Genomic DNA, 72,089 nt, shown 5'->3' on the forward strand with positions numbered 1-72,089 from the left:
ATGAGGTATTAGTTTATATTTTGATCACAATATTTAAGTCTGAGGTGCAGTGTTAAATATAAGTGGTGACAACAACTGTCTTTTCCGCTTTGTATACATGTATGGGTATTTATATTGCCATGCAGCTCGTGTCATATATAATATGGGTTATACCGAGCGCAGGCTTATTAATAAATAAAAGAACAACTCTTAACGGTATAGTGATTAATAGAAATAGGCAGCCATAAGGGTAATTTCCGTTCAGACATGAATTGCATGCGTAATGTCTGTTTCTGAGCATATGCAGAGATATTTCTCGCATGATATGCTATGCAAATGGACATACATTTGCACATGAATCAGGTCCAGTGTGCACATGACAGGAGAAAATTCTGGCTTACTTAAGTCCTGCACTTGCAGGAATTCTGAGTAAGTGGAACCATAGTATATACTTCCGAAAGCGGCTAGCAGTCTATATGGCTGCAGCCATACCAGGGAAACCATTTTATTCTCATATGTTGATTTGCTTCTTCATTCAGCCTTGTATAGAAACATGAGACAGGTTCATTTAACCCATTAATTTTCTTATAAAGTAAGATCCTTGTATGTATTTAAGTTTATGATTTAAATGTACATTGGACTATTAGGAGAACAGTGGTATCATTATCATCATCATTTATTTATATAGCGCCACTAATTCCGCAGCGCTGTACAGAGAACTCACTCACATCGGTCCCTGCCCCATTGGAGCTTACAGTCTAAATTCCTTAACACACACACACACACACACATACAGACAGACAGAGAGAGAGACTAGGGTCAATTTTTGATAGCAGCCAATAAACCTACCAGTATGTTTTTTTTGGTATGGTCATACTGTTTGTCCTGATGAATGGGGCCTGAAGTAATAAACAAATGGTCATATTCAATTAGCCATGAAGTGTCTCTGGAACGGTCCTGCAGCCACTCTGTGGCGATGAAACATCGCAGATTTCTCTTTGCCCCCCCCATAGGGGTGCAAGGAGAAATCCATAATATTAAGGTACCGTAGTACCAGAAAAGTGTGCAGCACAATGTTCGGAGGAACATTGCAGCTAATTGAATATGCCTCAAATAGTCATTTGTATGTGTAAAATTTGAGTAATATAGCACTGTCTGGATCCAGTGTCTCCAAACATCTTATAAACATTGGTCTGATTGTATGAGCTGTCGTAATTTGTCCCTGAAACTTTTTCTCCTTCCATCACTTTTCTGCAGGCTTGGATCATCTTTTAAGCAAACATCTTATAACTCTACACTGTTAAAAATTGTAGAGGACAAAACTGGTTTGCAACATCTATTATTGTCTATTGGGGTTGATAGTTGTTGAGAGACTACAAGAGGTTAAGAGACCAGATCATAATGTTTTTTAATATGCTGCTGCTCGTGCTTATCTTGCTACTGCTATGACTGCATTTGTATGGTTCTTGTTGGGATGTATCGATCCTAATGATGCTGTGTGTCATAAAGACAAACACACACAATGATCAGCTCCTATTTGCTCAAGAGAAGCAAACCTACAAGAATGAAAACAGTTGTTTAGAACCTTAGAAAACATTAATTAGGACACATACAGTTACATATCATTGTCCATCCATCTGTTATTATGAATATGTCTCTCTTTTCGAAAGGTCACAAGTTCTGAAATACCATACACATTGTGTCTTAGTTAAGTAGATTCCTATGTGTTCATGATCTAAAAATTTTATAGGCATTGGCATAGGCATTCAATTGAAAAATGTATTACTTATACTATAGGAGAAAGTTGGATAGTTGCTACAACAAGTTACAATGGAAAGTACATTTACAGCTTTAAGTATATGACCCTTCCTCTGGAAACGTAATATTTGAATAACTGGCAATAGTTGAAGAACTGTCAAATTAAAGGAAAACCCTACAAAAAACATTTAACTTCTCAATCACAAAAACTATGTCCCCTTCCCCACTTTCCCCATCATTCCACTGCACTGCAGGACTGGTCTGATGGAATCCTGCATAGTTTAATAACACTGTAGTATAGCAGATGCAGTCCACATCTGTCCTTCGACAGGTCTAAGCAAACCTAGTCAACGTAAGTGCACTCACATACGCAGCTGTCCAGCCAAAGATGGGGCACCCATTGCTTCATCTTAAAAACGTTATCCCAGCAGGGCTTTTACTGAAGCTCTGCCATATGTGTGGACAGTGGTTAGTGAATGGCATATTTATTGTGACATGGTGGTTGACATGTTTGTTGTGAAGTTTACTTGTCCTTTGAAAGCAAAAGTTTAAGTTGTTTTATTGCTGTATTTTGTTGGTTGAATCATCATCATCAACATTTATTTATATATCGCCAGCAGATTCCGTAGCACTTTACAATTGGGAACAAACAGTAATTCAACAATACTGGGTATTACATACAGAGAGGTAAGAGGGCCCTGCTCGCAATCTATGGGACAATGGTTTGATACACAAGGTTAAGTGCTACATCTTACTGAATATTTGTGCAGCTAGAATGCAAAGGTTACAAAGTATTTAGTGAGCTGTATGCTCAGTCACACAGCTATGTTGGTCAGAGGGTTGTTGTCTTGTGTTAGCTGTGTAGTGGGTGGTGATAGGGTAACCTAGGGAGATCAAGAGGGTGGTAGAGGAATACTATAAGCTTGTCTGAAGAGGTGGGTTTTCAGAGAACGCTTGAAGGTTTGAAGACTAGATTAAAGTCTTGTTACTAGTATTTTAATTGGTTGCTATCAAATTGGCCCTAGTCTCTCTCTCTGTCTGTCTGTGTGTTAGGGAATGTAGACTGTAAGCTCCAATGGGGCAGGGACTGATGTGAGTGAGTTCTCTGTACAGCACTGCGGAATTAGTGGCACTATATAAATAGATGATGATGATGACAGAGGAAAGTCTTGTGTGAGCTATTTACGTATTCTGGAAATGTTTTTTTAGATGTATGCCACATGATGTAAATATAGAGTTGATGTGGAGAACAAGGGATAGTTGGGAGTAAAGGTTTACACCTAGACAGCGAGCTTGCAGGGTGGAATTTATGGTCATGTTGTCAACAGAAGTAGAGATTATTGTGTGGAAATATTATTAATTCTGTTTTTGAAAGATTGAGTTTGAGTTGGCAAGAAGACACCCAAGATGAAATGGCAGAAAGACAGTCAGTAACGCGAGACAACACAGATGGTGAGAGATCAGGAGAGGATAGATACATTTGTGTATCATCCGCATAGAGATGATACTGAAATCCAAAGGAGCTTATTAGTTTTCTTGTATGAGGAGAGAGTGGTCAACAGTGTCAAATACAGCAGAGAGATCCAAGAGAATTAGAAGAGAGTAATCACCTTAAGTTTTAGCTATGATCAGTTAATTGACAACCTTGGTCAATGCAATTTCTGTGGAGTGTTGAGAGCGAAAGCCTGATTGCAGAGGATCCAATAGGTTGTTTGCAGAAAGGAAACGTGTGAGGCAAGTGTAGGCAATTCACTCGAGAAGTTTGGGTCAGAATTATTTTTTTTTAGAATAGGAGTTATCACTGCGTGCTTGAATAGTGATGAAAAGATACCAGTAGAGAGAGATAGATTACAGATTTTAGTTAGAGGTGGTATGAGCTCATGAGACAGGGACCTACCAACTTGTGAGGTTATGGGATCAAGAGGACAGGAGGTAGAGTAGAAGGATAAGAAGAGAGTTGAAACTTCCTCTTCATTTGTGGGATCAAATGAAGAGAGGGTTTCAGAGGATGCTACAAAGGAATTGAGCTGATTGCTAGTTGAGGGATATGATTCCATTTCAAGTCTGATTTTATCAATCTTGTCCTCGAAATAGGAAGCAAGATCCTAGCCACTTATGGTAGTTGGAGGGTTTGGAGTGGGAGCAGTGAGAAGAGATTTAAATGTGTTAAAAAGGCATTTGGGGTTAGAAGCCTTAACATAGATGAGAGATTGAAAGTATGCTTGTTTAGCAGTGTCCAGAGCACTTCGATAGGAGTGGTAGACAGCAGTATATGAGCTGAAATCATTAGAGGTACAAGATTTACACCAGTGACATTCAGCTTTACGAGAACGTTTTTGTAGATTTTGTGTTACTTAAGTGTGCCACGGTTGACAACGAAGTCTACGTGGAGTCTGAAGAGTCACTGGAGCCGCTTGATCAAGGGCAGTTGCTAGCGTTTGGTGAAAATGAAGAACTGCCATTTCATGGGAGGAGAATGTAGAAATTGGGGAGAGAAGGTGTTGGAGAGAGGTAGAAAACTGTTGAAAATCAATAGAGTTAATTTTCCTCCGGGTATGAGGAGGCTTGGAATAGTTTGACAGCAGGGAGGTTAAAGAACTGGGAGTGAGCGAGTAATTAATAAAGTGATAATCCGAGAGGGGGAAAGGAGTATTAAGGAAATTAGAAACTGAGCATACTCTAGAGAAAACAAGATCAAGACAGTGACATCCTGATGAGTAGCAGATTCAATCCACTGGGAGAGATCAAATGAGGAGGTTAGAGAAAGCAGTTTTGAAGCAGCTTTGGAGTGTCGATTAGCAATTGGGATGTTGAAATCACCCATGATGATGGTGGGGATGTAAGAAGATAAGAAGTAAGGGAGCTATGCAGAGAAGTATAAAAAATCCTAACAGTATGTACTTCAAAAGATGTGAACGTGAGTGATGGGACATTTGGTAGAACTGTGAATGTGCACTTTGGGGAGAGAAGTAGTCCAACCCCACATCCTTGTCTGCCTCCAGTGCCTCTAGGGGTGTGGGTGAAATGGAGACCACCATGTGATAGGGCTGCAGGTGAGGCAGTGTCTGATTGCGTGAGCCACGCTTCTGTTATTGCCATAAGGTTGAGGTTGTTTGAGAGGAAGAGGTCATGTACGGAGGTAATTTTGTTACAAACAGAGCGTGCATTCCAAAGGGCACATTTAAAGGACTTTTGAAGATGGGAGACAGGTGATGTGGTTGAGGTTTGCTGGATTTTGGTAGCGTTCAGATATATGTGTGTGTGGGAGAAGAGAAGGGGACCTGGATTAAGTGATATATCTCCAGCTAATAGAAGCAGGAAGGAAGAAAGATAAGAATAAAGTTTAACATATATTTACAATTTATATTTTATATGTTTATTTTTCTTTATATTTTATAATCGTATGTATCAATATGCTAACTTGAAAACCCATTAGCAACTGATTTGTGCCTGCAAAAAAGAAGTATTATGTGTTTAACGTAAAGCTAGGGTTAACAGGTAATTGGGATGGTTTGACAACCCTAATTTCAGTTTGCTTGGTATATTATAATGTAAATATATTGTATCACAAATATTTGACTATTTTATTCATATATAATTTACATTTTGTATGTCTATTTGTATTTCTTTATTACAAATGCATTTAACATGGTAAACGTAATGAATTAGTGTTAGCGGAACTCGATCAGTTAACACAATGTAAATCTTATTTGCAAACTATTAATAAAGATCCAACGGGAGACCTTCATTCATTTTTTAAACAAATATGAATATTGTTGGAACTGCTTCACCCTGACTAAGGAAACTGCATACAAGCATTCCATGTGGAGACAGCACAATGAGTCTTCCAATTTGGATTCTGTTGTACAAAGCTGTGAAGCTGTGAAGCTGTATATTTCTTACAGCTACACAGGATTAGTGGATCCTTTGGCTGTCACCATATCCTTGAAACAGTGAAAATGTATATGATATACAAGTGGAACTACTTTCTCCAGTCAACTGTTGTTAATTAACATATACTCTCATAGCTGTGTTTTATATGATGTTGCTGTATATTTAGCTTTTGCCTGTGAGAAATAGACATATGTGTTGTGGGGAGAATTATTGTTCATTTAAGGTAATGATTACACAGAACTGTTGATTTAATTAGCTTGTATGAGTAGCTTAAACATATATATATTTAAAATTTTTGTATGGTAGTTGGTGATAGTATTAGAGTGTTATTAACAACATTGCCTATTTAAATACTGTTCCATATACCTTTTGAGGCAAAGCTAGTTTTGTTTTTGTTTGGTGTAAGTGCTTAGAACCCCATATATGGCACATATTCTTTACTGTATATTTTTTTAATGACATTTTTTCTTTGTACTTTCTTTGTATTATATGTATCACTAATTAGATTGATTTTTTTTTAAAAAAAAAAAAAGGTTTAAATTCAATATATTTTTGGCACAGTGGTGATTTTTGTCAATTTAAAAAGAGGGAACATTTCAATTTAATGAATAAATTACACACCACAAAATATTGTTAAAAATATGAAGCATTATCCCACTCTTCTATTTTTGTCTGAGAGATAATTACCCATGAAATTAATGGACAACAATATATATAGCATAATATTAGACCTGTCACAGTGATTAATAACACTTTAAATTCTGAATATAAGAGCACTCACAAGCAAGCAAAAAAAAAGATTATGTTTAACATGTACTTTTATGAATTGCCCTTTTAATGTGTTAAAATTGATATTTAGGCCTTAACACATTGTACATTTGTTTTTAAAAATTCATACATTTCATATGCCAAATCCTTCAGAAATCCCACTACGGAATTTTCTATTTCGCTGAAGCCAGCAGCCAACCCTGGCGCCAATGTGACTTTGACAACAGGCTGTCAACCTATTTCCCCTCAGGCCTAACTACTTTGCAGAATTCCCGTGTGAGACTTATTTGGAAAGAGGTTATTTGGGAAGTGTGTTTCATTTGCTGCCATAATTGAACCTCATGAAAGTTGGATTAGCAACACCCAGCAGAAGCAACTAATTAAAGGCATTCAGCTGTTCTCACATGACAAAAGGGGCATTAACTGTCGAACATTATGCAGTTGCATTCTACATAGGACGCTAGCGTAAAAATAAGTGCCAAGAAGCTTGCAGCTACTGTATCATACATTTGTTAGAACATGACATTCATGCTAGCTTGTTGCACTGAATGAAAAAAAAAAAAGAGATTTGTTATAAAATAAAATCACATGCAATGGGCCTTTGAATCTTTGGTGAATGCAAAATGTTTTCAAAAAGCATATTTCATAAATGTTTCAGAAACAGATATATTTGCCCTTTGGTATATGTAGGATTCATATATTTGATTCCACTAATTGTATATTGCCTTATTTTTTGCTGGACAAATATATTACTTCAAAGAAATAAAAGGAAAGGAAATGACATTTCTACTTTACAGCACTTTTCACTGAAATGGAATTTAAAAGGATGTGCTTTAATTTTGTGTAGGGCATACATTTTTAACTTCAGACTTCAATGGCCATAGCTAGACCATATTGTAATCCCATTTTTTGGATTCACCTAAATGCTTTGCTAGTATGAAAATCGAATGTGTGTTACAAACAAGGTAATCCTACACCTAATTAGACTAGTAAAAAGCATTACTTAGCTGCTTGTTGCTTTGGAGCGATGGTTGGCGTTAGTGTGTGGATTCACATGGTTTTGGATCTCCTTTATTTCCTGGTGGAGAACCAGTGTAGTTGTTAGACCCTGCTCCTGTTCCTCGCAGTCTAGGTGTGGTTAAATGTCCAGAACGGTGCGATAAAAAAGCTAATGGTTGTGGATCAATACAAGATTATATTATTTAATACAAATATTAAAAATATAAATAATTAAATTGCTTAATAATTGACCACAGGTCTAGCCTTTGAAACTGCAGTAGTGATTTGAATGTCTTGTACCACACTGGATTCACAAGTTGGTAGAAGCAATCATCAATGGTAGCATGCACAGGACATCTCAGCTGCCATCTTAACCACTTATATGTCAAAGCAGAGATGTACTTATACAGCATATTTCTACATCTGCATGTTAATTAGTAGCTACAATGGAAACACAATTTCTTATCACAACCCTATGTAGACTTTCTCCCATCACATTGCTCTCTCTACTTTGTTCTTCTTTGACTTTTAACAAATTTTTCTAAAAGCTATTCATGGACTCTGCAGTAATGTATTACAGTAAATCATAAATAACTTTTCACTGAGTCTCATGTCTCTATAGTTTATAGTATACTTGGACAACACTTTATTTCAGAAAATACAGAAATAATTGATTTCATTCATTTATTTATATTGCACCACAGATTCCATAACACCTGACATAGTTGACAGAAAGGAAATCCATGAAACAGTAAGCATAATAACATCTACATGGGAAGAAATGAGCAGAGTAATAAATGCATGGATACAATAAACAGAACAAATAGAGGACATACTGAAATCATTTTCAGGAAGAAATTCCTAAGAATTGAGAAATAGAAAACCATAAAAGCTATAGTATATATAGAAAAGCACGTGTGCACATTAAGTTGGTTTCTTTTTGATGCCATGTGCAGCAAAAGCAATTATTGAAATCTATTAAGACTGTTAACGCAAGCTAATTAGAAGTCTCAACACAATGAACATATGCATACTGAATTATAGATTGCCTGTGGCAATAACTACATGGGTCCTAGGTATCTATGACACATGTCGAGATGTATTAAGACGTCATGAGGCACTCAGCAATATACTGGTTTGGCCCCACACCCACTCATTTGTCACAAGACCTTGCGCTCCCCATTGCCCGCTGCAGTCGTGGGGAAAGTTTAGGTTGCCTAATGAATCATCCACCTATAGGTACTTGAGAGCTTGTTCATATGTGGTCATGCCTTTTACTATGTGGGTGTGGCTTTACACTTTGCCTTCCTGTAGATGTTGGATCACATTCTCTAGCAGGATATAGCTAGATGCTAGCAATAAGGCCTGTACTAAAATGTACTAAAATGTTTTTAAAATGTATTTTCCTTTCTAATACAGAGAACTATAATGATATAAGAGGGGCCATTTAATTCCACCATAGGTTGAGGTTGATGCGTATTGCATTATTGGTTATTAATAGCAAACTTCTCACTGTGAGACTTGCAAAATTATTTAACCTATTCATAGTAAATTTGCTTTTGTGGCCAAATTTGTAGCGTAAACCTAAAGCTTTTTGCAAATTACAAAGACCCCAAAATTGTGAAACACTGGGATTCGAAATACACAGAGCATGTCTAATTCTAATTGCTATTTACATGGAAAGTACTTTGTACATTGCCACCTAATTTCTGATATATAGTTTATAACCATAGTAGGGTAATATCTAGATACAGTGTCATATCTAAAATAAACTTTATCTAATGTAAGTAAATACTCCTTTTTGTACACTACATACTCTTAAAGCATTGCTATTTCTCATATTAAATATTAGTACACAGAGATGCTCAAACCATCTATTTCATTGAATTTATTGAATCTGTTAAAAATTTCAAGCATATAGGACCTCATTTAGAGTCGGACGCAAAGTCTGTTTTAGGCGCAAGTGTCCAAGATGTAGGCGGATTTGGTGCTTTCTGCACATGCATGATATTGTCCTTTTGTTGGATGCGCCTAAAACGGACTTTGCATCCGACTCTAAATGAGGTCCATAATTGTGCTGATGTTCAAGCTTAAATTGATAGATATGAACGGGTTTTAATTTTGAACGACAAACCTTGCATGGCAAATGGCGAAATTCAGACTTTTGAACAGTGTTGGCAGTTCAAATAAAAAAAATTTACATTTTCTTTTTTTATTATGTAAAAACTTAATTTAAATAGCGCTTAAGAATAGAAATATTTAAAACCACTAATCTTAACCGTGAATATGAACCTTGAACACGAATGTGAATTACAAATATGAACTATGAATGAGAAATGTGAGCCACAAATTTAAAACGTAGTAAATTAGTGACTCCACCACAAAAATAGCCATCAAAACTGGTATAATTCAATTGTATTTCAAACAAGTTCCACATTTTTGAGCATCTCTATTGGTACACAATGATAGCAAGGCAGCAGATGACAAGTCCTGGATATCTGGCACAATGGAGAGCCTCCCTTCTAGATTAGTAGACAGGTTGGCTTGTGGCATATTCATTTTTTCGGTCTCTCCTTCTTCTTTTAAGCCTTGTCTCAAAGTCATGTACTTTCACTGCCTATTACAATGAAGACTGACCCATTACAGATCCTTCTTTAAAGACACACTTGCTGAATGTCAGATTAATCATGTGACGATTCTGGTGCGTTCTGAGAACTCTAAGAAACATTTAGTTAGATCAGTGAAATTGGGCTGGGTATTGTAAATAGTTGTGGCAGCTCCTACAGGTATAATGCTACTCAGTAGCCCTTATATTACACCAGTGCTTTTTATCTACGAAAAAGGATAATGGTTCTCAACTAAAGTTGAAACCTGAATTATAGTACCTTCCATAGTCTCTAGACTCTAAAGTCTTAAGATAGCTTCTCGTGATCACTGCTTGCTGTTAGTATCCACTACAGAATGATCTGTTTTGTACATGGAGTATTGGTAGAAGTTTCTACTACTTCAACGTCTTCATGGTATTTTTTTTCCTGATTACAAGCACAAAGTAACTGCTTATTTTATTTATTTATGAAATAATTTCACTGATTTCGCTTAGATTGTTTGCACATCATGCTCAGTCACATGCACTCGTATAACTCAGAACTCCCGGTTATAAGAATGAAAAATTATACAAAGAAGAAAAAAGTGCCAGTACTTCGTACTATTGTGCACCAAACCACATTTACATCCCCGCATGTCCGCTATTTCTTTGTCACATTCCACTGCTGTAGCACTCCATGGTTCCAACCTCCAATGTGTCCTGTCACATAAAATAATAAATAAATAATTTAGCAACAATTGTGCCTTTGTAATAATACGGGCATCATGAATTATTGATATACAAGTATTTCAAATACATTTTCAAAGTAAATATGGAAAGTTACTTTTGAGCCAAACTGTACAGACACAACAGAGAAGAGGACCTTTTTAACTCAAGCATTTTATCTCGTAACATCCTGAGCTCTGTAATGGAGCTAAAATGCCTTTATACAAACGTCATTTACACTTAAAGTTAGTGAATAATTCTTGCATATAATACACATCATTTAATAACCCTCAATTTAGAGTACAACTAGTAACAAGCTGTAAGCAGACTATCAGGGATGCTATCCTGAGAGCAAGTATAAAAATAGCTGACTATAAACATGAAACTGAATTTAATTTCTTGATTTTTAAAACAGCTATATAATCGTTTGCAGCTGAAGTTCACTGCAAATTACACATACACTGCTCTTGTACATATTTCCCCCAAAAATAATTGAACGTGAAGAAGCAGCCAAATTACAGCACTTTCCTCAAAACACTCAATTAAAAAGTGAGTGCTGCTGGATGTCACTATAATTAAGTGAGCAGTCTGTAAATCGGCTATCGGTTTATTGCTACAGAACAGAAACACGTTAGAAGAAAAAAAAATGATATCAAAGCAAATTTCCAAATTGATGTTTAGAAAAACAGTTTTTGGTAATTAAGCGACATTTCACTTTATATTTCCTCAATGATGTCAGGTGCAAAAATATGAAATTCATCTTTTGCAGTGCTTAAATACTTAGAGATAACTAACACAAGCCATTTGTTTCTTAACATATATTTATTACGGCCATTAGATGGTGCTGTCAGCCTTCCTGTAAATGTAATTGCGAATATCTTCACATAACTTTTTGATGATTCCCCAGAACACTGTATATAACAACAGCTGAAACCATAAAAAATAGAAAGTGAACTTTCAGCAAGTAAAAAAATACTATTTATCATCTGTTTGATTGCTTTGCAACAGTCACCAAGGCAGTGCATCTTTGTGATGGTTTAATTGTAAAGTCAGACAGGTATGAGACGTGTTTGCCTTTCAATATCAGACAGGCACTCAGACTATCTCAGTGTTTTTGAAAAGTCTGCAGAATACCAGTAAATGAGTCCTCGGAGAACTATTCTATATGTTTCTTTACATATAGAACAATGTCTTCAATGTGTCATATAAGTGGTGTTAAAGTGCTCCAGGGCTTCATTTAAACAGATGACATGTTTTCAGACAACGATTTGTCTTTGGTAATACATATAAAGGAATGGCAACTAGGGCTGTATGCAGGGCTGCCATCAGAAACTCTGCAACCAAGTACTAATTAATTTGGCAGGGTCCATTCATGCCTCCTCCCTGTTAGCCATACATGCGCCCCCCTTTCCAATCACAGTAAATGTCCCCCCAATCACATTAAATATCCCCCCCTCCCCCCGCAATCATAATAAATGTCCCCCTGTACTATCTCCCTCCTCTAATCACAATAAAAGTCCCCCTCTCCTATCTCCCCCTCCAATCACAGTAAATGCCCCCCTCTCCTATCTCCCCGTTCCATATCAAATTAATGCTCATTTAACTTACCTTCTCTGCGATGCAGCTGCTCCTGGTCACTGATAGGCTGGGAGCGCGTCGCGCAGTGATGACGTCACTGCACAGTGCGCTTCTAGCCTATGAGAGCCTGTGAGCAGCAGCATCACGGAGGAGAAGTGGTCCGGTCGGTCACACAAAGGGACAGTCTAGGGGGCCCGGACAGTCTGTCCAATCTCCTCACAGGTGTACCGGCCGTACCCCTCCTGATGGCGGGCCTGGCTGTATGAAGCCCCAGAAGTTCTACTACTACAAAATGCACAGGATATCATCATCACCCTCATCAAATCAATAAGGACAACAATGGTAGATGTACAACTAACATGAACATTTCTAATAATGGAATTGTCATCTGATTTATCAGTTCTTGTATGTTTCTTGTAAAGGAAACTAATATCTCCTGGTACAAATATGCGGCCAAAAACAATGCCCTGAACTTTGTTTCCTGGTATCCTTGACTGACCATAAGGTGGGGGTTGAAAGGGGAGAGTTGTGCTTCCCACCATCATCTGCAACCGTAGATTGCTTTGCATTGTGCCCAAATGATAAATGTTTGCCACTAGAGATGAGTGAAATTTTCAAAGCTGTTCTGTTTCATATTTACCTCATTCTGCATTTGGCCACAACATGTTTCTCCTGTGAAATTAGCCTTATACGATTCCAGTCTTATTCCAACTGCACCACAGAATGAATTTACTGTTGTCACTCCAGCTGTATTCATAGGCTATACATTTGTGACATGTGAATTTACAAATACATTGCAGAATGGAATTCCACGAAATGGTGAAAAAAAGCAAAGCTTGAGGATTTTATAGCTGTATCCTTGCAACTAGGAAGGATCAAATGCAAACAAGCGGCCTAGGCTCTTCTACCAACACACCTCAATTCAGAAATGGGCATGAGAAAGAATCATGTAGGTGTGATATGTCTGGTGCTTACATAGTTTTATATAGTCAGTGAAATATAAAAATGGTTGTCTGAAAGGACTATAATTAATTGGAAGACAGTCCCACTGAATAAAATGCAATGCAGACTATTCTATTGATCTCTATGTATCAACCCCCTGGACCCTCACTCAGCAGGAAGGGAGTGGTGATAATGTGTGGAACTGTTGGTATGTGTGATCTCACCTTTGACCTTTGTATCTCTGGCGCAGTGCCTCCACCTAAATCTTCGCCGTTGTTTGATGGATGCAAAAGGGATTCTCCTGCCCTGGGTCGACTCGGCAAACTACTTGTACCTTTCACCAAATTTACTTACAGAACCACACATAGAGCCAACACCATGACACATTTATTAAAGGGAGATTGGTGGGTTGGTGGTAAAACGCAATTGGCAATTTTAAATATATTGTAAATAAGGTGTAATTAATGCAGATTGTAAATAATAACATTGGGTCACTATCGCTAACATGATAGCACCTCTCAAATACCCTGTCAATCACACCTGCAGGCAAATCAACAAAATCTAAATGCAGTCTTAACTAAACAATTTTTATACAATTCTGTCAAAGCAATGATAATAGTCGAGTGGAGCACTTATTAATAGGTAACGCAGCTTACATATGCTGGGTTGGTAAAGTATTATTGAGTTCAACATGTCTACTTTGTTACTCTTAACAGGGGTACATAACTTGATTTGAGCTCAGGCTTTGATCAAACAATCTCCAACAAATATTCATATATGATTTTATAGAGGGGCGGATTGGCCATTACCCTTAACGGGAAGCTTCCCGGTAGGCCGGTAGCCTAACGAGGCCGCCCGGAGACCGGCTTCTTTTTTTTGCGTCACCCGTGGTCGGAAGGAGGGTAACAATCAAAAAAATGGTGGTCAGTGGTAAGCACCAGACAGTCTCACACATTGCCAGGCTGCCTGGTGCTACAGCACTGTGGGTCCTGCAGCACTGTGCACCGATCAGAGAGGAAGCAGGAAGCATTCCCTTCCTGTCTGTCTGATCAGGTCTGCGGAGCAGCGCTGCAGAGCACACCGGCCACCGATACTTAAGGTAAATGAGAGAGGGCTACATCTCGGAAAACTATATGTGAGGGAGCTATATGTGGGAAAACTATATGTGAGGGGGCTACATATGGGAAAACTATGTGAGGGGGCTACATCTGGGAAAACTGTATGTGAGGGGGCTATATCTGGGAAAACTATATGTGAGGGAGATACATATGGGAAAACTATGTGAGGGGGCTACATCTGGGAAAACTATGTGAGGGGGCTACATCTGGGAAAACTGTATGTGAGGGGACTACATCTGGGAAAACTATATGTGAAGGGGCTATATCTGGGAAAACTATATGTAAGGGGACTGCATCTGGAAAAACTATGTGAAGGGGCTGCATCTGGAAAAACTGTGAGGGGGGCTGCATTTGGGAAAACTATATGTGAAGGGGCTACATCTGGGAAAACTATGTGAGGGGGCTATATCTGGGAAAACTATGTGAGGGGGCTGCATTGGGAAAAACTGTGAGGGGGCTACATCTGGGAAAACTATATGTAAGGGGGCTGCATCTGGAAAAACTATATGTGAGGGGACTGCAGCTATTTCCCTTCATTGCTTTAGAAATGACCCACTGTGTATTAAGTCATCACATCTAGGTTTTCCTAAATGTTTCCTTAACCAAATTCCGAGTTCTAAATCCCGCCTATTTTTGTGTTGGCTCCACCTACATTTGAGTTGGTCCCGCCCACATGAGGCCACTTCAAGAATTTTTTCCAGTGCCACTTTAAGTTCCCAATCCGCCCCTGATTTTATACATCTGATTTTAACTGCATTTTAATGATGTTTAAAGCATATAGGTCAGTGTAGGACCAGCATATACTGACGCTGGGATGCAATCTTAAATGTTTTGATCAAAATATAAACTAATACCTCATGTTTTTAATTTGCTAGATACACAAAGATATGCAGTGTAAATGATAAGCGCTGACAACTGCCTTTTTGTTTTGTAGACATATATGAGCATTTATATTGCCACGCAGCTAATATCACATACAATATGGGATATACCAAGCGTGGGCTTATTGCTATGCAGCTGGAACCATATATAATATGGGATATAAGGAGTGCAAGCTTGTTTTTTCTTGTTTTTTTTCTCTCGGATATATATAGATATATATATATATACTATATGGACAAAAGTATTTGTCCGCGCCTATTTATTATTGAATTGAGGTGTTTCAATCAGACTCATTGCCAGGGTTCCATAAAATCAAGCACCTAGCCATGCAGTCTCCATTCTCCCTTTGCAAACATTTGTGATACATAAAAGGTCATTCTGAAGTTCTCAGTGACTTCAAGCGTGGTAATGTAACAGATTGCCACTTTTGCAATAAGACGGTTCGTGACGTTTCATCCCTACTGGATATCTCGCGGTCAACTATAAGTGATATTATTATAAAGTGGAAGCATTTAAGAACAACAACATATCAGCCAGGAAGCGGAAGACCACATAAAATCATAGAGCAGGGTCAAAGACCGCTAAGGAGCATGGGGTGTAAAAGTCGCCAACGCTCTGCTGATTCCATAGCTGAAGAGTTCTGAACTTCCACTGGCATTATTGTGAGCACAAAAACTGTGCGGCGTGAGCTTAATGGAATGGCTTTCCATGGTCGAGCAGCTGCATGCATGCCTCACATCACCAAGATCAATGCCAAGTGTCGGATGGAGTGGTGTAAAGCACACCAACACTGGACTGTGGAGCAGTGGAAACATGTTCTGTGGGGTGACAAATCACTCTTCTCTGTTTGGCAGTCGGATGGGCGAGTCTGGGTTTAGCAGATGCCAGGAGAACGTTACCAACCTGCTGCATTATGCCAACTGTGAAGTTTGTTGGAGGAGTAATAAAGGTATGGGGCTGTTTTTCAGGGTTTGGGCCAAGCCCCTTATCTCCAGTGAAGGGCAATCTTAATGTTTCAGCCTACCAAGTCATTTTGGACAATACTATGCTTCCAACTATGTGGCAACAGTTTGGGGAAGGCCCTTTTCTATTCCAACAAGACTGTGCCCCAGTGCACAAAATAAGGACTACAAAGACAAGGTTTGATGAGTGTGGTGTGGAAGAACTTGACTGGCCCACACAGAGCCCTGATCTCAACCCCATTAAACACCTTTGGGATGAACTGGAACAGAGATTGCGAGCAAGGCCTTCTCGTCCAACATCAGTACCTGACCTCATAAATGCTCTACAGAATGAATGGGCACAAATATTATTATTATTAATATTTATTTATAAGGCGCTACAAGGCATCCGCAGCGCCGTACAGAGACAAACAAAATCACAATACAATGGGAGACAGCACAGTACAGTAAACACAGCAACTCAGTATGCTCAATGCACAGCTAGAGAGGGCTGGGAAGGGGGAGGGAGGATCCGAAAACAACGGGGCCCAAGAAGGGGGGCGCGGAAGACAGGGAGACCCCCACGGGGGAGGAGGGAGCGAAAGTGGACGTAGGGTGGAGGACCTTTGAGGAGGAGGGCTAAGTAGCTGGAGAGCAGAGTTAGAAGTGGTGGAAACAGGAGGAGAGATGGCCCTGCTCAGAGGAGCGTACAATCTAAGGGGAGGGGTGGACAGACAGAGAGACGCAGGGGAGAGAGGGAGAGTAGGGGGACAGAGGCAGAAGATAAGGTAGGAAGTTAAGTGGGAGACAGAAAGGCTTTAAGAAAAAGGTGGGTTTTAAGGGCCCGTTTGAAGCTGGACAGATTAGGGGAAGTTCTGATGGAGGGAGGGAGCTTGTTCCAGTGGAGGGGGGCAGCGCGGGCAAAGTCTTGGATACGCGCGTGGGAGGAGGTTATAAGGGGGGAAGAGAGGCGACGGTCAGAGGCAGAACGGAGAGGGCGGGATGGAGCATGAATAGAGAGGAGGGTGGAGATGTAGGGCGCAGTGGAGTTGGCGAGGGCCTTGTAGGTGAGTGTGAGGAGCTTAAAGAGGATTCTGAAGGGGAATGGGAGCCAGTGAAGGGCTAGGTAGAGGGGGGAGACAAAAGAGGAGCGGCGAGAGAGGAAAATAAGCCTAGCTGCAGCGTTAAGGACGGATCGAAGGGGATCGAGATGAGAGTGGGGGAGGCCAGTGAGGAGGAGGTTGCAGTAGTCCAGGCGGGAGATGATCAGAGAGTGGATAAGGCATTTGGTGGCATCTTGGGAGAGGAAGGGCCGGATGCGAGCGATGTTGCGCAGCTGGAAGCGGCAGGATTTAGCAAGAGAGAGGATGTGGGGGTCAAAGGAGAGAGAGGAGATAAATACTAACAGAAATACTATACTATACTATACTATAATACTAATACTATTCTGTAAATACTTACAGAAACACTCCAACATCTTGTGGAAAGCCTTCCAAGAAGAGTGGATGCTGTTATTGCTGCAAAACGGGGACCAACTCCATATTATAGTATATGTATTTGAATACAATGTCATTACACTCCCTGTTGGTGTAATGGTTAAGCATCCGAATACTTTAGTCAATATAGTGTACTGTATATACATCTTGTAATTTGCAGCAACATCTCTGTAAAGTGGTGGGTAAATGTGACTACTCCTGTGAGTAGCCTGCGTGGTGGGCACAGATACAATGAGCAGTGGTGAGCTGGGATATGTATGAGACTACTGTGGATACACTGATCTGAATCCAGAGGGTTCCAAGCTGGGACTCTGAAAGCAGTCCTCCTTGTCACTGTGCTTGAAATCCTTCTCAGATGACTCACAATTTGCAAAGTCTGAGTCTCTCTTACAGGACAAAGGCTAGCTTGACTTGGTATAGTAAGATCTCTGTCCATATTGATCTATCCTCTATGAAGCTGTCAGCACTTTGGGTCTATCTTGTGACACTGGCATCTCAACTCTCTTCAACCCCTGCAATTTGTTTTATCTCATTACTGTGGTCTGTTAGTATTTCTTTCTACTCTGTCAGCAAAGTAATTACCTAACCCTCCCGCAGTTTCACACTGTCTCCTGGCAGTAGACAGGCCCAAGCACACTGGATGGTGGATAACTCTAGCCATTCATAAGTCAGTGTGTGAAGAATGGCCAATTCTATCGGGTTGAGTATGGTATCCCGATGCTTGGGATACCGACACCCAAAACTCCTCCAAAAGAAACCCGGAGCCTTGAATCAACGACCTATTAAAATCTACACTTACCTTGTCACCGACCGAGGAAATGAGCGAAGCAACGGGTATGCGACTGGTGCAAAATGCGAAGATGCTGGAGTGTGGCGCTTCATTGTGATGTCACCAAAGTTTCACGCAGCCGCAACCTAACCCTAACTCCTAACCCCTAACCCTAACCCTTAATATTAACATACCTGTTTAAATGTAGATGTCGTTGCCTTCAGTGATGTCACAATGAAGCGCCAGCAACCAGCATGGTCGGATTTTGCAGCAGTCACATACCAGTTGTTCTGGTAATGTCCTCCGTCGGTGAGAAGGTAAGTGTAGATTTTAAGAGGTCGTTGATTTAAGGTTTCAGGTATTTTTTGTAGGTGTATCCCAAACATTGGGATACCGATTACCATTGGTTACACCCACCAATCAGTATGCGTGGAGCCTTCTGCTAACGGGTAGTCACTCAGATAGCATCTGGCAGAGAGACAGATAGAGGATGCTCCACAGTCGCTCTGATTGTGTTTTTAATTAAGTACAATCGGACCAGCTTGGGGTGATAGAGATTCACACATTTTATTAGTACTTTAATCAAGCTTGTTAACCTTCATTTCACTGTGATTGGTCTGATCTTTAAGGGGTATGAATTCAGCAGGTTTTGGGCAGATCTGGACTATTCTGTCCAAATCTAATCACCCATCTCTTCTGATGAGCACACCTCCCTTTTCATAATGTATTGGTAATGCATGCAAAATGAATTATGATTTTTTAATGTTTCTTGTATTAAAGAGTCTTGTCACCTAGTTGACTTTGTTTTTACATTTGCTATCTGTATTCAACTCAGTGAAACATAAATACAAGTCCTGTCTTGTTTTCCCTCATTTTTGTCACTGCAACAGTACAATAGCCATTTGCTGAGAATTGTAGGCAAGAACACATCATTTAAGTATGTCAGTGTCAAATAGCTGCAGAAGCCACAAAGACTATTGATTAACTATCTCAGTAACAAATTGCATGGGATTACATAAGAAGCTTTTGACAGAAGGTAAAGTCCAGTTGTCTCATCTATTCTTTTCAGTTGCTTTCTTTTTTGTGATAAGAGGGCAATTGTATGTTCTGGGGAGCAATACCACATCCTTTCTGATTCAGGCACAATACAGTGAATCTATTTTATTTAAGGGCTCTTATCCTGAATATATAAATGATTACTAAATACTCTGAGCCTCATTTTAAAGCACAATACACTAAAGCTGCAGTGCAAAATCCTCTTTGGTGATGTCATGTGCCTCTATTTGCGCTGGTGGATCCAGATTTCAACCAAAATGCATAGGTTTACCAGAGCAAGAATGCAGCATTTGCAGTGGAAAAGACTTTTGCAGTGGCCAATAGGAGAAGTTATATGGGGTGAGGGAGTTTCTTGCTAAGGTGTGCCTAGTTTTATGAAACACTGCAAAAACAAAATTTCCTCTTGTAAAATTAGTTTCTTAAAAAATATATAACGGACTGGAGAGCATAAATTATTAATGGCATTTAGTGATGCACAGCCATCACTCCTCAAAGACACTTGACTTTGAACAAGCTATACTTTTAATGGGACATATTTTGCGCCTACCAGTAAAAAAAAGCCAGGGGTAACTAGACATTTGCAGGCTCCATAGCAGTTAGTCAAGGGCAAACTTGTTCCATTCACTGGTAAAAATAAAATCACATATACACATGGAGTTTTGACAAGGAAGGAGGGTCGCCTCAGATTTGGACCCATAGCAGCTACAACCTCTGTACCTATTGTAGTTACGCCCTTGAAAAATCTTCAAATAACAAAATTGCCCCATATAATAAAATCATTACTGATGTCATCTCACTGTCATGATTAAGTAATTACAATAGGCCATAAATAGGGATACTAAAGCATAAAAAAGGCTAAACTTAACAGTATTTTAGGAGAAAGATGGTAAAGTTTTATTTGATGAAAGGAATGTCCCTACAGTGGCAGTTGATTGACCTTTGATGTGATTTTTACAGTTTTTCATGGTGCACCTCATGAGATTTTCCTATTTCGTGCACACTTATGCATTCCTGTAGCTAATGGAGGTGTGTCCCGAGAGAGGCGTGTAGTGTACCTTGAATATGCTGGGCAGATCATCTATGTAACCCACTGACAAACCAAATCAAATTGTGATGAACACCCGGGGGTAAATGTATCAAGGTCCGATTTTTTCAGTGTGTTAAAATCGCGGAAAATCACTGGTAATAACCCACGATTTTAGTCCAAAATTTCTCAAATGTATCAAGCTGCGATTTTTACCCTGATCTTCAAAATCGCTGGTCATCTCTGGCGCTTTGCTGCGATGTAAAACACTCCCGTGTTAGCTAACTCTCCTGCTTTATTGCAGCGTGTTCTATAAACCCATCACTGTTACACTGTCCTGTCATGCTGCTGGAGCTCCGGCAGCTGTAAAAACTGTTAAAAATAGATCAAAGTTAAAAAAAAAAAAAAAGGTGGGATCCCCCCTCTATTCACTATTAGCTCTAGTGCTGGCTGGGACCTGAGGGGGGGCCCAGTCATTTCTTTTGGTGGACCCCACTCCCTAGGGAATCCAGCCCAGCGCTGAACAGCCTGGGGTTGGTTTGTCATTATGGCAGGAGGACCCCTGCCGCGTGTCCCCCTGCTATAGTACCACCAACACCGCCTGGTTTGCCTAGTGCTGGTTCCGTGAAAATCAGAGGAACCCCATGCAAATTATCCCCCGGATTTTAACGGAACCAGCAGTAGTCTGGCAGCACTTCCTGGTTGGCAAGTGGATGGCAGTGATGTAACTTCACCACATAGCTGTTGGCCTGTTGGAGGATCCTTGCACAGTCCTGACTGGGGTCTGGATGTGGACGGTCTGCCCTGGGGACAGCGGTCTGAACTGATGAGAGATTTTGTCATGATTGGCTTTGAGCCGTAACCTGGACTTCTCCAGAGCACGCTGCACATTGGTCTCAATGGTTGGTGTAAGCTTGGCTTTAGTGGTAGGAATGATAGTGCGAGTGCATCTGGGCAGAAGGCGTTGAGAAGGAGAAGGGAGCTCATCACTTGGAGTATTTCTCAAATTAAGGAGCGCCATGAATACGTCTGAACCATCTCTGTAGCATTTTTCTATCAGGTGGTTTGCAGAACGTACTGCCCTTTTTGCTAGTCCATTAGATGTCCATGTCACTAGCACAGACTGCTAGGGACATGTGAGATGTCCCATTCATTGGTGAAGAACTGAAACTCATCACTCATGAACTGCATGGCGTTGTCAGTGAGCAGCTTGCATGGTATACCAAGGATAGAGAAGTGTCTTTTCATTTTGCTAATGACTGTGGCATTTGTCAGTTTAGAAAGATACTCTATCTCGAACCAACCGGAATATGAGTCGACTGACACAAGGTGCTCTTTCCCCCCTCTACACACAAAGATCTGCAGCAATGATAGACCAAGGGAGGTCAGGTACCTTATGGAGAGTGAGCGGTCCTTTGACTTGATGGGGCCGTAGTGCATTGCAGGGGCCACAAGCAGAGACTACCCACTCGATGTCAGCAGCCATAGAGGGCCAATATAATGCATCCATAGACCATCGAAAGGTGGCCTCCCGCCAGGGGTGCCCCTGATGTTCCTGCTGGGCATAAAATCCTTGGAGAGCATATACGATTACAAACTGCTGACCATGCAAGAGGATGCCCTCTGGGATAATTAACTTGTCACGGAAAGCAAAGAATGACTTGAGGTCACAAGGCACTTCCCTGGAGGAAGACGGCCAACCATGCAGGATGACATGCATCAACCTTTGGCAAAGGTCATCCCTGAGACATCACGCAGCTCTTCCATGCGCCAGGGGGAGAGGACATCAAAAACCATAACATCCATGTCATTGTCAGCATCAGAGACACCTGAGTCTGGAAGGTGAGCACATGATAAAGCATCAGGTATGTGGAGGTTGAGCATGAGCCATTGGATACATGCCAAAGCAGTGTGCATGGGTTTGCGGAGAATAGTGCTCAGTGGTTGGTGATCTGTTTCAACCACCACTGGACTTCCATAGACGAACTCATGGAACTTTTGACAGGCAAAGACAAGAGCAAGCAGTTACTTTTCAATTCAAACGAATCATGATTCAGTGTCTGTAAAGGCTCTGGACGCAAAACTGATGGGTTTGTTGCTCTGCAAACAGACAGCACCAATACCATGCTGAGAAGCAACAGCAGAGATGACCACAGGAACATGTACATCAAAGAACTGAAGCACTGGGCTAGAAGTGATCATAACCTTGAGGAGAGCAAAAGCATCAGCATGACAGTTCAAACAACACCATTCAACATCATTGTGTAAAAGATGGCGGAGCGGAGCTGTGACGTCACTGTAGTGAGGCAGAAATTTTGAAAGGTAATTTTTCATACCTAGAAATCGCTGCACATTGAGCTTGTCTCTGGGGTTAGGCATTTACTGGAGCCCGTGTCTTGGCTGGATCCGGCTTGACACTCTCTGAGGTTTGAAGGTGGCAAACATATGGGACCTCAGTTCCTCTGAAACAACACTTGTCAGGGTTTAACCGCATGTTAATTTCATGAATCCTGTGGAGGACTTGGTAGAGGCGCATGTCGTGTTCCTCCATCGTGCGACTCCACACCAGGATGTAATTAATGATGAATTCACAAGGGTATCCCTCAAAGATGTGTTCCATGCTGCATTGGAACACTTCACTGCCAGTACAGATGTCATAGGGCATTCGAAGCCAGGCATGTCTGCCCAGAGGTGTCATAAATGTAGTGAGTAAGGATGACTCATTGTCCTATCTGATCTGCCAGAACCCACATTTGGCATCTAGAGTGGTAAATATCTTTACATTTAGCATGTTGGCATGACTTGCTTCACGGTCGTGAGGGGGTGATGCTGTCTCATCAGAGCTTTATTCAGATGCATAGGGTCAATACAGATGCGTACTGAACGATTCTTTTTAACTGCAGCAACCATGGCCGACACCAATGGGGTGGTTTCTGATATTGGAGCAATGACACCTAATGAAATTATTTCCTCTATCACCTTATCTTTCATGGCCAAAGGCACCCTTCTGGGAGAACACATTGTAGGAGGAACAGTCGCATCAAGATGCATGTTATATGTGACAGGGAGTTTTCCAATAGTTTTGCAATCGAACAGACCAGCAAATTCTCTTAATTCTGGAATATCCTGTTGCAGCATGTGCACGTCAGCACTTAATGTTATTAACCCCAGTTTTATAATTTTTAATTGAGTAGGGTGTATGCCTGTACCTTTTTTTTATTTGTCTGAGAGTCCAGCACAACAGTATACATGCCATTCCTTCTTGAATTTGAGCCATGCCTTCACAGTGGTATCATCAAAAACAAGTGGATCAATGCGTCTGAGACCTTGTGCAATCGCAGCCAACCTTCTGACACCATGTAGAACTGTCTGCGTTCAAATCAAGAAGAAGAGGCTGGAGAACTGTGAGAACATGTCTTTAATATGTGGTATATACTGAGAACTGAAAATAGCTGCCAGGTGTTTCCTGTCAGCCAGCACTTCCTGGTTGGCAAGTGGATGACAGTGATATCACTTCCATCAAACACATATAGCATACATCCACAATATCTCTAAATTTCAGTGTACAAATAAGCTATCAATTATTTATGTGCTACATGAAAAAACAGTCAGTATTTAACTTATGTGCAAAACAGAAATCTAGTTTGCTCCCCTTGCATTGTAACATAGTTTGGTCCAGGAGACCTTAATGAATCAGGCCCCTGGGGGCTAAACAACAAAAATGCCCCCATAAGCTATGCTTTAGCCCTCAACTGAAAGCAGCCTGGGACTTTCCTGCAGCAACAGCCACTGTGGTCTGAAAAGACCTAGATGCACAGAAATGTAACACAATTTAATCATTGGAGATTTATCTGTACGGATGGCGATCATAGGCTCTAAGTCACTCAGCACAATGGCCAGAGTGTCCATGATCACATGAGATAGTACCCGATAGCGGCGTATCACCTCTGCATCTAACACTCCAGATGACCTGTAGACACCCCCCTTGGACCAGTGACAACGTTTTTGGGCCCTGTACTCGGCAAATTCTGCCACAATGTGCTAAATGTCAGAAAAAGTTTATAAGAAAAATAGCAAAATGGCAAAATGTTTTTTAAGAAATAAAAATGAATCCAAAAATTTGTACACAGACATGTTTGCACTCTTTCACAAATACAAATTCTGAGTTGGGGAAGTAAAATATTAATAATTAGTATGTACTATTTATGATTAAAATTTTAAGTGTCTGCAAACTGTACATAAACAACTGCAAAAAAGTTTTATATCAGTTTTATTGTAAATATTTAACATCCATAAATGCTGACATTCATTGTCCTAATGAGAATCACGGTTGAATGTGTCTAAGCAAATAAAATAAATTTCACATACAGTACCTTCAGTACCACACTCACTGCTGAGTTAGCAAATAATAAAGCGCTGCAAACAAGCGTGTGGTCACTTAGTTGTTACAATTAGGGTTGATTTCTGCAGTGGTATCCGCTGTCCAGGTGATTCCGCAATCCTTCAATCAGAAACAATGTGGGACTGTTGCCGTTTGTTATTATCATTAACCTGGATTTAAATCTGCTCTGCAGCAGCTGTAAAATGTATACCTCAAGAATGGTGTATATACGTCATCCTGTGGGTCTCCGCAAGCAGCAATTCCATTAACATGCCCTTACTGTTCTTAGTCTACATAAGAATACCCCTTCCCTCCCCCTTTCCACCTCTCGATCCAAAAGGAGTCATAAGTGTCAGATGTGTTCATGACTGTATATCTGCGCACTTATGTGTGTTCATTCTTTGATAATGCGCAGAGCTGTCACGCAAGATGCGCTGCTCAAACTGGAGTACGTACCACACTGAATCAGCCCCAGTGTCCTTGCTTGGATATTATTTTTACTACTTTGCAAAAATATTGAGAGATCCAATATCTTTCTTATAATGTGTTTTGAAGAATTATTGACAATTGTTTACAAAATAAATAAAATAGTCCATCCTGACCTGTGTAAAAACAGTTTAAGGCAATGTAATCTATGAAGACAGGTTATGTGGGGTAAAATATATTGCTAAAATGACTTGACAGGCAAACACAGCAAAACACATTCTCAGGTCAAGTAATAGGTGTGAGAAATATACCTAGAATGGAACATTTTCTGTATTCTGTGAATTTAATTCATTTGACAGACAGAGATTCATAAATATATTGTATGAGATACTTGGGAAGAAATCATCATTTTTTCAGCGAGCAACTGAATAGCAATCTTGTATACATGTATAACGAATTGTGTAGACACTGTAGGCCATCAAATAGCTTCCACTAGTATTTATTGGTGGTATTTTCATTAACCCAATGTGTTTATGTATGAGAGAATGCAGAACTTGTGGGTGGCTATTTAAAACAAACCTTATTGAAATGTGATTCTGTTTTTGTTTTATTGTGATCCGCATAGTGTAGCTGGTTTAATGCAAAACATGTAGGTTTATATTACTGACAAAAACATTTTTTATGAGTTCTGGAACACGTCTTTAATGAAAGATGTGGTGAAATATTACTTAAGATTTCATTCTGTTTCACAATTGGTTCTCCAATCACTAGTAAATTGGTATTTTGAAACCATTATGATGACATGGTTACTAGATTGTGAAAATTGGAACATTGTTCAAACTTTCATCTACAAATGATGTAAAAGTCTGAAAAATATAACTCAATGGAATGTAAATTATACAGAGATGAAAATTACCCTGATTTTGGAGTAATCGGCCTGTGAACATAAGTTGATGTAAAAATATACAGAATCTTTAAACTGCATACTTTTTAAAATGTAGCATACTTTTTTTAATATTTAATTATTAATTCTTGTAGCCTTGTAGAATATATTGTTGACAGTGGAAGCATCATTTTAGCATGCAATCTAAATTCATTTCACGATCTGCAATTAAACCATGTAAGAGCTGAGGTAACTATTTTGTGTATCAGCTCTCAGAGGCTATTTAAATATTAATTAATCATTGTTCTGTGAGAACGGAGGTAATAAGCCTTAGTATGTGGGCTCTCTGTAAGTAGAAGAAATAGATAGAAAATATAATTCATAGGCCACAATTTACTTTGTTTTGGATGAGTAGGGAAATATGAGTCTGGACATTGGGATATTAAAATGATTGATTAAAGTCAGCTGAAATACAAAAGTTGTTACATAAACATTCCCACTGTGACTCCCCTATCCCCTTTAAGATTATATTTGATCAGCAATTCACATCACAATGACATGGAGATTACTTGAATTTCCAGGCATACGCTTCATCTTCCCTCATTATACTAATAGGGTTCTTGAATAAATGTTCTTTAATTTGATTCTCTCCCTTGGGTGTGTTATTAATACATATGAGATTGAATGCATCCATTTATATATTTTCTCAGAAGTTAAATGTAACCTTTGTATTAAGCTTAAAGAAAGATCAATTGGGATATTTTACTTGTCTTTAACATTTGCTGGGTTTTAAAAAAATCTTTAGACTTGAAATGTGCTTAAATAAAAAAACATAATTAAGAGGTAGAAAATCCTCATCAGTACTTATGGAGATGCAGCTGGGGGACTGGACAGCAGAAGGAAATACTTCCCAAAACAGATTGTCCCATGATTGGATGTGAACATCATGTGATCAGCTCACATGCTACTACCTCTATAGCCAACTACTAGACAGAACAGCCAGTCAGAAGGCAAGACATTATTACATGTTTACTGTTGTGATTGCAAATCTATCAAATTCCATTCACATTTCTACACCGCCACCAAAATTTCCACTTTGACCACTGTGGGTCTGATTAATTAAGGCACACATAATGAACATATTGTGAGTTTCTTTAAAAACGCACATAGATTGGACATACGCACATCTGTTTTTAACAAGGAGTGAATGTAATGATACGTCTTTTGTTGAATACAGGTGTAGGTATGCTCTACTCTAACAGACAATACACTGCAGGATATGTCCAACACATATTTGGAATATAAAGTCACAAATACACAGGGAAAAAAAAAGGTTTTCATTTTAATTTTTTTCTCCATAAAAACATTATGAGCATTGTATTAATGTCTACTGTACATAAAATACATTTTTACAGTTGTTCCTGATTGCAAACACGTTTTCGCATGCATACACATCCGTCATCACTATCACTCAGCCCTTACACCTACCCTGTCAATGGAGCAAGTGATATCATTGTCAAACACGTACCTTAGAGATGTCTGACGCTTGAATCAGATGCAGCTGCTTGTGCTCAAGCTTGGAATGCCCTTACTGTACATTCCCTATGTGCATACGCCCATTCCCTTCCCTGTTCTGCCCATGCAATTGTAGGTTGTCGTAAGTGTTCTGTGCACTCAAAGATGAATTAGTTGCTCTTGCATTCACTGGCATATAGTCTGTTTCTGGGCAAGCGCAGAACTGTTTTATGCAAAATACGGCACGTATCAGCATTTACATCAGTTAGCTATTCAGGGCCATAATGTTTACTGTACAAATACTGGTCTAGTGAAATTGAAGCCAAAAGTAGACTCACCATTTTGGTAGCGAGAACACAATCTTAGCAATCTAAAATACTACTATAAAAAAATTGTGAGTCTACATTTAACTTACTATTTTTTTATTGACTATTTGCTATTTTATTTTGACTCCTATAATATAGAAAGGTAGGCACATCTGGTATACTTAGTATGGAATCATAGAAACCCCGAAATAACCCAAAGTGAGTGGAAAACTGGGAATATAATGTCAAATTAGTTTCAATTTTTTCTTAGCTAGTGGTTAAAAGACTTAGCTGAAAATCTGCAGTCAATATAATATGGCAAAATATGCATTGTCATAATGTTACAATTATATTTCCAAGCATATTATATATTCTTTAGCTACACAAACGAGACTGATTTTAACATCTGGATGGCTTGTATAACTCTGCTGTGGTGCTTTAAATTACTTTGCATTTCCTCATGGATAAAACAATAGTGTAAATTAAACATTTCCGTCTGAGTTTATGTGTACTGTATGCATTTTTGTTATCATTGACATAATTTAAAAGGAACTTTGTTGAAAAACATTTCAGCTGTTTTGCAACAAGTAACTTTTGCATGTGTTTCAGAACTATATTTCATTTATTTATAAAACCATTGAAAGAAGCATTGCTGTGGAAGGTATAAGAGTATAACAGTTTGGAGACTGAATAGCAGTGGCAAGAAGGAAGGTAGCCACCCGGGAATAAGGTGGTAAGAATGGTCAATGGCAGCCGGGTTCGGTACACAGTCAAGCAAAAAGGCAAATGGGTTCAGGCAGTGGTGTAGTTAAGGACAAACTGAGATCAGTACACAAATTATGGATAACTGGAAGCAGAAAAGCAGCAACAACAGCAGGACCTAGATTACTGGCAGGAGCACAATAATCTGTCAAGGAGACAGGCAAGGCTTTATAGGAAATCAGGGGGAGGAGCTAGAACATGCTGGAACATCATGATAACCGTTAAACTAAGCAAGAACACAAAGTAAAGTGTCACACACCGCTCCCATAACTAGGTGCTGCTGTGTGACTTGCCCTTTAAGGAACTATGCTGGTGCTTGTCTCCCGTTTCAGAGTCTCTACCTGTTCATGGCTGTTTTCTATTTTCCTAATTGGAACCTCCTTCTGAAGCTTATTGGTTACTGAAGACTATTTCAACCTCTTGTGATCAGGGACTCATTGCCTGATCTTCATGTTACTTACCCTGCTGTGGGTTCTGGCTGTATACCTTATCCTCTGAGTGTCTTCTGGATGTTATCGGTTGCCGTGATCGCCTGTCATCGCTGATCTCTATCCGGCTCTGCGGATTACCAGTTCATGGTTCATCGCTAGCTGCAATCATTACTTGAACTTTATCTGCACATTGAACTGTCCCATGAGTTGCCTATTACAATCTGTGCATACTGATTGGCTCTATTGCCTCTCTGCTCAGCAGTCTGTAATTCTTATTGAACTACAATCAAGTTCTGCTCATCTGTGGTTCTGGTCCGGCACGGCTATTATTGTCATTCTGCTGTTAGTATTGCTGGACTATTATCAAGTATTATTGCCGAGCTAGGAGCCGCTCTGTTAATCAAGTTCTGTGCAATATCAGCTGCTATTCCATCAAGTGATGAACCTATGTTTCTTCGTGTATTGGATTCCTATTGTCACGCTGTACTACTAGCAACATTCCTTGCATGTCTCTAGTACTTGGACTATATACATCTGTTGTTCCGCTGATAAAGAACCATTATATTACCTGCAACTACCTGCCTAAGTGAATCACATTCCATCTGGATCAGCCAAGTCTCTATACTATCTTCATCGGACTTTCAAGCTGTGTCAGTGATTCTTCTCTATTGATATTGGTGTTACAAGGTGTCAAGTGTTCTGGATCATCATCATCATCTCAGCGTTGAACTGTATTATTTGTTTGCATGCTGTTGCCTATGGTTACCACCTGAAGTACTGCTGTGATTATTTTATTTATGAGTTTCTGTGTACTCAGCATAGCTGAGTTGTACAATACTTATTATTGCTGTTGCACCATTGAACAATATACTAAAGTTGCAAAACTACTCCATCGTCTGTGTATTTCTTCATTGTGACTCTCATCTGAACTTATTCCAGCGTGTTCTGTCTCCACCACCCTCTGCTTTACCACCTATATTGAGGTTGGGGATCCAATAATATCCTTAGCCGTGACATAAAGTAAGGTGAGGTGTCCAGCAGCGACAATAGCTCAGTCAGCAGAGCTGCAGTCTACAGAAGCAGAAACTCTGGTTCAAGTCCAGACAAAGATTAAATAGACAACATTCAAAGACAATAGACAATAGGGTGGCTTAAGATACAAGTTAATCCAATATGAGAAGGCTTATTACTAATTAAGGAGAGCTATTGATCACAGTGTAGTTTCATTTAATTTAAGTAAGAAGTGCATGTTTGTTTGGCAAAAACACTTAAAGCTGCACTACCATCTAGGACAGTGTTGGCTCCAGGTGTTGTGAAACTACAAGTCCCAGCATGCTTTGCCAATATATAGCAGCTTATTGCTGGAAGGGTATGCCGGGACTTGTAGTTTCACAACACCTGAAGTGCCACAGGTTAGCCAACACTGATCTAGGAAAACATTTTCCTATGTGACCTCTCTCCCTAGCTAAAGCCCTGAGAGGTTGCTCCTTGTGAGTCCTCTGTTTCTCTGATAGCCACAGTTGACAAACAAGGGAATTAAATTATACAATCAGTGAAATGGATAATGGAAATAAAATAACTAGAGTCACTACCATGTTAAAGAAATAGTGAAATTATGATGGGGCTCTGTAAAGGAGTCTTTGGCATTCCCTTAATTAATGGCGCCAGCCTGTGCACGCTTTGCAATACTGTTTCAATTAGAGAGGAATAAAGGACTTCTGCTCAATGAGACCTTTATTCTATATAACCAGGCAATAAATGCTTATTATTATTATTATTATTATTAATAATTATAATAATAATAATAATAATAATAATAATAATAGGAAATCCACTGATTGCAAAGGAGCTTTGTTGTCTTTTTAAAAATTTGAAGCAGCATGGGGCAAATTAGGATTTTTTTTTATTGTGTTCTGTAATTTTAAAACCTCATACACACTTACACTTAAATGACAAACCCAGTGATGTTTATAAGCAAGGGTGTAACTATATCTTGGAAGTGGAGGTCAGGCCCGGCGCTCCCATTAGGCAACCTTAGGCAATTGCCTAGGGCGCCGGGTCCTGCAGGGCGCCGCTGCCGCTGACTAGATTGAAAATCTAGTCAGCGGAGAGATGTGGGATAGAGGTGCAGCGGCGGCGCGGTGCCGCCGCTGTTTTTTAAATGTCCGCCGCCGCTGTCAGATGCGCCCGGGCTGCACACCTGATCACTGACGTCAGTGATCAGGTGACATATGTTTACCCGGCGCCTCCTGCTGTGCCCCTGTCTGTCAGGAGTAAAGTTTACCCAGCGCCCCCCTCTCTTCCCAGCATGCACAGGCTGCTCCACCCCTCTCCTTTTTCTGGAAAGAAGCTGAGGAGCGGTGGGCAGCCATTAAGGAAGAGCCTCCCTGCATCTGATCATCAAAAACGGTAAGTATATTTAATTTATTTATTTTTTGGGTATTATAAATTGTATTTTTTTTTTTAGGTGAGAACCCAGGGGGGAGAGGGGGGGGGGGCGCTAGGCTGAAAGTTTGCCTAGGGCGCCTACAGACCTTGCACCGGCCCTGGTGGAGGTGGTCACCTTAACCCGAGTTTTTGAGCTTCTACTAAACGATCCCTTCAGGACAGCCACCCTCCCTCACCCCACTCCATGTTCCCTCAAAAATGGCTAATATAAATGCCTTTTTGATATTCTACTTTCTGTCCTACACTGAGCTCCAATAAGGCTCTGCATATTAGACAGAACCAGATAAGGCTCTGCATATGAGACAGAGCCAGTTAGGGTTCTGTTTATTAGACAGAACCAGATTAGGTTCTGCATATCAGACAGAACCAGATATGGCTCTGCTATTAGACAAAAACAGATACGGCTCTACACATGAGACAGAGCCAGTTAGGTTTCTGTATATTAGAAACAACCAGATAAGGCTCTGCATAATAGACAGTACCAGATACGGATCTGTATAATAGACAGAACCAGATAAGGATCTGCATATTAAACAGAACCAGAAAAGCCTTTGCATATTAGACAGCACCAGTTATAGGTTGTAAATTAAAATTCAAATAAAACTTAATATATAAGATATCAGTCTGCATATTAAACTGGACACAGATATAGATTGGCATTTTAGACATGACACCAGATATGTTTCAACTTTCATATATATTATTCTAATTGTGTGTAAGGATTTGTGTTTGGAGCCAATATAACTAAACAAACATATGTGTTATTTTAAACGTATATTCACGCGGCATGTTTTTTTATTCATCGAAAATGTCAGCAACAGATTTCTTGATTTTTTTAGTGTGCTTTGTCTTAGTTTTTGGGTATTTGTCCCTGCACTCAATGGGGTGTGGCATGGTAAGAGTTTGCCACATGTAAAGAAGGTGTTATTTTCTGCAAAAGCATGGTGAGCTCCATCTCTTCCTCACAGTAGTGGGATCTGTTCTTCACCAAAATTTGTAGGTTCAATATGGAATAGATTTGTAATACCCTGCAAATCAATGGTATATTACCACATGTATTCATTCAAAAACTAGGCTGCTCATTAAAGCCCCAGACTGCACTAGAAGAATGCAGAGACAGTTGGACACTGTTTTGTAAACTCCCATAAAAATGGGTATTTTGGTGTCAGCATGTACACAAAGGCATCAGAATATTCTTGGGAGGAGCCAAAAGCAGACAGGTGGAAGCTAGTGTGTTGAGCTGTGAGTGACTGCCGGCTGGGATAATGTAGGATCGTCCCACAAAGAGCCATTGAGTGCTGTTGCTGAACTATTGCCTGAGGGATGTTTGCAGCAAAAGTGTGTAAAAGTTAGCCCAGAAGGAAGGAATACAGGAAAAGACCTAGCTTGCCATTGCCCATGAGATGTGAGCAGAACACATATGAAGTCAGTTTATGGTTTATTTAGCTTTGCTATATTCAAGTTATTTAAGTGAAATATGCTGGTGCCAGAGTATCAAGGTCGTCCTTGCTCCAGCACCTATATCTATTCTCCTGAATCCTGACTGTTCCTTTGGCTTCTGACCTGGTTCTCCTGACTTCTCTCTTGGTTACTCCTCTTGGCATAGTTTAGAACTCCTGGTTTGACCTCGGCTATCCCTGACTCCGGCTCTGTCTTCCCCTTTGGCTTCATTATACCTGCACGGCTCCGACCCGGATTGTTCGACAATTCTTCCTCTCCGCCTCTTTGGTGGCTACCTGGGAGGGCCGCGACCGCACGTTTAGACACTGCGCCTCCTGTAGTAGCAGTGCTAATACCGGAAGTTGGGTTAAAATTCACGGTCACGTGACACTGATTTCACCTTGTACAAGTAAATAAGCTTCAGGTGCCCAGCTGAAACTTCACTTTAACCTGTGGATTACAATTTACACCTGTGGGTTCTGTCTATTGTAAAGTGACCCTAATCTACAATAATTTCTGCTAAAGCATCTAATCTGAGCAAGCTGGATTAATCCCTGCTGCTACTGATTTTGTGTTATAAGTGTTGTACATTTGCACTAAAAGTCTATTGTGATTGATTTGTCTAGATAATTTGCTGCAGCAGCATTTAATTTAATGGTCTAATTAACTCATTAGCAACCAGTTGTCTCTCAAAAGTATTTATCCAGTGAAACTCATTTCACTAAAGCACAGTGCCTAACTTCAAAGTGAGATATATTTATTCAGTGACCTATGTGTTGTAGTGATTTAAGTTTGCATATTTCTGATATTATTGCTACAAGATTCCAGTTTATTTTCTGACATGTTGAATAACTTTGCATATTGAAGGTCTTGTGGTGTAACTTTCCTACACTTCTACTCCTAATCTGCTGCTGTGGTTAGCCTTACTCCGAAAGTAAAGAGCATAAACCCACGAGTTTATGCAGTGTCCCTTATTTCATTCCAACACTACTGGGGGGACTTTTGTCTCTCTACCACACTACTGGGCCTGTGGAATTCTATCTTAAGAGAATTGAATTCTCAACGCACTAGGGAATCAAACACTCAGACTATCTTCATTCATATAATATGATTATTTTTTGACTGAGTTGGTGCACCCTATACATGTATTATTAGTTCATAAATTAACAAGTACAGAGAAGAAAATCATGTAACATAGGGGCACTCTATGATAATGAAGTATTTTAAAACTTACATTTTATTAGTTTTATTAAAATAATAATGAGTCCCAATGTAGTGCCTGTGACACCAGTTGCGAAATAAAAAACAAAAAATTGTGAAATAAACAAACATATAAATTTTAAAATGGCAGAGAACACCGCCAAGCCTCGCAGTGTAATGAGACAGCCAAAAAGTCTTCAATAAGATTTTATAATAAATGACAAAATATTTAATAGCTGTCTATAAATCCAAAAATATAGAGGACCATTTAAATTTTTTGGTCCTAAACGGGAGATGTCATAAATATATAATAAGACATCATTGACGGAGTAATGATAGTATAGACAAAGTTATTCCCTTATTGTAGTGGAGTAGTTATTCAAGGGATATATATCAAAATGGTAGACCCTTAATATTCCATAATCACATAACCTCCGTTTAGTAGGACATGAACTCTGGCAGTGGCAGTCTTATCACTATAAATCAGACTTAAAAGTGCTGTATGGATAGATATATTCTCTCTTAATTATTGGCAACATGATGTGTATAAGCCACAGATTACCACACTATAAGATGTTGTTTTCAACATCAAAGATTATATATTCCATTGTGATTGTTATTGTAGCATTAGTCAGGCTAAATCCTGCCCTAACCATAAGTTATAATAGGGTTAGAATGGGACTGATCTGCGTATCCCTCTATAATGGAGGCTCACATCTGAGCATTCAGTCACAGCAGTCTGTCAAGCTAATAAAGCCCTAACTGTTTGCTGTTAAAGCGAGTGAGCGAAACGCGCGTCGGCGTTCGCCTCGCAGTGTTATGCATATTAATTAATTATCAAAACTAGTTTTTTCGGGAGGGGACTAATCTCTGGCGTGTGTGTGAATGTTTTGAATGAGAGCCCATAACCAGTAATAAGAGGGACTCTTAGATCAGTCTAATGATAATATCAGCAAACAGTTAGGGCTTTATTAGCTTGACAGACTGCTGTGACTGAATGCTCAGATGTGAGCCTCCATTATAGAGGGATACGCAGATCAGTCCCATTCTAACCCTATTATAACTTATGGTTAGGGCAGGATTTAGCCTGACTAATGCTACAATAACAATCACAATGAAATATATATTCTTTGATGTTGAAAACAACATCTTATAGTGTGGTAATCTGTGGCTTATACACATCATGTTGCCAATAATTAAGAGAGAATATATCTATCCATACAGCACTTTTAAGTCTGATTTATAGTGATAAGACTGCCACTGCCAGAGTTCATGTCCTACTAAACGGAGGTTATGTGATTATGGAATATTAAGGGTCTACCATTTTGATATATATCCCTTGAATAACTACTCCACTACAATAAGGGAATAACTTTGTCTATACTATCATTACTCCGTCAATGATGTCTTATTATATATTTATGACATCTCCCGTTTAGGACCAAAAAATTTAAATGGTCCTCTATATTTTTGGATTTATAGACAGCTATTAAATATTTTGTCATTTATTATAAAATCTTATTGAAGACTTTTTGGCTGTCTCATTACACTGCGAGGCTTGGCGGTGTTCTCTGCCATTTTAAAATTTATATGTTTGTTTATTTCACAATTTTTTGTTTTTTATTTCGCAACTGGTGTCACAGGCACTACATTGGGACTCATTATTATTTTAATAAAACTAATAAAATGTAAGTTTTAAAATACTTCATTATCATAGAGTGCCCCTATGTTACATGATTTTCTTCTCTGTACTTGTTAATTTAGGAATTCTATCTTACACTACTTCTGGGGCACCATCTGCCCCGTTACAGATTACTAAGAGGAAGGAGTGTAATACGTTGGTTTAGTCTGTGCCACCTTCTGCCAGTGTAAATATTACATCTTCTGGGCTTAATTCATTAAGGAGTGCAGAGGTAACACAATTTGCGTTTTTATTACATTGGATGAAAACTGCACGCAAGTACATCAATATTCAAGTACAAAGGGATTCAATAAATGTTTCTAGTTGAATAGAGGTATAAGTATTCACTGCCTATATGGCACTTTGCGTATACCGATAGACACAGTACATTGCAGGATACGCACAATGCATATGCAACGACAGTCTGAAGGGTGCTTTGAGTTCGATTATGAATTGCATGCATTTGCGTTCACTGGCATATAGTCTGTTTATGAGGAATTTTACGCAAAATTCAGCATGGATCAGGATTTACTTTCCTTAAAGAATCAGGCCCTCTGTTTTTAAGTGTTTTTAGATTTTGGCACATTTGATGCTTTCAACATTTGTAATATTTATATATTTTCAAGGTTTTTATTAGATAATTAGACTTTAATTATTAATTGGGGCGCAAAATTATTTGAGGATATTTTCTTTTTATATTTTGCTCAATCTTGTGTAAGTATCAATAGGCATGGTTAAATATATTATACTAGGTAGGGTAGCTTTGCATAATTGCCACCAGATGTAGTTCAGTGATAAAAAGATACTGTATGTCTGAGCATACATCAAATTCCAACTTTTGGAGCTTGCTCCTAGATTTTGGAAATATTTGTTGAGTTTAGGCAGTCAGCACTGGTTCAGTATACATAAAGCAAGACAATTTTTAAAAGGCACTGAGGGTAAATTGCAGGTATGATATGCAGCAGTAGTACCAAACAAAATATATTAAATAAAACTCCCTAAACAAAAACTTGTGGATGGTAATGTATGCCAGTATATGCATGACTGGGGTAGAATGGATGCTCTGGGGAAAGATGGATCATACTATATTAATGTATAGTAGTCATTTTACATTAGCCTGCTAAGTATTACATTGCAGCAGGTAGACATGGATTTTGAATTTGGCTGCGGAAGGGGACCCTTAAAAATAGCCAATGCAAGATTTCTAGAGAGGGGATTCCACAGCACACATCCAAAGTGGGCATGACCAGCTTGCAAGGGGTGTCGCTATCAATTTAGACAGTACTAAGTTGCTTTCCAATCCTTATGAAATTAAAGATCAATGCTGCATGCATTATTGTTAGGTAAACGAGGAGAGCAGGGTGGAGTTGAACATATATTGCAACAATCTCTGCAATCAGTGCAATGTCATGGCTGTGCAGGACAGTAACCCAAAATCAGGACTACCCTACCAGGACAGTTATCTGACTATTTTAATTTCTTCTACATGGTCTTTCAGCTTTTACTATCTGCTGCTGTTGCTCATACCTTAAGCTCAGTTACTGTTTGTTTGGATTCTGTTAGGATTCTGTTTCTGTTATCTGTTTTTTAGCTGATTCCCTGTTTATGAGAGCTGTTTACTGTTAATTAGTTTGAGAAGCAATCAGGGCCGGATTAACCTGAGGTCTAACTGGGCTATAGCCCAGGGGCCTCGGGCATCCAGGGGGCCCTTCAAAGTCCGCAGCAGCATTATTGATCGGTCCAGGGGGGGGGGCGCCCCCAGCCCGATCAATGCTGCTGAGCACTGTCAATCCAGTCCTCCGTCCCCGGCGCTCAGTACTCTGCTTACTGAGGAGATCTCACGAGTGAACTCTCGCAAGATCTCCTCAGTAAGGAGCTTACAGCGCGCCGGGGACGGAGGACTGAACTGACAGATAAGCGCTTTGGGGGGGGCCCTCATGGGGGACGGGGGTGGAGGGCGGCTCACAATGGGGGCCTCACGGGGGAATGGATGCGCCCTTAGCCCAGGGGCCTCCATTCCCTTAATCCGGCCCTGGACGCAATGCAGGTGTGCTATCTGCATGTGTTAGAGTTCTTTTGTTAGATGTCGGGCTTTACTGTATTTTAATGTGTATCAGAGCTTTCTGATTTCAAATCTGAGCTGCATTATCCATATTGGAAGCCTGCACTATTTAAGACCTATCCTGACACTCCATCTTTGCCAGTTATAGTGTTTTACTTCTAGCGTTAGTGTCCTGGTTCCTGTGCTGCATTATCGTATGATTCTGGTTCTGATGCCTTGCTACTACTGACTTTGATTCTTGTTCTAATTCTTGTCTCTGTCTGTTCTGTTACCTGCCTGGCTGCCAAATACTCAGTGCTCCAGTCCTGGCTGAGGTGGTGGTGTCTCAAGGAAGTTGTGACTGCGGTACCATTACCACTTTTGTAACACATTCTGTTTGCTGGCGTCTGGTGGTACATCTCACTGGCGTTCAGCTGCTCCACATCCATTCCAGCCTGCATCCTGACAATCCATTGTGCATTTCCACTCAATACAATTTGAGATGTAAGAATTTGCATTGACTTTGTACTGCTCCAAGTGCTATTGTGGCAGTCTTTTCTCAGAGACTCTGGGTCTGCCTCAGAATTCTTTGGATACTCTGAACTTTGTTATACACTGCTGATAAGTACAATGTGACATTCTGCTGTGCCAGGTCCATGTCGGATTTTAGTTAATCTCCCTCTCAGATATTGGAACTTTCTGTAGCCTGCATATTGGCCTGTTGTAGCCTGCATTTTGGCCTGCATTTTGCCATCTGCATATTGTTCTGAACCTGATAAATCTGCATATGATTGTGAAGTTGAAATATGTGCATATGATTCTGAATCTTCATATGATATCCTGATTCTGGTAATCTGCATATACTGTGCTGATTTTGGTGTTTTAAAATAAAGACTGTTATTTTAAGTCACACACCTCGGAATTTCTGCTGCTAGCCTAACAGATCCTGGAATGTTGGGTTCCTTTTTGGAAAAAGGGATAGGTCTATGGAAAATCTAGCAATGAGTGAACCTCTTAATCCTCCCTTCCACTAAACAGTCCCAGCATTAACTTAATAGCATTCATATATAATAAATAAGCCTATGTCCCCCCAACCAGCCCCTAAAATTAAATGAATAGCTTTCACATTTATTAAATTGATTTATATCCCCCAACATAACATTAATAGCATGCACTTTTATTAAATAGATCTGTATCCCCCGAAATTTACCAACATTAAATTAATAGTATCCACAGATAATAAATAAACAATTTCCTCCACAACAGCTCATTTAAATAATTAGTATTCAAATTTAATAAATGGCCCTCTTTCTCCTCAAACTCAGCCTCATGTTTAATTAATAGCCCCCAAAACATCCCAGCATTAAATTAATAGTCCCATCACTCCATTTTAAATTAATATGCTCCACCATAAGCCCTATGTTAAATTAAATAATCTCCACCATTACATAAATGGATCCCACCATGACATGAAAAGCTCTTACCTACCATTACAGGATTAGCCTCCACCTTCACCATACCATCAAACTAATAGTTCAAGCCCCCAACCAGCACTACATTATAAGCCCTTTCCCACCCTACCACCACCACACATAGACTTCCATTGAAAGCTGCTTCCCCCAACACTTACCTTCTGCACTGCAGTGCTGTAGCTTGCTGCCATTGCTTAATTTTGCTGCAGGGGCAAATGTAGGATTTTAAGAGGGGGGGTTCCAAATATTTGCATGGGGAAGCCTATTTAACAAGTATCGTGGTGGTAATTGTACTGCCACAATACCTGTTCTGTTATTGCCATCTCAGGATACTCACTAGAGTAGGGGCCCTATTGATAAATAGGCCCCAGTATTTCTAATATAGTTTAAAGCTTAATAACAACCACTGAAATCCTGTTGTCCATGTGGGGGTATAAAGAGTGCCATTCTCTGCACCCAGCCCGATCAATGCTGCTGAGCACTGTCAGTCCAGTCCTCCGTCCCCGGCGCTCAGTACTCTGCTTACTGAGGAGATCTTACGAGTGAACTCTCGCAAGATCTCCTCAGTAAGGAGCTTACAGCGCGCCGGGGACGGAGGACTGAACTGACAGATAAGCGCTTTGGGGGGGGCCCTCACGGGGGACGGGGGTGGCGGGCGGCTCACAATGGGGGCCTCACGGGGGAATGGATGCGCCCTTAGCCCAGGGGCCTCCATTCCCTTAATCCGGCCCTGGACGCAATGCAGGTGTGCTATCTGCATGTGTTAGAGTTCTTTTGTTAGATGTCGGGCTTTACTGTATTTTAATGTGTATCAGAGCTTTCTGATTTCAAATCTGTGCTGCATTATCCATATTGGAAGCCTGCACTATTTAAGACCTATCCTGACACTCCATCTTTGCCAGTTATAGTGTTTTACTTCTAGCGTTAGCGTCCTGGTTCCTGTGCTGCATTAGCGTATGATTCTGGTTCTGATGCCATGCTACTTCTGACTTTGATTCTTGTTCTAATTCTTGTCTCTGTCTGTTCTGTTACCTGCCTGGCTGCCAAATACTCAGTGCTCCAGTCCTGGCTGAGGTGGTGGTGTCTCAAGGAAGTTGTGACTGCGGTACCATTACCACTTTTGTAACACATTCTGTTTGCTGGCGTCTGGTGGTACATCTCACTGGCGTTCAGCTGCTCCACATCCATTCCAGCCTGCATCCTGACAATCCATTGTGCATTTCCACTCAATACAATTTGAGATGTAAGAATTTGCATTGACTTTGTACTGCTCCAAGTGCTATTGTGGCAGTCTTTTCTCAGAGACTCTGGGTCTGCCTCAGAATTCTTTGGATACTCTGAACTTTGTTATACACTGCTGATAAGTACAATGTGACATTCTGCTGTGCCAGGTCCATGTCGGATTTTAGTTAATCTCCCTCTCAGATATTGGAACTTTCTGTAGCCTGCATATTGGCCTGTTGTAGCCTGCATTTTGGCCTGCATTTTGCCGTCTGCATATTGTTCTGAACCTGATAAATCTGCATATGATTGTGAAGTTGAAATATGTGCATATGATTCTGAATCTTCATATGATATCCTGATTCTGGTGCTCTGCATATACTGTGCTGATTTTGGTGTTTTAAAATAAAGACTGTTATTTTAAGTCACACACCTCGGAATTTCTGCTGCTAGCCTAACAGATCCTGGAATGTTGGGTTCCTTTTTGGAAAAAGAGATAGGTCTATGGAAAATCTAGCAATGAGTGAACCTCTTAATCCTCCCTTCCACTAAACAGTCCCAGCATTAACTTAATAGCATTCATATATAATAAATAAGCCTATGTCCCCCCAACCAGCCCCTAAAATTAAATGAATAGCTTTCACATTTATTAAATTGATTTATATCCCCCAACATAACATTAATAGCATGCACTTTTATTAAATAGATCTGTATCCCCCGAAATTTACCAACATTAAATTAATAGTATCCACAGATAATAAATAAACAATTTCCTCCACAACAGCTCATCATTTAAATAATTAGTATTCAAATTTAATAAATGGCCCTCTTTCGCCTCAAACTCAGCCTCATGTTCAATTAATAGCCCCCAAAACATCCAAGCATTAAATTAATAGTCCCATCACTCCACTTTAAATTAATATGCTCCACCATAAGCCCTATGTTTAATTAAATAATCTCCATCATTACATAAATGGATCCCACCATGACATGAAAAGCTCTTACCTACCATTACAGGATTAGCCTCCACCTTCACCATACCATCAAACTAATAGTTCAAGCCCCCAACCAGCACTATATTATAAGCCCTTTCCCACCCTACCACCACCACACATAGACTTCCATTGAAAGCTGCTTCCCCCAACACTAACCTTCTGCACTGCAGTGCTGTAGCTTGCTGCCATTGCTTAATTTTGCTGCAGGGGCAAATGTAGGATTTTAAGAGGGGGGGTTCCAAATATTTGCATGGGGAAGCCTATTTAACAAGTATCGTGGTGGTAATAGGATACTCACTAGAGTAGGGGCCCTATTGATAAATAGGCCCCAGTATTTCTAATATAGTTTAAAGCTTAATAACAGCCACTGAAATCCTGTTGTCCATGTGGGGGTATAAAGAGTGCCATTCTCTGCTGTGTTACAGTCAGGCTGACTCACATGACGGCGATGAAATCACGCATGCACCACTTTCTTTCTCACAGAGCTCTCTGCGGCTGCAGACAGCTTCAGCATACTGCACAGTTGCTGATTTCAGGATGTTTTGATTTGAGTGTGAGGGGTAACAGAAAAATACCCCGAAGTGCGCACCTGGCTCACAGATGTAATGAGAGGGCAAAAGGAGACAGTCATACACTCAAAGGGGAGGAAAATTAAGGGGGAGACACCCACTATGTATATAGAGACAGACAGTCACAAGGGGAAGTGGGGCAGATAAACACACCTGGGGAGACACAGGCATGCAAATGGGAAGACAAAAATGGAAATAAACACACAAAGGGGAGAGAGCTATACACACATAAACAAAGGGGTGCACACAGGGAGAGAGAGAGGGGTACACATGCAAAATTGGAGAAAAAGAGACAACACTAACAGAGATAGAGGAAACTGGTAGAGATAGACACACAGTAGACTCAAACATGGGGAGACAGAAGTCAGGAGTGGGCTGGTGAAAATTTGTAGGTGAAGACAGTTAGCTGCTCCTCTGAGTAAAACAGCTGCTCTGTTTAATGTCACGCTGTAGGCCTATGAAGGCTGAAGATAAATAGACACTAACCGGTATTAGCGCAACTGGTCAAACTGGTGCGGAGTCTAACGTGCCCCTGGTGTTCATCAGGGACCTCCGCAAGGAGGTTTGGACTTCACAGCAGAGAGCACGCAGGTCGCGGTCCTAGTAGCCAGTTACCAGTGTAGCGTAGAGAGGTCAGACGGTTCCGGGTCACAGCAATCAGGTATATCAGGTACAAAAGGGAAATCCAGTAGAGTAGTCGCCAAGTCGAAGTCACAGTACAGAATGGGTCACACAGAGAAAGAGGATGGTCGCCAAGCCGGGTCACAACAGTAAACAGGAAGCAGGATACTCAGGGAAAACAAGGGAGTGTGGAAGCCAGGAACACTGGTGGTGAACCTGTTACTCTGGCACCCTAATGGCGCCAGAGGCAGGTTTAAATAGGACACTGGCTGCGGTGATTGGCGGAGAGAGGGAGGTGGCACTGGAGAGAGAAGCGGCGTCCCGTTGCCTAGCAACGGGACTGAGAACAGGGCGCATGCGCCCGATACCCGGAAGTAGGTCCGCGGCAGCCGACAGCAGAGGCAGATGTCCGTTCCCCGTCTGACAGGGAATCAGCGAGGACGGCGTCTGACAGTACCCCCTCCCCTCCTCCCTCTCCGAGAAGGATTAACTTTCTTCAGAAATTTTGCAAGGAGGCGAGGAGCATGAAGGTCGGCCTCCGAGACCCACGATCTCTCCTCAGGACCGTAGCCCTTCCAGTGTACCAGGTATTGAGGTTTGCGCTGGAAGAAACGTCTCTTCAGAATCCTCTCGATCTCGAATTCATCCCCTAAAGATGTCTTGACAGGTGGAGGAGGAACAGGTTCTTTGAAAAATTCGTTGAGAATTAGAGGTTTCAGCAATGAAATATGAAATGTGTTATGGATCTTGAGAGACGGAGGTAATGAAAGCTTGAAGGAAACCGGATTGATTACTTGTGCTATGGAAAAGGGACCAATAAACTTAGGAGCCAATTTCATGGATGGGATTTGAAGTCGAAGGTTGCGCGTAGACAACCAAACACGGTCTCCTACCCTCAGAACTGGAGCAACTCTTCTATGAAGATCAGTCACTTTTTTTCTGTCTCTGTACAGAAGTAGACAGAGCTTCTTTGGTTTGAGACCAGATTTGAGAGAAGTCATGGATGAGAGTATCCGCCGCTGGTACTAGAGAAGAGGGAGCTTCGGATAAGAAAGGAGGAGTGGGATGTCTGCCGTAGATAATGAAAAATGGAGAACGACCAGAGAAGGAATGTAGAAGATTGTTGTGGGTGAATTCGGCCCAATACAGGAGATCATTCCATGTCGTTTGATGATCAGAAGCAAAACACCGTAGGAAACACTTCAAGTCCTGATTCACTCGTTCTGTTTGTCCGTTAGTTTGGGGGTGATATCCGGAGGAAAATTTGAGACTGACTCCAATCTTATTACAAAAAGCTCTCCAGAACTTAGCGACAAATTGTACTCCTCTGTCAGAGATAATCTCTTGAGGACATCCATGAAGACGGAAGATGTTCTTTAGAAACAAATCTGCGAGTTTAGGGGCTGAAGGGAGACCTTTACAAGGTGTGAAGTGTGACATTTTTGAAAAGTGGTCTACCACGACCCAGATGGTATTGTAGCCATTGCTCAAAGGGAGATCGGTGATGAAGTCCATTGTAATGCTGGTCCAGGGAGAATCCGGAATAGGCAGAGGAAGGAGAAGACCAGAAGGATTTTGTCTTGGCACCTTATGGCGTGCACAAACCGAACATGCAGATATGAATTTTTGAACATCTGAAGCCAGTTTAGGCCACCAATAATATCTGGAGAGGAATTCTTTGGTTCTCTTGTAACCGGCATGGCCGGCAAATTTGGACTCGTGAGCCCAACATAGTAGTTTAGAGCGGAGATGAGGTTCCACAAATGAATGCCCTGGAGGGGGAGAGGTCACTGAAGAATTGGTAATGGCCACAGTTTGCATTGGATTTAGAATCATTTTGTTGTCTAAACAAGTGAGAATACCAGTATTATCAAAGGACCTGGAGAGAGCATCGGCCTTGGAGTTTTTGGAACCGGGACGGAAGGTAAGAATGAGTTGGAACCTGGCAAAGAAGAGAGACCAGCGAGCTTGACGGGGTTAAGACATTGTGCCTCCTGGAGATAAGTAAGATTTTTATTATCTGTCATGACCGTGACGGGATGTAAGGCACCCTCTAGTAAGTGGCGCCACTCCTCAAGGGCAATCTTGATGGCTAATAATTCCTTGTCACCGATTCCATAATTTAGTTCAGTGCTAGAGAATTTCTTAGACAGGAATCCACAAGTCTCTAATGTTCCTGAAGAAGATCTCTGGGAAAGTATTGCTCCAATTCCGACCGAAGAAGCGTCCACTTCAATGAAAAACGGTCTCCCCTGGTCTGGCTGTTTGAGTATGGGGCCGAAAGAAATGCTTCTTTAAGAGTCTTGAAAGCCAATATGGCTTCGACAGGCCATGGTTTGCTGCAGGCACCTTTTCGAGTTAAAGCTGTAATAGGACAAATAATGGATGAAAAGCCTTTAATGAACTTCCGGTAATAATTGGCAAAGCCGATAAAGCATTGGGTAGCTTTGAGACCAATAGGTAATGGCCAGTTGACAATGGCCTCCACTTTCTGCGGATCCATCAGCAGGCCGGTGCCTGAAACTATGTACCCTAGAAATGGAACTTGTGAACGCTCAAAAAGGCATTTCTCCAGTTCACAATATAAGGAATGTTTCCGGAGACGAGAAAGAACAGTCTTGACATGGAGACGATGAACATGTAAGTCAGATGAAAATATCAAAATATCGTCCAGGTAGACAATCACGAATTGATACAGAAGATCCCTTAAAATCTCGTTGACAAAATCTTGAAACACTGCTGGGGCATTGCAAAGTCCAAACGGCATAACTAAGTACTCATAGTGCCCGTCACGGGTGTTGAATGCCGCTTTCCACTCATCGCCCTTCCGAATGCGGGTCAAGTTGTAGGCTCCTCTGAGATCTAATTTAGAGAAGATTTTGGCTCCTCTGATCCGATCGAACAGTTCTGTAATTAATGGGAGCGGATAGCGGTTCTTGATGGTAATATCATTAAGATGGCGGTAGTCTATGCAAGGTCTTAATGAACCATTTTTTTTTTTTACAAAAAAGAATCCAGCTCCTGCTGGCGAGGTAGACTTTCTGATAAATCCTCTTTGAAAGTTATCTGAGATATATAAAGACATCGCCTTTGTCTCAGGGAGAGCCAGGGGATAGACTCTACCTTTGGGAATGGTTTTGCCAGGAATTAGCTCAATGGGACAATCCCATGCTCAGTGTGGAGGGAGAGTCTCTGCAGCGGTCTTGCTAAACACATCAATGAAATCTAAATACGGCTCTGGTAGTTTGAGGTGAGAGTACAGAGAGAGACAAGGAAGTTGGTTAGGAGGAAGTATTTTCGAGAGACATTGATCGAAACATGAGGAACCCCAGGAGGTAACTTGAGCGTGAGCCCAATCGAATTGTGGTGAATGTTTTCTGAGCCATGGTAGCTCTAAAATGATGGAGTTAACGGACTGTGGGATAACCAGGAACTGAATCCACTCTTGATGGAGAACCCCTACCTGCAACTGAACTGGAGCAGTAGTGTCAGTGATGGAACCGTTGCTGACACGGTTACCGTCAACTGCAGTAAGAACCAGGGGTTGCGGCAATGGAGTGCAGGGTATGTGAAGCTTAGACACCAGAGTGGCAGAGATGAAGTTTCCTGCAGATCCGGAATCCACAAATGCAGAACAACTTAGGGAGGAATCCGAGAATTTGAGGGTGACAGGCATCAGAAAACTGTTATCTTTGGAAGGAGAGGGAGAATGGAGACAGGAACCTAGAACAACCTCCTTGGTGTTGCCTAGGCGGTGAAGTTTTCCGGCCTCTTGGGACAAGAAGATAGCAGATGGCCGGATTCTCCACAGTACAGACACAGACGATTCTTGATCCTGTGTTCCCTCTCATCCAGTGACAGGCGAGAGCGTCCAATTTGCATTGGCTTTTCCGCCGGGAGAGTTGGAGATTGAAAATGAGGAGCCAAACATACAGTGCGACGACCTTGGACCCTCTCCTGAGAACGCTCTTGAAGGCAAATGTCTACCTTGACACACAGAGAGACCAAGTCATCAAGCTTGGATGGAAGCTCTTGTGAAGCCAGTGCGTCCTTGATAGGATCTGACAGGCCTTGCCAATAGGTGGCGGTGAGAGCTTCATCATTCCAGCCTAATTCTGAGGCTAAGGTACGAAACTGAACAGCGTATTGGCCTGCAGTTAAGGAGCCTTGGCGAAGAGCTAACAGACTGGATGCAGCCGAAGACACACGACCAGGTTCATCAAATACCCTCCAGAAGTTCTCATTGAAAGTATCAGAATGAAGGAGGGATCCATCTCTTCGTTCCCACAGTGGTGAGGCCCAAGCTAGGGCTTGTCCCGTCAGGAGGGAGATAATATAGGCTACCTTAGCTCTCTCAGATGCGAAGTTTTCCGGTGTAAGTTCAAATTGGATGGAACACTGATTCAGGAATCCACGGCATCCTTTGGGATTACCATCGTATTTCTCTGGGGTAGGAATCCATAGTGTTCTAGAGGTAGCAAGTACTGCGCTTGGTGGTGCAGCGGCCGGAGCAGGATCAGGAGCTGGAGCTGCTGCCTGAGAAGTGCTCAGGGAATCCAAGCGGGAAATCACTCCTTGTAAACACTGCAAGAGTTGTGCTTGGTTGGCCTCCTGCCGTTCTACCTGTACTCCTAAATGGATGAGGAGGTCTCGGGATGAAGGTTCTCCGGTACCGTCAGTCATGGCCAGAGTAAACTGTCACGCTGTAGGCCTATGAAGGCTGAAGATAAATAGACACTAACCGGTATTAGCGCAACTGGTCAAACAGGTGCGGAGTCTAACGTGCCCCTGGTGTTCACCAGGGACCCCCGCAAGGAGGTTTGGACTTCGCAGCAGAGAGCATGCAGGTCGCGGTCCTATTAGCCAGTTACCAGTGTAGCGTAGAGAAGGCAGACGGTTCCGGGTCACAGCAATCAGGTATATCAGGTACAAAAGGGAAATCCAGTAGAGTAGTCGCCAAGCCGAAGTCACAGTACAGAATGGGTTACACAGAGAAAGAGGATGGTCGCCAAGCCGGGTCACAACAGTAAACAGGAAGCAGGATACTCAGGGAAAACAAGGGAGTGTGGAAGCTAGGAACACTGGTGGTGAACCTGTTACTCTGGCACCCTAATGGCGCCAGAGGCAGGTTTAAATAGGACCCTGGCTGCGGTGATTGGCGGAGAGAGGGAGGCGGCACTGGAGAGAGAAGCGGCGTCCCGTTGCCTAGCAACGGGACTGAGAACAGGGCGCATGCGCCCGATACCCGGAAGTAGGTCCGCGGCAGCCGACAGCAGAGGCAGACGTCCATTCCCCGTCTGACAGGGAATCAGCGGGGACGGCGTCTGACATTTAATAGCATACATGGACCATAGTATCAAGGAAGGAGTATCCCTTTCCCTTCTATCATTACCCCTTCTATCCTTCTATCTCTCTTTACTCCTACCCTCTCATTTAGTTTATCCCTCTCTCCGTTCCTCTGTCTTCTCTTACATACAATACTTTCACTTTCTACTTGCAGTTTGCTGTAGTGTAGTGGGGCAACCACGACCTCCTTCCTTCTCTGTTCCTGCAGGGCTGTCAGTAGGGTCCATGTGCTGCAGCAATAGGCTGCATGGACTCCAAAGTCACACAGTGAGATAGGAGGATGGATTCCTGAATCCGCCCACTTCTTTTTTTAAGAAGAAAAAAAAAATGCAGCTTTCCGACAGCCCCATGAAGACTACGGGTGATTCCAACACAATGACAGGGGAGTTTCTGGGCAACTAGAAACCCCCCTAAGTGCGTGCCTGGGCGGGCCCACACAGTGGTAGATATAGTAGAGCACATGATTTAGGCAATCAGTGGCTCCTGTATGGTGGCTGGCCCGGGGAGAAGGGTCTATCCACCAAGAAGTAAAATGCCCTAGCTATGTCCTCAAGCACCACATTCCTGGGTCTGGGGGGAGGTTTATGTGCAACTGGACCCCCACCCCTAAGTGCACACCTGCTACCAGTGTTACCAGGGAGGAGATGATCAGCCACTTTCCCAAGATTTATTGTCATCTATTAGTCTATGTCAGATATGATCAATTTCCAATATGACTTTATCCATGCTGGTGCTGAGGTTGTATCTATAATCTGCACCAAGAGGTCGCTTTGTTTTTAATCTCTTTTCACAGATTTATGTAATATCCTTATTCAGATAAAGACACACATGTATCAAACACAACTTTCCCATGACAGCTTGTTTTTCTTCATACCTGTGCAGAGGACTCCTTCCTCACTCCACTAGGCCTCACAAAAAAGCCACACAGGAGCTTACATAGTCAAGCTCAAAGTGAATGTATGGCATGAGGATGAGTACAGATTATTAGAGACGTAAAGTCTGGTAGAAGGTGAGTACGGTCAGTTATAATGAGTGAAGGCAGTTTATTTAGAAATTGCAATTGCTGTGTCCAGTAGGAAGTTCGTTAATGCTGTGTGGTCAGTGTAATATGAGCACATAGAGGTGATACTGGTTGAGTTGCTTCTGGTTCCCTCTATATCCCTAGGTTTTAGGGTTACGTCTTAAGTCTGTAAAAGGAAGAAGAGAGGACTAAAAGCACCCATTAGTATAGATGACAGATAGAACATTGTCACCAACAAGGGGAAACAGATACATTCTACAACAATAAGTTTGTTTGCAGCATTGGGCTCTAATCTGCTTAGCCACTCCACTAGTTAACAATAAAATAGTCTCTCCTCCTGCTCTGGCAGACTCAGGACTTACACCTCTACATAACTTCTTGGCCTTTATTTTATTTGGTGGTATTCGCTTTCCCGACTACACCACACCGACACTACTTACCCCTACGGCGTAACCACGAAGCTTGCATTCCCGATATCCTCAGCGCACCGACTTAAAAAAGCTGACCTGCAAGAAATTACACACACCGAGTGTCCGGCGTCCACGAATGACGTCACTGGTGAATGCGACAGTATTATTAGTGCTGTTAAAGGAGATTGTCCCTTTAACAGCACTAATAATACTGTTGGCCCGCTGAGAGGATGTCGGGAATGCGAGCTTCGTGATGAGGCTGTAGGGGTAAGTAGTGTCGTCTTTTTCACAATCGCAATTTAGTACCCAATCCATTTTATTTTGGTCTGAATTTGGCATGTTTTTTTTAAACTATTGAAAGAGATTGAAAAAGTTTTAAATCAGTAAAACCTTATTTGAGTTAAAAAAAATTACTTGCAAGGAGTCACAATTCATTTTCTCTGCCATTTTGGAAAGGATTTGTCTAATGGCTATAAATTAATATAAATAATATGATCATGATCACTCATGTATGCAAGAATGAAAATATATAATAACTTGCTTGTTAAAGCATCCTTAGGAAACAAAAGATTTATTTAATTCAATTGTTAGCTAGTTAGCATAATCCAGTTATACACTACACACAAATAATTTATTTAGGCACATTCCATATCCCAGAGGTAGCAACATTCATTTTTCTATTATAGCAGATAATTTTAAAGTGGGAATATTTCTCCAATAACATTAGAACCATGAGACAGAATAATTTCTGAATATTATTTTGCGGTTGGTTTATATACTACTTTTCATGTTTTAAGTGGAAATACTCAATTATCATCAATGGATGAGATCAGTTACAGTGCTTAGAGGTTTTATAAATTCCTGGTACTGAATTTAGCATAAGTAGTGATAAGAAGTAAGACAGAGTATCAATATCTAATTGTGTTTAAGATGCTGTAGTTGAAAAATAAAAAGAGAGCCTGAAAATTGCTTAGTGGGTTTTAAAATGCATAGTGTTGATTCCCCTCTTATGCGAATCCCCTTTCTGGTTAACCTTGCACAACACTTACAAACCATAAAATAAAGACACGGACACCGACTTAAGTTTGGAATAAAAAAGGTCCTTTTATTTCTATTATTATCATTTTTATTTTTATTTATTTTTATTTTTTTTTAAATAATTTTTTATTTATTTTTTAATTTTTATTTTATTTTATTTTATTTATTTCTATCAAAACTATCAAAAGTTTCTATCAACAATTTGAACCTTTTTCTTTATATAGGTGGCGAAGAGCAGGGCAGCCAGCTAAAACCAACATAAACCAATAAGGTGGAAGATTGTCTCCTTTGCACCAACCCAGGTTAAAACCTTATCTATTGGCCGGTACTATCGACTATAAATGAACTCAATACCCTCTGGACTCAAACTGGTTAAACCCTTTCAAGGCAAAACCTGATACTCCTTACTAGAGCATCAACGAGTCTGATAACAACGAGGGAACCAAGGCTACATCGCCAACACTTAAGTACTGTATGTTTAACAACCATCTGACTGCCATGCTCTCCCACCACAGCCATGTGTTCTATGGACCGCGCGGCCCGCCAACTAAAGAAAAACTTACCCCCTCAACTCTGAAAAAATACTTTTTATAAACAAAACCGTTCCTTCTGCCGACAAATGAACCCCAACCGCTCTGAAAAGATGTCTCTTGTCCACCGTTAACCCGGGATGACTTATAACTACCCCTTGCATGCTTTTAACGTTCTGCCTCGCGTATCCGTTTATCTTTTTAACCACCCTCATCAATGTGGCCGGGGGAATAGATGACCTCCAGGACAACCGAGGTAGTATGTTAGACCAACAAACCTTCATTGAAGGCCATCGGGCATGTATTTGCGCAAGATCCTCACAAATGTTTATGATTAGATCCAGGGATTTACCTCTACCCACGTCATTACCTCCCAAATGAATCACCACTATATCGGGGGTACCGTGATCTTCTATTTCCTTACCTAACGTGGGAATCAACTCTGCCCATACAATTCCCCTTTTACCCAACCACCGGATGTCAACTGGGTGCGTGAAACCGGACCACCTATCCGCTATTCTGTGTTTCGCTGCCCAAAAGATAAACGAATGACCCACGACCCATATTCGCGTCGTCTTCACCGTAGAACCCAGAACAAAATAAATAGTCTCATCAAATCATACCCATATCTGAGAACCGTAATGACCACCAACAAAAAGAACCGTATTCTAATCCGTTACCAACTTCCTGAGATAGCCCCTCCATACCAGAGGGGCCACCCCAGCTTAATCGGAGTACTCACAACGTAAACACCTCCTTCCTCAGTTCACATTTATACCCTCTATGAGGGCCAACTGTTCCTATATTTTATTTATTTTCATTTTATTTTAGTACTATTTTATTTTATTACTCAAAAACTATTTTATCTTCATTTGCTTTTATTTATTTTCGATTAATTCTTAAAAACCTGGAAATAGGAAAATTGGTAACCCACATGAAGGTAAAAACCCCTTATAACCCTGGGAGGAACACACACTAATCAGGCCTTGCCAAGGAAACAAGAGGAGAAAATCCCTTCACGCCCCAGTTCAACACAGCGAGCAGTATAGCCCTGAGTCACCAAGTGATAGAGGAGAAAAGATAAGATGAAAGCGATAGAGAATACTGAAAGACATGAGGAGATGCAAGCCTGTGTGTAAGAGACCCTTTCAAGGCTCATTTCTCAGGCCGGATGTATTTCTTATAGGCCTGCGACTTCCATCTCCCTAGCACCCGAATCTCAGTGACAGATGCACCTCTAACTGCAGCAGCAGTGGCAGCCCCTATCCTGAGGGAATGTGTAACATAGTCTACTGGGTTCAGACCTATCTCCCCTATGGCCCGTTTTAACAAGGCGTTAAACTGAAATTTAGTTAATGGGGTATTATCCATATGAATTAACCACAAACCCTCCCCCGGCGGCCGGAGACTAGCAAATTTATTGGCCAGCATGACCGGGCATATAGATGTTCCTTGCTGCTCCGGAATTGCTAACCAATGGCCTCTGCCTAACTGATCTGTTTTTGACTTAACTATCTTACAGCGAATCACATTAGGTTGTAAAATCACATTTCTAGCCAGCAAAGCTCCACCTATGTCGTTCTTAGATCTGGCTACTAGCTCGCTAACTCTTAAAGCACCGTGATACGCTACTGAGAAAGCTAAACCAAAAAGCAAAGCCTCGTAATCATCCATAGCTAAATTATGCAAGACCTCAATCAACCTAGCTAAAATTTGGCCGTCAATAGGCCGGCGAGTGTCATTCTTTATCGGCTGCATTCTGGACCAACCTTTCAAAGTCTTAGCTATAATAAATGACTTCGTAGGATCCTGTGTACCATTTAGTCTAGCCATGAATGAAATACCGGCTAACAGGGACCCCATCCTAGCTTTAGAAACCCCCTTGTTATACTGATTCCACATAAAGCCCGTAATAGAGGGAATCTGACCTGAAATGCTGCTGTTGAAAGACGCCTGGTAACACAACCAACATTCCCATGCCCCTTGATAACACTTTCTAGTTGCAGGAGCCAAGGATGCCTCCGCTAGCCACCTTATCCCTATCGGATCATCTGCCAAACACAATGGGGACACTGTAGGCCGGTTACACGGGCATGTGGGGCCAGAGACCTAAAGCGTTGCCAGTCAAAGCGAGAAAGAGCGTCTGCTATCTGGTTATCCACGCCAGGAACGTGTCGTGCACGAAAACTAATATCAAACTCTAGACATCTCAACACCAAGACTTGCAACAAGTTGATTGCCCGGCGTGATGAGGCGCTCTGCTTGTTGATAGCCTGGACCACACCTAGGTTGTCACACCAAAATACCACACTCATACCGCGCAACTGGTCAGACCGCAACTCTAACGCCACGACTATGGGGAACAACTCTAACGTTAACAAGTTCCGGACCAACCCCTCAGCCTCCCATGACTGCGGCCAAGGCGCCGCGCACCACTCTCCTTGAAAAAACGCACCAAAACCTTTTGAGACTGTAATTTCCTACAAAATACTCAGCCTATAGGTATCACTCGGCAAGCAAAATTGAAGGAGCCTAACAGAGATTGAACTTTCCGCAAGGAGCACGATGGGGCCGCCATAACTTCTTCAATCAGGGACTGTAACTTATCAACTTTATCAGAGGGTAAACGACAACAACCTTCCATTGTGTCAATTTCTATGCCTAAAAATGCCAAGCATGTGGCCGGGCCCTCCGTTTTGTCTGTCGCTACTGGTACACCCATCACCCGGAATAGCGCTTGTGCTGCATACAAAATGTCCTTACAACAAGGGGAATTGGTTGGACCTATAAACAAGAAGTCATCCAGATAATGCGCTATGCCGCGGTGTCCCGTCCCTGCCCCGACACCAGTGGAGGAAGGAACTGAAAGCCTCAAAATATGCGCATAAAACTGAACAACCCATTGGCAGGCATCGATCCACATAGTACTCATTCTGAACTTTAAACCCCATAAATGTAAATGAATCGGGATGCAACGGGAGGAGGCTGAATGCAGATTCTATGTCAAACTTAGCCATCAGCGCTCCCTTGCCAAACTCTCCAGCGTCGGACTGGCCTGCCGGTGAGCCGGTAGGCCCCGACACTGATTAGCCACGCCCCTTCTGGGTCCATTAGCCACGCCCCCCGCCGGGTCCATTTTCTAAATTCCCCCACTGGGTCCGTGACTGGTAGCGAACATGCACTTTGACGCGTCTCTCATGTACCAGACTCTTCCTAACACCTATGTAGATGTTTTTAAAACAGCATTAATGAGTGCCATGACAAGGAAGGAGGTAACTGGGATCGCTATCTTGTGGGTGCAATTTGCGGGTTGAACGCCAAAAAGTCCCAGGTTATAAAATACACAACGGTTCTTCCCCACTATACACTCTCTTTTTATTTAGTTTGAAATCACCATATGGCGGGATCAGATCTTAGGAATGAAAGAAGGGATAAGCCGGTGTTAAAGAAATAACAATCAATTAGAGATTGGAATTTGGTGGCATGGAACTTGTATCCTGTAATAACCTCCCTGTGATACCAGCAGGCACCCAGGATATATTAAATAAGAGAGGAAGTAAAAAACAAATATAAGAGAGGATCCAATGCAGACACTTTGCACTGATTTCTGCCAGTCAAGAAAACAACATTGCATCTGGTCCTAAACATGTATTCCTAATGTAAGTGAAGCTACAGTTCATTAAAATGTGAGGGCAAAGCGATATTTGGCAAGATTAATCCCTGTAGTATGCTATTATGGGCTAAAGACAAAACAAAATAGCGGTGCTTTTCACTATACTGAGGCACACTATTCAGCAGCTTTCATTCCTTCTGGCATATGTGGCTGCAAAGAGTATTATAACTAAGAATACCAGCAATAACAGTGCTATGGAGATCACTCTAAACAGAAACCTACATAAATATGAACACTATTTAAAGTGTTGGCTGACTATTTAGCTACATTGGCCAGAGCAGGAAAAGGGCAGTTATCAGCATAGTCATGAAATGGACACAGGCAGTATGGGTCAGACTGACTAAACTGACCGAAAGGGAGGAATTTAATCCGGAGCGATGTGAAGGGGGCGGCAGAGCACAGCATGGCAGAGTGTGAAGGGGGGAGGCAAAGCAGCATGGCACAGGGTGATGATGGGGGGCCAGGAAAAAGGGGGAGCAAAAGCAGCATGGAGGGTGCAGTTTAATCATAAGAAGACACAGCATGGTGAGCATGGTGATGAAGGGGCACAGTAATGTGTATATGATGGCACAGCGGGCTTGTGGCAATGTAATGTGTGTGTGGTAGCAGGTGGCTAACTAATGGGTGCTATTTTGTTTGTGGAGTGATGGGGCAATTTAATTTTATAGTGGGGACTATTAATTTAAGATGAGGTGGTTTGGGGACTATTAATTGAATGTGGGGCTGAGTTTAAGGAGCATGAGGTCTATTTATTAAATGTAATTATGAATTATTTAATGGCAGTGACGGTTACGGCGAATAGGTATATTTATTATACATAAATGCTATTAATTTATTGCTGGGGTTGTCTGAAGGGAGGGAAATAGGTTCATTTATTAAATGGGAATGCTATTACTTTAATGTTGGGGCTTTAGGAAGGCTTAAGTATCAATTGTGGGTCCTATTGATTTAAGATCGGGACTGGTTGGAATTTTCTAAATGTACCCATTTTTTTCCAGATAGGGACCCCAAAATTCCAGGATCCAGACAAGTCGCAACTAAAGAAACCAGCAGCCATAGGTGGTGACAAGAACAGGTAGGACAGTCTGTCAAATGTTCTGAGTCTAGTGGGAAAATCCTGGGTTGTTTTTTTTCTTTTTTTGGTGACTGTTCTGCCCAATCTATGGGGCAGGTCAAGACTGTGTACTCTTTATGTACACACTGCGTTCTTTTTATACTACACTAGGGTGCTAGCTGTCCTTTGTGGGCTGATCACTCCCCCTCTAGTGTCTGACGGTCTTGTCTCTTTGATGGCTGGCCACACCCCTTCTGGTGAGCCCCTGGCGTTGCAGCCCCCGGTGGGCCCTTCATGCACCAGTCCGACACTGAAACTCTCTCACTATGGTTAACGCATCATCAAAGGACTGGTACGCAACTGAGCTGATTCTAGGGTCGATCGCGTCATTAACTGACTTGCTCGCTGGATGAGATAAATGCTGGATTAATCAAAATTTACCTGGGGTCTTTTTTGGTAGTACCCCAACCGGGGAAATGACTAAATCCTGAATGGGAGGGGATGTAAAAGGACCCACCATGCGCCCCAGGCCTATCTCCTTTCCAACTTTCTCCGCCAGAATGTCAGGATGCAAATATGCAGAACGAAGGTTCCTGGACGGCAGTCCCCGTCACCCCACTGTCAATCGGGAGGCGGAAACCGATGCAAAAACCCTCTCTAAGGAAAGAGGCCTGGGCCGCATCAGGGTAAAGAGCCAGCCATCTGCAAAGGATTGGGAATATAATGGGAGAATCCGCCTTAGACAGCACCCCCCCGCCCCTCCCCGTCCCCTACCGATGCCAACGGCGCTCCTAGGGCAATCTTTGAGGGGATGGCTTCCTCTACAATTGGAGCACGCGTGCCTGTATCGACATGCCTCCCCTCTACCGCATGAGGAATTATTGAAGGCAAAGCATCGCTTTCTTGAAGACTGGGGAGCACCTCGTCTCCCCCGTACAAAAACCTAGTTAACTGTGGAGGGCCGTACCCCATGTGCACCCCTCCCATTTGGGCTCTATTCAACCTCATCCAGATTTCGACATCCTTATAGGCCAGGGGCATATAGCGTTGTCCATGTACTTTCTCACGAAAAAGCTTATCATATAACCACCAGGTCCCTGGACGTTCACAACTATGCATTTCGTTAATCAAATGGAGATATTTCCAGACGTCTATAATGGCGTCCGGTCTCGTTTCCAGGTAACAAGCCGCAAATACGCAATACCCGGTTAACCAGTTAGAAAAATTTCTGTACGTATCCTCACCAACTAGTAACCCCGCTTTATCTTATCCCTTACGCTGTGCCTAATTCCTATCATCAACGCTGTGTTCTCACGTTTAACTAGCGGGCCTCCTGATGGAGTGTGGGAGGCGGTCTCTAACCGATCCCTATGTTTCAGTTTCCTCTTACTAAGTCCAAAATGATTGTTAAGTATTTTAATTAGCTTGCGCTGACCTTGTCTAGGGGAAGACGAAGCTGACTCATCACTGGTCGTTGAAATGGTTGGACTAGACATGTGTGAATTGCATACAGTAGAACACTCATACTCACCGGCCACTCCCTGTGCCTCCTGTCGAACTGCTCCTGCTCCTCCCTCATCCTCCGAACCGATCTGCTGGGCCCCCTGTTGCATTGCTGCATGCCCCGACTCTTCTCCATGTTGCTGAAGAAGCGCTGGCCCGCCCTCGTCTGTCGGCACTGCCGTTGAAGGTAACCGCTTCTGCGGTACTGAATGAGAAGACACGTTAGCACGTGGGGGAGACAGTTTGTGCAAGGACTGAAGCGGGAACCCTGCTGGGGCAACTAAATGGGGGCGCCCATGAGATGACCCAAGAAACCAGCGGGCGGAGGGACACCATGACTCCCATCACACTGCCGTTCTGCCAGAGGAGGCTGTGGATCCGTACCAGACACACCAGCCATATTATAAAAGGAGGGTACAGGATAGTAATGAGGGTACTGACCAGATGAAGAAGGGTAGGGGGCCAACCAATTACTACCTCCCTCTGGCACGGGCCTAAAGTCCCTTGAGGGGTATGGCAGTGACACAGCGGAGGCCGTACTGTCGACTACGGGATGATTGAGTAGTGCCGGTGGAAAAGGACCGCTGCCCCCTATGTCCGAAACGCCCTGGAACCGGCTAACCAGCGGGAATGAGGTGGGGGCCTGCTGCTGAAACGTTTCCACATACCCAGGGGAAAAAACGAACCGGGGCTGGTTGGATGAGTACCCTGTTCCCGCTTGTATAACAGATTCTAATGAGAAAAGCAGTGGTGAGGCCCCGGAGGGTGGGGTATCCCTGGCCTGAGGCAACGGAAGGAAGGAAAGGAGATTAGGCGCCAGTACTCCACGAAGGGCTGGAAAAAGGGGTAGCATCCCCTGCTGAAACATGTTTAGAGACTGCTGCTGAGAGAGGTCTAAAGGCTGGAGGAAGGATGGAGAAGGTATGGAACAGCTACCCGCCCCACCCCCAATTTGGTGTGACCAAGGAGGAAGAGGATCTAAAATAACCGGGCCTAACCCCCTGTATGGGGACCCCCGCCCCTGAGCCCTAACCGGGGTGGTAATGCCCCCAGCTGGCCCCTTCCCAGCCCCAGGATCATCCAGCCCGCTGGACCTGGCCACCGCCGGGAGTGAAGGGGTTAACCCCGTGACCCGAGAGTGTCCCCCGACCGCGGAAACAGGGGAAAGAGATCCCCTGCCCCGGGCCCGATCCGACTGCCTGGCACGCCTGACTGCTCCGGACACGAGTGGCCTTGCCACCAGCTCCGGAGCCCTAGCTCTCCCCCCGTGACTCAGGCCAGCCCACGAGGTCCCCTTTGCGGCGGCCGAGTCACGTGGTCTGCGGCCGGCAGAGCTCTCCCCCCTCCGGATGTTTGCGCCGGACGGACCCGGCGTCTCCGGCTGACTTTGAGCTGAGGAGGGGGTTGCAACAGGGGGAGCAGCGTGTACTGAGGGAGAGGGAGGAGAGGGAGACCCGGCCAGCCTGGCGGGAATGGACTAGGAGCGCCTGGGACGGGATGAGGCCATATTGCCGGGAAAAATATAGGAGAAAAAAGGGAGATAGAGGAGGGAAGAAACTCAAGGGTACGGCAGGACAAGAGTGAGAAACAGTCAGAAAAAACAAAGCTACAGGATATAAAGGGCACAGATACTAAGCCTGCTGCTGCTCGATATCCGGATCCAGGAAACAGGAAGCTCTCTCCTCCTCCACTGCTGGATATATTCTTTCCACGTCCACTCCCACGTCCACTCCCACCTCATCCCAATTGGCTGATTCCATCACAGACTTAACCCCTAATGGTAAATAACATTATCAGCTCACAACACATGCTTTTAAACTCCTTCGGCTTTATGGCCTCTCTCACACAACTGTGATATTAGCAACTTGTTTATAAGGAGCGCTCTAAAACAAAATTTATTCTAGCAAGTAAGTTTTCTATTTCTAGAAAGATTAGTTATACTGTTCAGGCATGGAAAGGCTTGAAAGATTTTGAAACATTACAAATAGAAATCTTTTTGTGACCAATAAAAGCTTTGTAATTTGTCCGATCTTGCCATTTTTTCAGACTCAAAACAGTGTGTAATTTTGGGAACAGTGTTGGCTAATCTGACATCTTAAAGGGATTGTGTCAATTGGCAATTAAAAGCAGGCATTCAACTGATGAACATTGTTGTAAGTCACTAAGCACACTAGGTAATTCTATTTCACTAACATACTGTTTCCTTATTCCCAAACCAAGGCAGCAATTGTAATGCAGCAGTTTACAGAATGCTTGAGGGATTTTAGAAATGTATCTGGTTGCAGACTCCAATACTTCTCGGTAGCCTGTCAGTTTCCCACTGCCATGATTGTTAACAGTCATTAAGTTTACCAAGTCTCTCATTCAATAAGTTCATTTTTCACTCAGTAAAAATAGTCATTATCAGTCCAAATAATTCATGACTCTACTGACACTACTAATCTCCACATGACTCGATGAGCCGCACCATTGAAAACTATAAAAGCAAATAAATTAGATGAGAGAAGCTTCTAATACTTGGTAGACATTGTTATTATTATTGTTTATTTATATATAGCTGATCATATTATGCAGCACTATACAGAGAATATTTAATTAGCTATTATCAGTCCCTGCCACATTAGAGCTTACATTCTAAGGGCCTGTCCTCCCTTACAGCCACACTCCCAATTAGCCTCACTGCAATGTGCAGGGACCCCCCTAATCGTATGGGGGTCTTTCCAAGGGGTCTATTCCTTGGGGTACCTGATAAGAGTCCTCGCCATGCACTCACTGTTTTCTGATGGGGTACTGGGGCTTACATAATGGGGGTCTCTTTCCTCTTGATCCACATCAATATTTCAGACCTTGTGGAAACTCGCCATGCACCCTCTGCCCAAATGCCTTCCACATATGTCCCAGGTACGCCGCAATATGGGCATCTCCTCTCTAAATCGCAGGGAAAACTCACGTGAGACTTGCATAGCTTGTGCTGGTGCTTGTGCACAGAATGGGCAAGCCCCGCACCTCCAATGACTCGTCTGTCCGCATTATCGGTGCCATGCTATGTGAAGTACCAGCCTCATTATGTTAGGATATCACCACTGGTGAGCCCACTTGCTGACGGGGGAAAGGGGGGGGAGGTTGTCATGATTGGGCAGGGACAAACAACATGGTATGATATTCGTTACAGTACCACAAGCACCTGCATGCCCACAAACTTAATGGAAGCCTGGACATGCTGAAATCTGTCGTGCACCAGGGACAACATGGATTTATACATTTATTTGACTAATATTACCCCACATCCACTGCCCCAGGGATATGGGAAGAGCCCTAGTGCTATCAGGATGGGGCTGGTTAAAGCGTACTGACCAGCCATGCTGCGAGTTTCCCTGCTATAGTGCCACCAGCCCAGGCGGGCAAACAATAAATCAAGGAACTGCAGCTCGGAGAGTTGAACACACTCTAATCTATAAATAAATCCGTGAAACGAACATCTAAAAAAAGTCACATACATTTATTGAAAATAAAAAAGCATAATATAGCACATTAAAAACAACAAATTAGTGCTGATCAGTGCTCTGATCTAGAAACTACTAATTTCAGCTTATATATATATAAAAAACATCAAAAATTTCAATGATTATCTCCTTAATCAAAAATGATGTCACCAGCAAAGTATTATCTTGTAAATCACAGAGTATAGTGTCTATACATATATCTCCTCCACCTCAGGAATTAGTGAATTGATTCACAATGATCCAAAACTTAATTCAGCCAATATTTCAGTTCCTCTCTCGTTTATATTCTAGTAAGCTCCCATGTCTATTAAATGTTCCACATATATATTAACCCTCCTGGGTAAAATATATTGATCTTGCAACAAGCACAAACACACACTGGTATGTTTAATCGTTCCCGTTCAGATCTCTATTCAGCCAGCGGATTGTCAGCGTGTATGGCAGGCTTATAATTAATAGTCATTAAAATCACAATTTACTTTTGTAGAAACCATGGACACATTCGTGGTTCTTGTAAAAAGCTCCACGATGTTCGGCTTACTTGTTTTTGATGTATTTATTCAAAACACGCTGATGCCGCAGTACACTGCTCTTTCACTTCCTCCACCGCAATTTCATTGTACCTTCCCCAGTGTTTTTCATTCCCCATCCTTGCTGCCCATTTTCTAATTTAGCATGTAACACCCCAAGAGAAATGTTTTGCGCCCTTTTAGGCTCTGTAAACCCCCCCGCCATCATGCAATGGCCATCTTGGATCCCATAATGTTAATGCGAACGGCACACCCAGCTCCAGCTCTGTCTTCTTGGTCCAGAGCGCAGTCCCACCCAGGATGTGCCCGCACCTGCTCCTGGTCGCAGGAACAGGGGTGATAGTTTGCGAGGTCGGAACTGCCGGTGGCAGTGCGCATGCACAAAACACAGACGCCAGACCAGGCTGCAACGCAGCCCACTTCCAGCTTTTCTGCCCCCAACATTAGAGGTGTCAATCGTGCCCCCCTCGCAGATCCACAACAAATGTCCCAGCTAACCAGTTTCCCAAGATACCCCCAGCTGATAACATTAATGTTCACAGACAGGAACCTAGATGGCCACCAAGAGGAAAGCCTTCTGCAATACACATAGCAATGCTCCCAGATTCAGAGATCCCCAAGCCATGGGATACTCTCCTACTCAGGCCCCATACGACAAGTGTTCAGTCACCCGTCCTCGGCCAGCTTCCCACTTACATTGTCCCCAAACAAAGCAAATTCCGTCTAATTCAACATCTATCGTAACCAGCCAGAGGCTCGGTAAACAATGCCATAGACCCCATTCACAGCACAGTGAATTATCTATTGTTTGAACCTGAACTGACTCTAGTACAGGAGTACAGTTTCAGTGCTCTACTAGCTAAGCTAGACATCGGCATTCCGTGTATTGCCGTTACATCCAGAGTCCTTTAGATTCATGTTTTTCAGACATCGGGGCGGTTTTTACATCGACAGTTGCCTACCCATGGGTTGTACAATTTCCTGCGCATACTTTGAGAGGTTCAGTTTGGTCCTCTAGTGGTGCATTCAAGCAGGAACTGGACATCCAGAATAGCTCATTGCTTGGACGACGTCCTGATAATAGGGCCAGCAGGCTCCCCGCAGTGCAGTAACATCCTAGCGGCGCTCAAGTGCTATTTGTTGTGTTAGGTGTAACGATCATGCAGAACAAAACAGAAGGACCAACCTCCCACATGTCTTTCTTGGGGATAAAAATCAACACTGTTGCAGGTTGTTGTCGGCTTCCCCAAGAGAAAATATAAAAATTGATAGAATCAATAGCGGATATCAAAAGCACACATTTGACACAGTTACGCAAAGTACAGTGCCTTTTAGGCCTCTTCAATTTTGCATGTCGGGTCATCCCCAAGGGCCAGTTTTCTGAAGAAAGCTACAAAGAGCCACAGCAGGTAGGGCCAGGCCACTCGTACCAGTGCGTTTATCTCACAAAATCAAAGATGCCTACAAGAATGGCTAAGGTTTCCACAAGACTTTACTGGCAAACGCATCTGCCCACCCCCCTATTTCTAGCAATCAACTAAATCTATACATGGAAACTTCTGGAGCCCAAGACTTTGGAGCTTACCTGAACGGTGAATGGTGTGCCGTGACCTGGACAAAATTCCTGGCATCAACGTAATATATAGAGTCCAACCTTTTAGCAGGTTTAAAATGGACCAAACAGGCAAATGCTGCCAGCAGGGCTGGATTAAGGGAATGGAGGCCCTGAGGTTAAGGGTACTGTGAGCCCCCCCCCCCCCCAGAGGCTTACCTCCTTCTGTTTTTCTGTCACTCCCTGTACTGCTCTCGCGGCACGCAGTATTTTCCTTGCAGAGGAGGTCTCATGAGAGTGAGACTATGATAGTCTCACTCTCACGAGATCTCCTCAGTAAGGAGATTACTGTGCGTTGCGGAAGCACTACAGTGACAGCAGGCAACTAACAGCATAACATTTGCTGTTAGCTGCCTGCCATTCTTCAGCTGACGCCCCCGACTCGATGAATGCCGGCGGGCCCCCCAGATGCCCAAGGCTGTAGACCAGTTAGATCTCGGGTTAATCCGGTCCTGGCTTCAATGGTCGGGAATTGAACTCATGACCCCAGTGCTGGCTCTGTGGCTGATTGGCCGCAGGTCACTGCCCCCTTGGAGGTAACGGTGACTCTTGGTCCTTTACTATGGGGCATCCCTTGATCTGCTTTGCAAGGGCACGTCATTGTGAGTCTAGAAGGGAGTCTAGTCACTCTGAAGCCAGATTTAGTCCCGGCAAAGCAGTAAGGGATTTGTTCCTGGTTTTAAGTGAATTCAGGGACAGTTCGCCATTCATGGTTCAGGTAATCAGTTGGTCAGCTGTCCTGCAGTGCGTTTTTTCCGCCACCAAGGTTTCAATTATTAATAACCTGTGACCTCTTTAGCCACTTTATACAGTCTCTATGTCTTGATTTTAGATAAAATAAGATATGACAATTGAAGGTTATTGTGAAGGGGAAGAAAAGGCATTCAGGATATGCAGTTTCAGAAACTATTCCTGTAAAAATGTTTGTATTACAAATGTCTAAGAGGAAACGGTCACCGGCACCATTCACTGTTTCAGCACAAAGGATCAAGAATCTGTATCCAAACGTTAGAAGAAAAGAGAAATCAGGCACAACGCGTACTCACAAAACACAAGATGAGTCTATACTAATATCACAGACAGAAAGCAGGAATCTGATAGATCTTGATTACTAGAATGTGGTAATATAATAATTAAAGAACAATTCAGGCGTTGTATATATCCTTTTCCAGTTAAACAGAAAAGATCAAAAAGAAAAAACAAGAGAGAGCGCTGAGTTAAAAATGGTACATGATTTAATAAATATGCAAATAACATATGTAATATGACACAATAAAAAAAACTTGTTAATAAATAGCGAAGACAGGAAGTTACGTCCCAAGTGCTAGAGAATCATACATACAACCCACAAGAAAAACGTGTATCTTCCATTCAGCACAGATCTGTGTGGAACCGATCACATATATCGGGAGAGAATAAGCAGATAACGAGTGAGCAGACTTCAATGGTAAGGCTTCAGTCAATGTTAAATCGGCAGCGTGATCAGCAGTGAAACAGTAGAATGTTAGTGTTATTTGTAGCAGCTCTTGGCCAATAAAAACAATAGCAACCCAGGGGTTAACTTACACTAGTATCCGTCAATCAGCCTGACACCTTTCTCGACTTGCAAAGAGCCGTTTCATCAGAGGCAGAGATGAGTCTATACTAATATCACAGACAGAAAACAGGAATCTGCCTGTCTGCCTCATTGATAGATCTTGATTGCTAGAATGTGGTAATATAATAATTAAAGAACAATTCAGACGCTGTATATATCCTATTCAGGTTAAACAGAAAAGAAAATGTATATAAATACTTATATTCGTGTGGTGAGAGGTTCATTGAGGGTTCTCCTTCACTGTTTCTCATATGTAGTAGGAGAATTTATAAAAAACAGAAAAAAAACAACACTAATAGTGTGATATTGAACGCACCTGTCAGGGTTATGATTTATAATAAATAAATATAAATGTAACAATAAGTTTTATGTATAGTTCCTATTGAAGTGTTTGTAAATTAGTGTGTGTTTTACATCAGAACTGGTTTGGGCAGCAGTTAATTTTTGGAGCACTGTGAGAACTTATTTTTTTCTTTTAGAATGTGGTAATGTTTCCTGATGACTGATAGAAAAAGTGTAGTACAGTTAAAATAACTTATTCATTTTCAAAGATCAGCGTTTCATAGGAATATATCATTTCAATGTTAAAGAAAAAATGAAAAGAAATAATGCACAAATAACAACAACCATGTATCTGTCTTAAACCTAATATTTGTCCCTCTAGATTCCCCAACATTAGTGTTTATACATTTATGTGATAAACAGATAATATTTTACTAAACCTGACAATTTTGTAAAACAAGGAGGAACAGAAGTTTCGTTTGATTAGGTGCCCTCAATCCTCTGCAATTCACCATTAAATTGAACAAGTATAATTACCCTTTTAAAACATAACTTTTATTGGTTTATGTATAAAAAGTGAAATATAGGATAAAATTGTGCTCATAAATAAAAACGTGATAAAATAATCTGGATGCACATCAAAATTCTACCTATATGGTTTTATTTTATAGACCATATGGTATGGAGGTTTTGATTTTGGCTAACCTGCAGGTGTTAGCAAGGAGTAATTATAGAGATGCCTTCTAGTCCCAAATATCTATTATAGCATATGTATGCTGACTATTAATTGGATTAAAGTTATTTATTAATCTCTTAACTCCTCAAATAATTAGGACATACTAAAGACAATACACACCACTTGCATACTCCTATATAATTTGGAGTTCTATTGTCTCACATGCAATATGTTTCCTGTATATCTAGCCTGAAATAGCAGCACTCTGCCATCCTAGACACAATGATTTATAGGGTGTGGATTACTATCTATCCTCCGGTCCCATAGATCTATTATAATGAATCTATGATATCTATTAGATTTAACTTGCCGTGATCTGATAGTCACTTGACTCCTATAATAATTGGAACCTGCTGCAGAAATTCCACACCGTTACCATACTCCTATATCATTAGTGGTTCACTAGTCTCTCACACTATTGGTATCCTATGTATCTAACTTGAAATAACGGCACTCTGCTATCCTGGATACATGATTTATGGGGTGTGAATTGCTACCTGCCTAATGATCCCCTTCTAACTCTGGGTATATAGGGGTATAAACTGCATTAGCCAAATCCTCCAAATAAATTATATTGTATGCATCCAGCTGTAACGCCTTACGATGGTCTTCCCAAAATTAGACTTGAGCCCCTACCCTCTACTTTGAATGCGGCAGCCAGATTGATTTTCCTTGCAAATTGTTCGTCCTTTGCTGAGCCACTCTGTCTCTACATTGGATGCCTGTTTTTCAAAGAATCCCATATAAAATTCTTCTGCTAGCATACAAGGCCATCAACAAAACTGCACTAACATCATCATCATCATTTATTTATATAGCTGTACAGAGAACTCATTCACATCAGTCCTTACCTCATTGGAGCTTACTGTCTAAATTTCCTAACACACACACAGACAGAGACTAGGGTCAATTTGTTAGCAGCCAATTGACCTACTGGTATGTGGGAGAAAACTGGAGCACCCGGAGGAAACCCACACAAACATGGGGAGAACATACAAACTCCACACAGATAAGGCCATGGTTGGGAATTGAACTCATGACCCCAGTGCTGTGAGGCAGAAGTGCTAACCACTTAGCCACCATCCTGCCCATACATACATCTCCTCACTTGTCTCAAAATATCTCCCAACTCAACACCTCCATTCTGCACAAGATCTGCGTTTCTCTACCACTCTCATCACATCCTCCCATTCTCGTTTACAGGACTTTTTCGGGCTGCACCCACTTTGTGGAATTCACTCCCTCGCACAATAAGACTTTCCTCTAGACTTCAAACCTTCAAGTGTTCTCTGAAAAACTACTTCTTCAGACAAACTTATAATATTCCTCTACCACCCTCTTAACATCACTAGGTTACACTGCTACCACCCTCTACACAGCTAACACAAGACAACAACCCTCTGACATAGTTGTGACTGAACATACAGCCCACTAGATACATTTTAATCTTTGCATTCTAGCTGGACAAATATGCAATATGATGTAGCACTTACTATTGTGTATCCAACCATTTTCCCATAGATTGTAAGCTTGCGAACAGGGCCCTCTTACCTCTCTGTATGTATGTATTACCCAGTATTGTTTTATTAATGTTTGTTCCCAATTGTATAGCGTTACAGAATCTGCTGGCGCTATATAAATAAATGTTGATGATGAACCTATACATAAATATTTGGATTATTTTTATAAACAAATAACCTGATTTACCATTCGCAAGTGGCGCACTCCCAAAACAAATGTAATAATGTCTGCATATTATATAGCCAGTTTATGTTTTTAATTTTTTTTTAGTTTTACTGGTTGTGTTCATTAATAAAAAGGGATTTGTTAAAATTATCAGTTTGGAGGTGGAGAATATCTAATTTCTTAAGTAATGTAATTCACTATCTTAATGATACTGATCATATGTTCGGAGAAAAAAGTAACTCCAACAAAAGTTTTTAAGCTTTTGCCCTGCTCGCAGGCTTCCAGTTATTTTGTTTTTGGTTTGCAGGATTTATATAGTGTTCATCAAAAAGAAATCATTCACATCTTGTCAAAAACCTGAGAATATAGATAAACAAATACTGTTTATAATACATATAATATAAAACAGGGCTACCAAATAATCTTCAATACATCCTTTCAGACTGACATGACACTGGTATTCTATTGTCAATGAATAGATGTCCTTTATACTGTCTTTTCTAAGATTTATTGTCTCTGAAGCCCTTTATTGCAAATGATGAACAGGACAGCCTTGGAGCTTCTCTGTGAAAATATTAAGCACAACTATGACGCATCCATTTGCCATTACTGCATTGCACTTTGATTTGGTAAAAGGAACTGTGAGCATTTAAAACTTTGTTAATGCTTTTGTGCACAGTTTGTATTGATTAATTCATATTATAGTTGTGCACAAATTACAATATTAATTCACTTTATGCATGTGCACAAAATATTTGCACTCACAAGATTGACATCCTCAAAGGTGAAAATTCTGTCACTTTTTTTAAAGCAATATAATTAAAAGTGCCACACACTCTTAAACCAAAATATAAGAACATTGTCATATACATAGATTAATTCCTGATTCCTGCTATGCAAAGCTATATATCTTGATAAAGGATTCTCTGATCCAAATAATAAACAAGTGCCTACTGTATATTACTGTTTGCCTTTCACAAGCAAACCCTTTTTATTTCTGTCTTTCTCTCTTCCCCCACTTTAGCATTACATTTTTTTATTCACTCACAAAACACATTTAGTTTTATTGGCTTCACTGTTAACCAGAGGTAAAATTGCAACTATCCCATACTTGCCAATTTTGGCAAGTTAGCATTCGGGGGAGATAGGCATGTTGGGGGGGCGAATTGCGTCATTTGGCCCCTGCCCAAAAAACTTTTGTAACCAATTCTAACCTATAATGGCAGGGGGTGGGGCGACGATGATGCATGAATCACATCAATTCCCACCTCCACCACTTAACTAAACGCAGTGACCAGGATCTGGGAGGTTGCCCTGCTCTCCCGGGAGTCTGGGAGGACTCCCAGAAATTCGGCAGTCTCCCTGACATTCCGGGAGAGTAGGCAACTATGAACAATACATGATGAAAGCCAAGACTTTCCCTGATGAGAATTAGTATCCCTAAAAAAGACACAATGCACAATTACATAAGGTCAGATTTAACAGTGACAAAAGCAGTTGTGTGTCACCACAAAAAGCTTTTTCTGTATGTTTGTGTTTCACATAGGTGGCACTTTCCCACAAAACTGTCCTCTTCAATTTAACCTGAGCTTAGATGTGCACTATCTTATGTTTTCTAACAATATTCATGTAATATTTAAGTCATTTAAAATACTTTTTAATGCACTGTTTCTGATTGAATGTTTTACTGCAAGTCTGTATAAGTGATTGAATACTTTCTCCATCACTGTTAGCAGTCGCGGCGGCCGCAGGCACCGCCGCGACTCTTACCTTGTTCCTGGCTATGGCGACCGGGATGTCACTTCCTGAATTCACCCGACCGTTGCCAAGGCAACGGTCGGACGCTAGCAGCGGTAGCGCTGCGTCCCGGCAGCTGGGGACAGCCGGGCGCATGCGCAGAGGCACTCACAAGCCTGTGGGCTGATTTATGTTGTGGGTATCAGAGCCTGCTCATGTGACATCAGAGCTAAGTTCTGATTGGCTGATACTGGTATTTTAGGCAGTGAGGTCTGCAGCCTCACTGCCGGTTATAGCGTCCTGTCCTCAGTTCTGCTGCCTGCTTGTTCTCACTCTGCTTGGTTATTATTACCTTTTGATTGACCTCCCGTGTATGACCTTTGCTTGTTCCTGGACCACTGAACCTACGCTTCTGACCCCGACCATTTACCTGAAAACCGGATTCTGCTCCTCCGCTAGTGCACCTGACCTTTCGCTTGTCCTTGGATTTCGAACCTGTGCTTGTGACCTCTGACCTTGGTTTTCCTGGCCGCTACTGTCTGCCAATCACTCCACTCCAGGGTTCTCCTTAAGTCAGTATACGTTACCCGACCCCCTGTCGGCCCGCGGCCAAGTCTGTCCCCACCAATAGGGGCTCGAGCGAACACCGGGCCTTCAGGGCAGACCCCGAGTTTCATTGTACTGGCTTGGGAGTTCCTAACAATCACTACAAACAGTGAAATCATATCCCGCAGCCAGCAGTCAATAATTAAACTGATTCAGAAATGAATTAGAAGAACAAGCTCAAATTGCAAAATAGTATAGTGTGATAGTCATTCATAAAGCTACAAAAAAGGAAATACCCAGCACGTTTTTATTTTACACAAACTTGTATTTCATTATGTGAAGCTGAACTGCAGGCCAAGATGTGGATAACACATGCTGGCAACAGTAAAAAAAAAAGTCCTGCCTACATTCATGTTTGGGCCACCACTTAATTGCAACTTTTAAATTTGCCTCATTGGAGCTTCATTGAAGTAAATAATGAGAATAAAAAAACAAAAACACATTAGGTGATAAATGTATCAAGCTGAGAGTTTCAGATGTGTTTGAAAAGTGGAGATGTTGCCTATAACAACTAATCAGATTGAAGTCTTTCCTTGTTTCATGTCTGCTTTTAATCACATTGGTATTTGTGTGCCTAAATTTATACTCTCTCATACAAACAGCACCTTTATGGTGCAAAAGACAGTCCATTGAAAGTATATGCCAGCACATTATCTCCACTCGTCCAAGTATATGTGAAAACGCAAATTGTTTTGCAGAAGGAAGTGCTAGACTGTGACTGCCACTGGGATACACACTTCTTTAGAATTCAGTTAAATAACTTGTTCCAAAACATATAATTTAGTTTTTATGCATTTTTGCACAGTGTGAGGTGCATTACTGTGACCAGCTTTTCTATCTGAAGGAGAAAAGAAAGAAACTCTTGCCTGTATAAACTTGTGCAATGAAAAAAAAAAATTACACATCACAAAACATTTCTGGGGGTAAATGTATCAAGCTGAGAGTTTTCCGTCGGGTTTGAAAAACCAATCAGATTGCGGCTATCATTTCTTCAACAAAATGATAGCTAGAATCTGATTGGTTGCTATAAGCAACATCTCCACTTTTTAAACCCACCAGAAAACTCTTAGCTTGGTACATTTACCCCCTGAGGGTGGGGGTGCTGTAGTTTTGCATTATCGATAAATATCCCTAGTGGGTCATTCAATAATTACTTAACAGGTCATTTTCTTGGGCCTGATTCATCAAGGCACATATTCTAAGTGCAACCCGCATTCAGTATTACATGCTGTATAAGCTTTGCATCCGCCCAAGTTCAGTCAGACATGGATCTCAGGAAGTGTGTGCTTTTGAAATCGGGGGGCAGATCTACTGTGCTCTAATACACTGGACGCAGCAGGATGAGTCCAATACCTATGTGGATTATAAATTCATAAAAAGAACGCACAAGAAAATTTAAAAAACTCTTGAATTACTGTTAGCTGCTAAATATAAAGGCTTTAATGTTAAAACAGTAAAAAAGCAAAAAGAAAAAGGTTTTTTTTGTAATTTTTCCCCCCATGAAATACATTTATTAGAATGTTGTTAATGTCTACTGAGCATAAAATACATTTTTACAGTTGGTTGTGATTGCAAACACATGTTATAGCATGCATACAAGTCTGTCATCACCACTGATTGGAACTTAGACTAGTCCTGTAGCTGGAGCAAGAGATACGGCAGAAAAACAAGTAATTTTAAGATACCAAAAGCTTCAATCGGACGTAGCTCTATGCGCTTGAGTTTGGCATGCGCCTACTGTAAATTCATTAAGGCAAAATGGCCCTACCCAATTCACTCCCGAAATCGTAGCCTGTAGTAAGTGTCCTTTGCGCTCGCAGATGCATGGAACAGGACTATGTTCACAGATGTTTCTGCCGATTCTGGGCATACACAGAGTGAATTTGCATACAATACGCTCAAAATCAGCAGTTACGTGCTTTGACAAATCAGCCCCATTGTGTTCAATCCACCAATCAATATAGTGCATTTTGCCACCTTTGAGTCAGAAAGTCACTCACAGACTTCTAAAGCATTCTGCTTCTGTTTACTGTATGTTTTACCATTTCAGAAGGATGGACACCATATTGTTACAGTTCTCAGGAGTTTCCGATCAGTCAGTGTTAGCGCTGGCCTTCCTAAGGTGCGAAGTCTAACGAATCACCAAGAACCGCTGCAAGGCGGGATAGATTTTGCTGCTGGAGGTCCGCAGGTCTCGGCCCTTAGGTTAGCCCACTGATGGGATAGGTGACCGACGGTAGGTAAGAGATCTGGCAGAATAAAGGAGAATAGACTTTGTATAGGTACTGTAGTAAAGAACAGAGGAACAGGATTTGTTAGC

Source organism: Mixophyes fleayi, chromosome 4 (genome assembly GCF_038048845.1).
Source record: "Mixophyes fleayi isolate aMixFle1 chromosome 4, aMixFle1.hap1, whole genome shotgun sequence".
NCBI lineage: Eukaryota > Metazoa > Chordata > Amphibia > Anura > Limnodynastidae > Mixophyes > Mixophyes fleayi.